Genomic DNA, 72,089 nt, shown 5'->3' with positions numbered 1-72,089 from the left:
TTTGTACATTGTGATAACTTGTACACTAAGCTACGTACCACCCTATAAATAGGGGGTCGTGGTCATCCGGGGGAAGAGGAGGTCACAAGGAGAACGCTCAAGGCAACACATAGGACATAGAGGTGCCCAAGCGCTAAACCACGATGTGATACCCCCCCACACCGATCTATTTTTCTACTATCAATACATTTGTGGTGTTCCTTCCTCTCAAACCTCGTCTCCAAGCTTGAGTCTCCTCCTTAAAAGAAACTATCGCCGTACTTGCTAGGGCAAGACAAACTCTTGCTCCAACAGTGGCGCCGTTCATGGGGACTCGAATACAGAAGTGCTAAGAGAGGTAGGATGCCACCCAAGAAGAAGACCACCAAGGCCGCAGCAACGGTGGCTAAGCCCCCGTCACACCCATGCGACAATCCGGGCGACTAAACACAGGTCGTGTCGATGATGGCCCCTCAACTGGGGGAAAGAGGGCCTTACGACCACAGTCGACCCAGCCATGACCATAGTTGCGGTCGATACAGAAGGGCCCTCTACCCCAAAGACCCAGCAGCAAGGCGAGGCCCCTGCTGTGCACCTAGGGGCTGCGGCCGGCGCCACCGCAGTAAACACCATTCCAGCCGAGCGTCAATCACGCTTCGCGGCACTGTTGACCCATATGAAGGAACTGCAAATGGCCCTGTGTGTCGAGCAGCAAGCTACCCGCATGATCACCGCCGCCCCTGTGATGACCGGCGTTATTCTGACCCAAACCCTACGGGCAGATGAACTCTTCGACACCAGGACCCTACCCGTTTGGCCTCCGGAGCCTCGGGGCCGGCATCGCGAGGATCCCCTGCAAGACTACGACTCTCCCCTGTAGGCTGACCTGCAGGCTACGCCCTTCCTGGAGGGCTTTCAGACCCCAAAGAAACCTAAGTTAAAGGGCGATTCAGACCCCAATGAGTTCATCCGTTCCTACACCCTCACCATAGAGGCTAGTGGGGGCGGACTGGCCACCATGGCTAAATGCTTCCCTATCGCCTTAGAAGGGGCAGCCATACGCTAGTTCTTGGCATTGGTCCCTGGCGCCATTCACGTGTGGTCCTAACTTAAAGACCTCTTCCGCAGCAATTTTCAGGGAACCTTCGTCGAGCCAGTAATCTTCAGAAGCCTGTTCACTATCAGGTAGGAGACGGACAAAATCCAACGGGATTACTTCCAAAGGTTCTCCCAGACCAAGGCCCAGATTAGGGGCATATCGAACTCTTCGGTCACCGGTGCCGCAACCCAGGGCTTGGCCGAAGGCCCCCTATACGATCGGCTGAACCGGCGTCCCATACGCACAGTGGAAGTCCTCATGAGCAAGTTTGAGGAATATACACGGGCAGAGGAGGAAAAACTCCACCGAAGGCGCTCGCGAGCTACCGAGACTTCCTGTGTCAACCCCGAGAAGTCACACTCACAGGCGGGATCGTCACACGCCCCCTCCCTACCAGGAAAAAGGGGCTTTGAGGAGGCTCATACCTCCGGGTCCAAAGGGGGTGGCAGCGACAATGCCAAAACATCAACAACATCAGCCCAAGCCACGGGGTTGCAAACCAAAACCATCCCAGGGGATGTGGCCGAGGATGCCCCGGAGGCCTCTCGGAGCAAAGCCGTGCTCCGAATCAGTGTTCCGAGGAGGAATCCTGGTGCACTCTACATGGTGTAGGACGAGGATATAACAATGATGACTGCCGGACCCTCACCACCTTCCGAGAAGAGTACCTCGGGAGGCAGGCAGCCTTCGCCACGACTAAGGGGGCCAGCAAGGAACGATCAGAGAATCGCAGGCCACCGACCGGCCGGTGAGTCGACCATCTAGCCTTGCAGAACCCTCCACAGTTGGCCCTACCTTCTCCACCCTAATCATCCGCAAAGAGGTACAACGACAAAGGGACACGGAGCAAATAGATCATCCTCGCTATAACCGGCGGAGGGAGCTCTGTCTGCACTTCGAAACGGTAACGATGAGACTACACACACAGGTTGCACCACATCGGAGCAACCAGCATCCATCGGTAGGCCCCCGAATGGGCCGATGCACCCGTGACATTCACCATCGACGATTCCAAAGCGGTAAAATTTCCCCACTCCGATGCCCTAGTCATCTCAGCCAACATCGCCAAAGTCGAGGTCCGGAGAATACTGATTGACGGGGGCAGCTCAGCGGACCTCCTCTTCATACATGCCTTCGACCAACTCCGAATCCCATGAAGCCAGGTTTCACCAAGCCACAAATCCCTCCAAGGATTCAATGGGCCCCCTCGATGCCCTGGGACAGATAGAACTCCCGATCACCTTCGGCGAGGGCCCCGTAGCACGGACCGAAGTAATCACATTTGACATTGTGGACGTACCTTACGCCTACAACGCCATTCTGGGACGAGGAACTCTGAACAGATTTGGAGTTGTACCCCATCGTAATTACCTCTGCTAGAAAATGCCCAGACCTTAGGGGCTAATAACCATCCATGGCGACCAAGACCTGGCTAGGCGCATCAAGTACAGGCACCCTGCTCCGCTCCCCGTCCGCCACATCCACACCGTGACCAAGGAGGGCTCCGAGGACCTGCCATCGGTGCATCCCGGGCACCGCTGCGCTACAAGGACACAACCGGAGGGGGACATAAAGTGTGTCCCCGTGCATCCAGACCAACCCGACCGGACCTTCCAAATAAGGGTGGACCTCACCTTCGGGCAGGAAGCCCAGCTTTTGATCATCCTACAGGGTAACCTCGACACCTTCGCATGGTCCCCGCAGGATCTCCTGGGAGTCAACCACTCCATTATCGAACACTCTCTTCAGGTTGACCTGAAGGCTAGGCACGTATGCAGGGGCTTCGCAAGCTGTCCCCAGAGCGGGGACAGTGTTATCCGAGAGGTCATCCACTCCGATTGGCTCTCCAACACCGTCCTGGTCAAGAAACACAGTGGAAACTGGCGTATGTGCATCGATTTCACATTGTTGGACAAAGTATGCTCTCGAGATCCGTACCCCCTTCCTCGCATTGACCAGCTAGTGGATTCCACCGCTGGCTGCAAGTGACTAAGTTTCCTGGACGCCTACTCTAGTACCACCAGGTGTTGATGGCGATGGAGGATGAGATCAAGACCAGCTTCATTACCCCCTTTGCAGTATACTGCTATGTCCGGATGCCCTTCGGTCTTCAGATTGCTGGGGCCACCTTCTCTCGCCTAGTGCACAAGGTACTACAGCAACAACTGAGCCGCAATGTCGAAGCCTATGTAGAAGATATTGTGGTATAAAGCCGGATCGAAACCAACAACATTGCCAACCAACAAGAAACATTTGATAGCCTCCGGGCTATAGGCGTGCGGCTGAACCCGGAGAAGTGTGTATTCTGCGCTAAGGCTGGAAAGATGCTGGGATATCTAGTCTCCCGAAGAGGCATCGAGGCCAATATGGGCAAGATTCGTGCCATCACAGAAATGTTACCTCCCACTAATCCAAAGGAAGTACAATGCTTGGTCGGCTGCCTCGCAGCCCTCAGCCGCTTCCTCACCAAATCGACCGAGCACAGCCTCCCCTTCTTTAAAACAGTGAGGGGCTCCGAACCATTCAACTGGACTTTGGCGTGCCAGGCTGCATTCAAGGCCATCAAGGCCCACCTTTCTCACTTAAAAATACTTGTGATGCCCCTCCCTAGCGAAGGGCTGATCTTATACTTGGTCGTCTCTGCCTCTGTTGTCAGTGCCGCCCTGGTAATGTAGGAGAAAAGTGATAGCCACTCTACCCAAAAGGTTGTATACTATGTCTCGGAGGCCTTAGCCGGAGCTAAGACATGCTACACCAAGCTCAAAAAGATAGCATACGCCTTACTGATGGCCTCATGCAAGCTCCAGCACTACTTCCTCACCCACGACATCACTGTTCCAACCTCTTACTCACTTGGTGACATGTTTCGCAACTGGGAGGCGACGGGACGCATCGGCAAATGAACAGTAGAACTAGCCCCCTTCGTGGTAAGGTTTGTGGCCCGCACTGCCATCAAATCCCAAATCTTGGCAGACCTCATCACCGAATGGACTCCGGCGCCCGTCGAACCCACCGCTACCCCTCCCCAAGACATCTGGACTACCTACACTGACGAAGCTTATGGCTCCATGGGAGCCGGAGCCGGTGCGATCCTCATCTCCCCCACAGTCCAGCAAGTCCAATTCGCTGCTCGCCTGGATTTCAAGACGACCAACAACATAGCCGAATACAAAGCTATCCTCTTAGGCCTCCGGAAGGCCCGAGCCTTGGGAGCAGCCAGAGTCATCATTCGGACCGACTCCCAGATCATCGCCGGCCACGTCAACAAGTGCTTCCAAGCTCGATATCCGGACATGACAAGATACCTCGAAGCCATCCGCAAGGCCGAAGCACACTTCCACGGTATATCAATACGGAGCATACCACGAACGGACAACAGCGAGGCAGATGCCCAAGCAAAAGCTACCGCCACGGGCAAAGACCCACCATTGGGCGCCTTGCTCGAAACTCTACACTAGTCGGCTGCTAAAACCCTTAATGAGATGGCCGCCACCAACCTCCCCATCGAAACCACTAACTGGAGAGCTCCCCTCATATCCTTGCTCACAAGAACAGAAGAGACAAAAGACTCGATCGCGCTCTGCTGCATTCAGCATTGCGCTAGGGGCTACCATCTAATAGAAGGCGCCCTTTACAAGACTGGTGTCTGCGCTCCCCTCCTTTGTTGCATTACCAGACAAAAAGGGACCAACCTCCTCCGGGAGATACATGAAGGCCTTTGCGGCAATCATTTAGCGCCTCGCGCCCTAGCTGGCAAGGCAATTCGCCAGGGGCTCCATTGGCCTACAATCATGTCTGATATAGAAGACCTTGTTCGCACCTGCCAAGGATGCCAGTGGGCGGGACGCCGATGACACCGGCCCCTGGCTCCCCTACATCCAATCGCTCATCTCTGGCCCCTAGTTCATTGGGGCATGGACCTCATCGGACCATTCCCCCGTGCCAAAGGTAACCTTCAGCAAGCGGTGGTAGCATTGGAATACTTCTCCCAATGGGTCAAGGCCGAGCCACTCACGGCGATCACATCGAAGAATGTCCAGAAATTCTTCTGGAAGAACATAATTTGCCACTTCGGCGTCCCACGATAGCTCACATTCGACAACAGCATGCAATTTGCCTCCGGGCCTTTCAGACAATTCTGCGATGACCTCGGCATCGAATTATGCTTTGCCGCAGTTCGACTTCCTCAGTCCAACGGGGCTGCCAAATGGGTCAACAGCAACATCCTCTCCGGCTTAAATCGTCGACTCGTCGGCCTAGCTCGAGGCCTATGGGTCAAAGAGCTTCCTAAGGTTTTATGGTCCATCCGCACCACTGTCACACGAGCCACCAGGTTCACCCCCTTCCACCTCCTATATGGCGATGAGGCCATGACCCCCACCAAGATCAAGGGATGCTCACTCAGAGTACAACTTCCAAAAACTACTAGAGAAATAGAGCTCTCCCTCAATCTCACCGAAGGCACACGGCTCCATGCCGTCCAGAATCTCGATCATTACATCAAGAAAACCAAAGTCTGGTACGATCCTAAGGTTGCGCCACGAAGCTTCAAGCCCGGCGACCTAGTACTTTGATGTGCCCTAGCTCCGAGAAAACTACGCAATAAATAGGATGCCCCGTACTTGGTCCTCAGGTTTAACAGGCCCGGATCCTACCGCCTGGCTGATACAGAAGGGACCCCTCTTGAACACAGTTGGAACGTGGAGACCCTCCGCAAATACTATGTATAGACAACCCCAGCCTCAGTCCTCTCCAAAAATCCCGAGTAATAAAAAAAACTATAGGTTTACACACCCACAAATAGCCACCAAACCTAGAGGTGTTACCTTCCAAAAGAAAAAGAAAAAGAAAAAGCCCTTACCTCACACAAAACCTATGAAGACCCTCCGGAATCTTGAAGGCACTGCCTCCGTGCCGGAGAGGTAAAAACCTCCAGCATCTTGAAGGCACCGCCTCAGTGCTGGAGAAGTATATCCCTCCGCCATCTTTAAGGCCTAGCTGACCTACGTGACGGAGAGGCAAAGATCGCTCCAGCATCTTGAAGGCTTATCCTCCATGCTAGACAGGCATATATCCCTCCGTCATCTTTAAGGTCTAGCTAACCTACGTGGTAGAGAGGCAAAGATCGCTCCGGCATCTTGAAGGCATCTTGGTAGGACAGGTATAAGACCCTCCGTCATCTTTAAGTCCTGGCTGACCTATGTGGTGGAGGGATAACCTCCCCGGCATCTTGAAGGCCTAGCCTCCGTGCCAAAAAGGATTCATACAAAGTAAGGATCCTCCGGCACCTTGAAGACTAAAAGTCTCCATGCCAAAATCATTTGACCCCTCCGATATCTTGAAGGCCTAGCCTCCGTATTACAAGGCGTCGCACATTGAAACATTATTAAACGATAGGTTCTTCCCTACTCACACACAACGCAATGCACTACCCCTCGGATCTTGCACTCCGCGGCCGCTAACAGCCACAGAATGCGAAGGGGCTGGGATAGAGGGCAAAGGCGAAGCGTTGATTCGATAACGAATCATCTATACAACAAATTATAAATGCCAAAAAACAAAGCCAACACAGACGCAAGTTTATCCATACATGACATACAAAGAGTTTGCATTCAGCTAACCACTGTACATCGAATCTATGCCTAGCAAATTTGCTAGCCTATTACACCTCCCTGAAGTACTACGGGAGGACAAGGGCGCTTGACTGCCACACCTCCTAGAGATACCACGGGACCTGTAGAATTGACCCTAGTAACTGTGCATAGGGGGTCGACGTGAATCCCCTCCACGGAGGGAGCTGCTACCTAAAAGGAAGCCCCCTTGGCCTCGGGAAGACGAAGGATCCGCTGGGAAGGGATACGAGTCGAAGGTCGAGAAATCCAACTCTCCCCCTACTTTTCCAGCGGGGACTCCGCAGCCTGTACCTCCTCCACCTTCACCTCGGCCAGAATAGGCTCAAGGATTTCCGAAGCCACCCTTCCGTAAGAATCTCGGGTGAGGACAAGGCATCGAAAGAAGCGTGAGCCAACAACCTTCCGGGCTGCTCGGGCTGCACACCAGTCATCCTTTACAACAAAATAGACATCTGGAGCAGACACAAGGGGGCCCTCCAGCTCGATCTTGACCAAGACATCGGCGGCCACCTTTGGATCCACACGCCCCTTGAAATCGTGGGGCATAACGAAACGACTCCGCCGCTGGATGGATGGAGTAGCCCCAGACGCTCTGGACGCACTTGATCCCTCCCTGAAGGCACCATCCCAGATACGAGCAAGGCTCCCTTCGGCTTCGTGCCGCCGTACCAATATACATAGATCAGACTCCAGTTAGCCTCAAAGGAACGAACATTCCGGAACAACACGGGTGAACCACAAGAAGACAGACATGGTTCTATTAGATAAGGAAAAGACCAAGTACATGAAGCGGAAGGGGGTAAACAACATACTAAGACTTTGACCCTCTTCGGAAAGAAAAGAAAGCAAAAAATAGACAGCCTACGATAGAGCTACACCTTCAGCGCATCCACACGCGAAGACCGCTCCCACGGAGCAACGACGCGAAGCGAAGGGCCTTCAGAGTAGCTAACTACTGGCACTCTGAGCGCAGTGCCACCTCCGATGCCTGAGCCTGCTTCCGATCTCGCTGCACCTCACCCACTGCAGCCCGAAGGATCTCAACATCACCTTCAGCTGACATACGGGCTGCGTTGGTTGCATTGGCGAACTCCCTCACCTCCCGCAGATCTTCAGCAGCCTTCCACGCCTCAACCTCAGCGCGCTACCACTTCAAAGCCTCCTCTCGCCGGAGACCCTCATGATCATGGAGCGCCGCCTCCCCCTGAAGGTGACCCTCCGAAGACTCCACCTGCTTCTGTGCCTCCTCCAGTACCCTTGTCAAAATTACTTGCTACGAGGCACAACAAAAGAAGAAAAAGGACCAGATGAGCTACTCAGAACCCGACACTGGACTCGGCAAATCATGACTCAAACTACTAACCTGCAGGGCCACCGCTACCAGACGCGTCTCTACTTCCCCCAAAGGATGCTGGGCCAACGATTGCTTGACCTCTCCACTCCGGAGAAGGGAGGAAGTCGCAACAAAGGCCCTTGATGCCTCCGAGTGCAGCGCGAAGTCATCCAAAGTAAAGACCCCGAGGCCAGGGCCCCCCTTAGCCGCCGCGAAGGGAGCCCCCGTGGAGGGCACAATGCCCCCAGCACTGGCCGCCAGGGCCAAGTCACCAGCCGGCTTGGGGCTCCGCGGAAACAAGGCTGTGTCCCCCGAGGTCTTCAGGGGCACATCCGGAGGAGTCCCCGACCCCTGTCGAGGCTCTGAAGCCTCTAGGGAGGGAGTCGAAAACACATCCACCTCGATGGTCGCTGCAAGATACCAAGAAACACAGGTCAAGATCCTGGTGCACGACCAAAACATGATATAGCTAATGAAGCAACAACGCCTCACCAAGTCCCTCAAAACCCCTCATAGAAGGGCCCGTAACGTCCTCGACGTTCGACCCAGCAAACCCAAAATCGTATTCCATGGAGGCCACGCTTCCTCTCCAGCTCTGGCCATGGCCGGCAATATCCGGAGAGACCAAGTCCTTCCCCCGGTCACCACCACCGAGCTGACCCTCACCTCCAAACAGATTGCCCGGGCTCCCGACCCGCCTCTGACGCTTCCTGCGGACCAGCGTCACCTCAAACAACTCAGCCGTCAAGCCGCTATGAGAACCTTTGGAAACAGAAGGCCATCGGGCCCGGAGTGGCCTTGCGTGGATCACGGGAGCGGCGCGTGCTCATTTCCTAGCAGCCTTAGGCTCCGGCGGATCCCGCCACGCCGGAGCCTCCACTCCAAGAAAAAAGCAGATGCGGTTGTACCGTTCCCAGCTCTGTGCCATAGCCACCCGCCGCTCCCTCTCTGTGTGAGTAGGTGGGCCCAGGATCGTCACCGCGATCTCCACTGCACGCTCTAGCAGAAGGCAGCTCTCTGAAAGAAAAAGGAGGCTCACATCCGTGGGTTAAAAACTAGACAAACAAAGAGGACTCACCAGAGCTGACGAGGGGGGGGGGGGCAGAGTACACCTTCGGCCACTCTTCCACACCTTCCTCGAAGGCGCGGTCCCAGCCCATTTGAAGGGGCCGAATGCGCAACATGGTGAACTCCTCCATGAGGTCACGCATGCTCATCTTCTCAGCCACCCTTTGAAGAAGGGCCAGTCACGAAGCAAACTGGTCGTGCGTGATCCCTATCTCCGGCTCGGGGACATACGCAATATCTTGGTTTGTGGAGCAAAGGGGGATGCGAAGTCTACGTCGTAGTAAAACCATCACTGCAACTAGCCGGTATACCACCAACCATTAATAGCCTTCACCGGGAAGGCATCGCGGTATTGCTTCCGTATCTGGAAATTAACACTGTCGAAACTCAGGGGCCTCTTTGTCCCATCACCCATGGTCATCTTCGGCTAGTGCCGGTGTATCAAGTAAAGGGGTACCTCGGCTAACAGGCCCCACAAAGGGTGCAAACAGCCAGGAAACATCTCCTAAAACGCTAATCTATCGATGAGTTACCACGACCAGTATAAGGCCACCAGCGACCAATCTCGCTACACCTTCACACAAACCCAAGACCAACTCCCCTGGTCATGGGACTGGATTGGACGCAACCCATCCGAAGCGCCTTTATTGGACACTCGCCCAAACACTTCTCTTCACTAGGCACCGGCTCCGACGGATAAGGTCGTGGGCGGTGCAGGGGGGCGTTGTCCCATCCTGTAGCATTAAAGGCTACGGAGTGAGACTCTACCGGCCGGTGATGGCATAGAGGCAAGTGGATGGTGACGGCGTAGAGGCAAGTGGAAGGGAACAACGCAGAGGCAAGTGGAAGGGAACAACGCAGAGGCAAGTGGACGGGGATGTCACGGAGAGGCAAGTGGACGGGGACAGTGCAGAAGGGCATCATTCCATCCCGTTGCATTAAATGCAGCAAGATAAGGCTCTACGGGCTAAGCAAAGACAGCGCACGGTAGCACAATATACAATGCCGTTAGAGCAAGTTGGCATGCCTGATACTCCGTAATGATGAGTTGAGTTAGATATTAGAATGAGCAGAGGTCATCTGTGTAGGGCCCGCATGTAAGTTCTCCCTCTCCCTACTATATAAAGGGACGAGGATCCTGTCTGTAACCAAGGGAGATTAATTCTGGCAAACTGCTAGAACACCGTCTGTATCCCAATAAGATCTACGATAACACAAACACAGGACGTAAGGTTGTTATCCTCCAGGAGACCCAAACCTGTATAAACCCTGGTGTCCCTGACTCCATCATGTACACACAGACACACTCAGTCCCTGAAATACTGTTCACACACCCACTGTTCAACATACCCCAGAATCACCGTTAGGGATTTACCCTTGACAGCTGGCTGCTGGTGAAGTAGAGGGCCGCAAAGAAATCCGCCCTCCCTTCACACCCCTCCGCCCGCATGGCCCACTCGAAGGTGGCCAGGCGGACGATGGTGTTAGCATGGAGCTGTGGAAGCTCCAGTAGTAGTGGCGAAGCACCTCCTCGAGTAGCGGCACTGACAAAAATCCCAGGCCTACTTCGAAGAAAGCCTCGAACACCACGACCTCGTGGGCTAGAGGCTCCAGAACCTCCTCATCCAACGGGGACCAAGCGACGGCCCTCGAGGGAATATTCCCTTCCCTAACCATCCGATCAAGCTCCTCGTCATTGATGGCAGACATTCCCAGCATGGTGGTCTGCTGGGGATGACTTCTGTTGACGTGGCGGAGCTCCACCCCTGGCGACGGCCCCATAGGCAACGAAGGAACTGGCGCCACCTGAGGGCCCCCCACCGTGGCCGCACCGGTGGCTTCACTCGCCGCCTGAGTTCCAGCTCCGCCCGGGACACTCAAGCTAGCCATACGGATCGCAGGAGGATAGCGAAGGGCACTGGATGGCATGAAAGAAAGAAGAACAACAACCAATAGACGCATGCGCAAAGCAAGAATAACCGGAGGCAAAGGGAAAACGAGAATGAGGCGCATGCGAAATGGCCGCTCAGGGCAATTCCCCTCCTTATAAAGGTAAGGGAGAGATTACCTCCCATGGGAAAGTGGGTGCATGCCTTGTCCGTTCACCTGCCAGGCCACGATCATGGGGGAGCATAACCGCCCCCGCAACCCCCCAACCACAAGACACCATGAGTCCCACGTTCACCTGATAGGACGTAATCATGTCTTTCTTCACAGGGCGCATTCAATGCCCCTTATCACCAACGTCATCAAACGGATAGTCCAGATCAAGCGGATCAAATCCTCCAAGACAAGCCAAGCGATACTAGGGACCATGAGCCATCAACAGCAAAGCCAGGGACCGCCGAAGGCCTTGCTCCGAAAGAACTGCGGGCCCGATCGCTCCGCTGGCTGCCCTTGCGAGGGGCTATCATCTGGGGTTGTTGTTAAGGACCCCCGACGGCCCCATGGCTCAGCTAGCCCATGCCCAGAGAGCCATACCTCCTGAAGCCTCCGTCTCCTAGAGCCATACCTCTCGAAGCCTCCATCTCCCGGAGCCATACCTCCTGAAGCCTCCCTCTGCCAGAGCCATGCCTCTCGAAGCCTCAATCTTCCAGAGCCATGCCTCCCGAAGCCTCCATCTCCTAGAGACATGCCTCTCGAAGCCTCCATCTCCTGGAGCCATGTCTCCCCCAGAGCCTCCATCTCTGGGGCTTGGGCAGGCTTCCCATAGGCTATAGGGTGAGTCATCAAGCCTAAAAAAAGATCAGCCAGAAGGGGAACGTCGGTCATCCTTTGCCTGCAAGAAAGTGACCAGTATTAAATACCTTAGTTAGTGGACGCCACCCTGACACCACAGTACAATGAAGGTTATCCTAACACCCCTGACAGCGCGGTGCCGGACCGCAATTGGCAACCGGCTCACCCCTCAGGGTGCAGGCACCACAATAGTTACTATGGTAGATATTTATCCTCTATGCAGGGTAAAAATAGTTATTCAGGATAAGGTCCAGTAATTCGGTCAGGTCCCAGATATCTGTACATCGTGATAACTTCTACACTAAGCTACGTACCTGAAGGGGAACGGGCAAGCTATGCTAGCCTAAAACAAAATTTTCTACCGCATTCACCCAGGAAATCATGCTAGTAGGAAATCAAAGATCGTTACTGCTTGACGCGCAGTGCAGCGGAAGAAGAGTTGGAGTAGACTGATCCAACGTCGTGCGCGTCGAGCAGCTTCTCGATCAAATCCGTGACCAGCCCTGCGCAGGTGGTCACGCTCCTCGACCAACTCCGAGCAGGTGGTCGTGCTCATGGACCAACTCCGAGAAGGTGGTCGTGCTCCTCGACCAACTCCCATTCGACTCGCCGAGAAGATTAGCGCCGCAATAAGAGCAACGCCTCTACGGTATCCACACGTACTGGGCAGAAATGCCGAGCGCCGATGTGCTAGCACTGCATGCACGACTAGGGTTCTGGGAGATTGTGTGGAAGGTTGCGGCTAGGGTTTCAGAGTGGCTCAACCATCGCACGCCCTATCCATGCCTCTGCTTATATAGAGTTCACCAATGGGCTCCCACGTTGGAAGCCCTTTAGGACTCTAACATCTCATGGATCACAATCCAATCAAAACCCATATATAAATCTAATTCGCATGGTTTGTTCCAACCCATTAAGTTTGTGACATGTTAGGTTCATGTACAAACGGCTACGACTCAAAAACCCTTTCCAAACCGAAATCGATAGCGGTCCCTAGCAGGACATGTTGACTCCCGAGTATACATAAAAGATCATATTGACTGAACCTTGGTATACACATGCACCGATCCATTCGCCTCATGATACCAGTCGAGATCAAAGCGAGATACGTACCACCCTTGTGATAGTCCGACCATTCACTCGATCAAATAGTTGGTTCATCATGATTAACTGTTTAATCATATTAGCATGGCCATGCACTTTCTCAATCCAACTACCTCGAGTGGCCCAGAGATATCTCTCCCGTTATCAAGGAGGGGCAAATTCCATCTTGATCGCTCATACCCTACGACATGTTTCATGACAAACCCAAAAACTACCATTATGACTACCTAGTTATGGAATAGCGTTTGACATCCTCAAAGTATGTCACTACATATTCTGGGAATCAATGACGATCTCAGGTCTAAGGATAATGCAGGTACACCATTTGAGATAACAACTGATGGCACATCATAAATAACAATCTCAGCAGTATCTCAAGGTGGGTCTATCTAACATCATGTTCTCTAACATAAATGTCCACATTACCGACATGGTATCTCTATACCTATGATCCATAAAATGTGATCATCAATCAATACATGTGCTGGTCATATGTATCATCACAATGATATACGACCAGGGATAGACTAAGAATAACATCATGATATAAATAAATAGTTTCATGAACAAGTCACATACTTGCCAATCAATGTAAATAATAGTCATTCTTGGAATAACATATTATTTGGTAGTATATGAACATAGACATGTGATACAATCATCTCTATAATTGCCTCTAGGGCATATCACCTTCAGTACCACCCTATAAATCGGGGGTCGTGGTCATCCGTGGGAAGATGAGGTCACAAAGAGAACGCTCAATGCAACACACAGGAAACAAAGGTGCCCAAGCTCTAAACCACACTATGAAACTCCCCCAGACCGGTCCATTTTTTTTACTATCAAGACGTTTGTGGTGTTCCTTCCTCTCAAACTTCATCTCCAAGCTTGAGTCTCTTCCTTAGAAGAAACTCTCGCCGTACTTGCTGGGGCAGGACGAACACTTGCTCCAACAAGGTCTATGTCAAGCAACCCCCAAGCTTTGTATGGGCTTAATCAGGCATCTAGGGCTTGGTATGATAGGCTTAGGTCTTTCTTGTTAGGGCATGTGTATGTGATGGGGTCAGCTGATAAAACTTTGTTCAATCTCAAGCATGACAATGATTTCTTACTTGTTCAGATTTATGTGGATGATATCATTTTTGGTTCCTCTTCTCATGCACTTGTGGTCAAGTTTGCAAAAACTATGAGCAGGGAGTTAGAGATATCGATGATGGATGAGCTCAACTTCTTTCTTGGGCTACAGATCAAGCAATGCAAGTAAGGTACATTCGTCCATCAGACGAAGTACACCAAGGATTTGCTAAAGAAGTTCAACATGAGCGATGCAAAGCCATTGGAGACACCGATGGCTACCTCGACCGTGCTTGATTCGGATGAAGATGGCGAGGAGGTGGACCAGAGGGAGTGCAGGAGCATGATTGGCTCCCTCCTGTACCTGATGATCAAAAGACCTGACATCCACTTCGCTGTCTACTTATGTGCTCGTTTCCAGGCTTCACCGAGGACATCTCACCGCCAAGCGGTGAAACGCATTCTGAGGTAACTCAAGCACACTCTCGAGTATGGCCTTTGGTTTTTTGCATCCTCTTCGCTTTCTCTTCATGGATTTTTGGATACGGATTTTGCTGGTTGTAGAATTGACAAGAAGAGTACCTCTGGTACTTATCATTTCTTGGGTACTTCTCTTATGTGTTGGTCTTCTCGTAAGTAGTCTAGCGTTGCGCAGTCTACTACTGAAGCTGAAAATGTAGCTGCTGCTAGCTGTTGCTCATAGATTTTGTGGATGGTTGCTACCTTGAGGGATTTTGTGTTAGATTTCAGTAGTGTACCACTTTTGTGTGACAACACCAGTGCCATAAGCTTAGCCAATAACCCAGTTCAACACTTCAGAACCAAACACATAGATGTGAGATTCCACTTTCTGAGAGGCTACAATGAGAAGGGAGACATTGAGTTGAGCTACATAGATACTCAACACCAGCTAGCCAACATCTTTACCAAACCTCTAGATGCAATAAGATTTGCCTTTTTAAGGGGAGAGTTTAGTGTGTGCCATCCCTATGGCATTGTGTGAGGGGAATTGCCTTAGTACATACTCTATCTTACTTTTGTTGCATTTGTATTACATAGCATTTTTGTAAGATAATTATGTTAGCAAGCTTCACATATATGTTCTTTGCACTTTCTTGTACTAGTTGTGAATTTATATTAAGTGTAGTGGCTGTATAACAATTTGTGCAAGCTTAGGCTCTTATTGAAACATGGCATGAAATTTGTTGAGCAAGTTTATCTTTTCTAAGAATGAACTTGAAATGTGGACATAATCTCTTGCCACCCTTGAGTGTTTGCTTTAGTTTGATCAGTGCTTAAATTAGGACTAGTTCCGTGAAAAACTTGTGCTAGGCCACTTTGTTCAGTTCAACGGTTTAGGGGTCTTTGACCTTTGTCTATGTAAATGTTTAGCTCATGATTAACCATTGGGAGAGCATGTGCTCTTTTGTGTTTTAAAGGCACAACTTATTTTGGCTTTGTGAAAAATTGCATATCTTGAATCCTATGTTGAGTTAATAAAATGGATGATCAAATTTTGAGCTAAAATTGAATCCAATACGGTGGCTTAAGGTGGTTTGCCAAAGAAGTGAACCCATGGTTTCTTAAAACTCACTTGAGGATAGTTAAATGATCAAATAAGAAAGTTAACTTGTGCTTTTTAATGTGCTAAGAATATTATTTTTTATGTTGTCAAACTAAGGCTTGGATTATAAGTGGGTGTTTGTATAGCCTGTCGGGTTGAACTTGGTTGCCTAGTTTGAACTTGACATAGCACTAGTTTCTCTAATTTTTGCACTGATCATGAACTGTGGATGCTTTTATGATGACATATTTTAGATAATTGAACAGCATGATCAAAACTTGCTCACTCCCGGTGCTTGTGACATAAACTCACTTCAAGACTTTGTGTGCCTTTAAGTTATATTGTTTACTACTCCTAGTGCTTTGACATATCTAGTCCTTACAAGTTCTTTTTGATCTATATGTAAAGATTTGTAGGCTAGTATTTCATTTGCACATCTTTTGCATAGTCTTGTATCCTTAATGTTTACATTGCCAAAGGGGGAGAAAATATGCCCAAAGATATTATGCACATATATTCAACAAAGGGGGAGAAAATTGCATTTATCTAGAAATGAAAGAAAAAATGGAATATGTGCAATCATCAAGGAGGAGCATGTGTTCTTGGGTTTTTGAGTTTTTCTTGCTCTTTTGAGGTTTTTGGCTCGTCTTTGCCTCTCTTAGGACTTTTGCAACCTTTCTTATACCAAGCGACATATTTTACTCTTTCTCGAGTTTTTGGTCACTTGGATGAAATTATCTTAATTTCTTCAAACCAAAATCTTTGTGCTTTGAGGGTTGTAAATGCACTCATCATGGGGGAGATTGAGAAACCAAGTTGAAATATGTCTTGGTTTACTTGTGATGAGTGATTGACATTGATATTTATTTGGCTTGATGATCTTCGGTTTTGCATGAGCTTTGATGTGATTTGAATTGATTTGGGATTTCATTTGAGCATATTGATTATGGACTAACTGGAATTGGAGTTGGAGATATGTGTTTGCTTGTCTCGTGGTGTGTATGTGATGGATGCAACTTGGCGGTCGATGACGGGATGATCGGGGCCAAGCAGAGTGCTTGGTGCCAGACGATCAAGGAGGCCAGGTGGAGTCAAGAGTGATTCTAACCGAACACGTGGAGGTCAAGCAAAGCATGGAAGGCGCATGGAGACGACGTGTTGACAAAGTCAAGCGAAGGGGATGCTGGTGCAAGTGACAAGACGGCCCGAGGCATCGGGAGCGGGAGAGACCTGCTGGTGGTCAGGATCGCATGACGGAATACATGCATCGACATTGAAGCGCTTGCTTAAGGTGTAAACAAGGCAGCGAGTCACACTTTGAGAAGTGTGCAGACGGTTTCGTTGTTTGGCCTTAAAACCATGGGAGGACTGGAGGGGTATGTGGCACCATCGCGAAGCTTGCATCGATGCGAAGCTAAGTCGTGAAGGCACCACGGGCGTTCGATGAATAGAGAAGAAAATGAACCAAAATACTCTCGGTGGTAGGTAGGAGTGTACTATAAGAAATAGGTATTTTGGGAAAAACTAAGAAACTTAGGGATCGAATTTTCTAGGCCTATAAATAGATAGGTAGAGCTATGAGAGAGTTTGAACCAACCACTTGAGCCCCCTTGTGCCACCTATTTGAGAGCTTAGAGATAGGGTTTTATAGGAGAGAAGAATGAGTGCTTAGCCTATGTAATAGGTGAGAGTTTTGAGAGATAAATCTTTGAAATTCGCTTAAAATAGGGCTGATCTTTTTGAGTAATGAAGTCTATATTCTAGATATATAGAATAGAAGAATCTCGATTTGTCAAGTCTCATGATCGTATCAAGATCTATATTTTTGTATATGCTTGAATTCCTCTTCTTCTAGTTTTTCTCTATTGGTTCCCTTGCAAGTTTGCAAGTTTTTCGGTTTCCAGTTTTGATTTTTTGTAAGGTCATTCTTCTTGTTGCTAGAGTCATTAAATTCGCATATATACGCTTATATGATAGGGTCTTGAATTCCCCAACTTCTAGACAATTATTTGGAGAGTTTTGTTACTCGGTGTTCATCTTTTTTATTTCTTTGCAAGTCGTAATATTTCGAGTACTAAGACACATGGATTGATCTTAAATGGAACCTATAGTTCATATACCATACATGGAGTCATGTTGCCTCAATTTTCTCTTGTTAAAATTTCTCTCTATTTTTGCTTCCGTTTGAGTTTTGAGGTGCGTTGGGTGATCCAAATAGGAGAAAGCCACCGATTTCGCAAGAAATTTGTAGAGACGTCTATTCAACCCCTCTAGTCGCCAATCTCGTTCCTACATTTAATTCTCCATGTAATCCAATTAATCCTTTAATGAAGAAGCATATATTATGTATCTATATAAGTTCATACTTCAACGACACCGCTAGATTGAGCTAGACAAGAATGAAGTTACATGCACCAATCAACTCACTCAAAACTCAAACTTAACAAACATGCTACGTTGGTTGGTCGATCCAACAATGCTGTAGTAAAGAGAAGTTGAAACCTCCAATCGAGTACATGGCTGGACGTACATTTAGTGTGAGGACCGACATAGGATGGACGTCCTCTGAACTAACGTGCATGCATGCATGGACAAAAAGGTGCAACTGCAGCATGGAGCAGATGGGCCAACATATATGGGACTATATGGACGCTAGCGCGTGCATCGTACGTAGACAATGCATACATGCAGGCGAACCGGCCGGCCGGGTCAGCTACATGGCTAAATGCCGTGGCACACGTACACGTGATATTGCTCAACCACTTACCAAGTCAGATCAACATCGACATGTCCTGCTGTCATGCATCGATCACATAGTGCCATGGTGCTATGCATGCTCCAGGCCGGATGCTTGCAAGTTGCGTGGGCACGTCACATGATTTCGGAAGCTACTCTAGAAGCTAGTCATGTACAGTGTACATCATTACACCACAGACTGTTAATTTGTAACCAGATAGTTTTGGATCTGTAATTTTTTTTCGTCAACGATATGGTTATGACTTATGAGCTTATCAGGATGAGTCCATGGACATGTGTAAGCTCCAATTAAGAGTCAGTTTGAGCTTCTAGGTCGCTCCCGAATCCAAGACATGTATCCATGCATGGACCTCCATTGGTGTTGCACATTGTGCCTCGGTGTGTGTTCATTGCTGCTAGTTGCCATGCTCCCCCCACCTCACCCGCCAACTCCTCTCAAGCGACTCTCCTACCACCAAATTCGCCCCACCTCACCCGCCAACTCCTCTCAAACGACTCTCCTACCATCAGATTTGTTACTGTTCTGGGCCTCCTTCTATGCCTGACAGCCTCTAGAACCCTTAAACATACCCCGTACCCCGAACCCCCCCCCCCACTAACATTTTGCGTATGTGCACATGGTCACTGCAAAAACCTAGCGAGTCATCCAGAATAGGCATGCCATGTGGTGCTCCACACTGAATCAGGGACTAAGTTGAGCCCAAAGGAGAAGTTGGAGGATTGAAGTGGCCGGATTGAAAACCGAGGGATGAAATTGAGCCTCGCAGCAAAGATGAGGGATGAAATGGCTATTTCCCTAAAAAATGATTTAGAGCGACCTCAGACTGGTTTGTACCCGAACTGGGCAGCGGAGCCCTCAAAGTCCACGCATGGGGTTGAACCTTGCTATCTTGCTCCTCCAAGTAGGTTTGGCCACAAGCCTCCATTTCAAAAACACGCTTTCTAGAGTTCAAACTCGACCATGTGAACGTGATGACACTGGCGAGAGGAGGGGGTGAGAGGGAGGCTAGGGTGGTGACTGAACCGGCGGTAGGCTACGGCGTGGTGGTGCGACGAGGCACCGGCACGGTGGACGGCAGGCGGGCAATGGACGGCGGGGGAAAAATGGAGTGGTTAGAGTCGTAGTAGGCTGTAGGTACGGATCCGGCGATAGGTTACCACCGGAGATGATGGGATAAGGGGCAGGGAGCGAGGTGCCCTATCGCTGTGAAGGAGAGAGCGTGAGTTGCCGGAGAAAGAAGAAAAGAGGATGACCGCGTGATGGAGATCTAAGGTCCCTGCTTCATCGCCTGAACAGACTGGAAAATCCAGGTGCTTGAAGAATAGCACCCCTTTTTAAAACGCATGCATGTGGTGGCACTCTATTCACCTGCTGAGTCCATGCTAGCCATATTTATTCTCTGTTGCACTTTGGCACTCGCCACGTTTCTATTGGCGCATCTGCTCCTGCCCAATTTCTTCAATCATTTTGCATAACCCCGCCCGCCTTGCTGCCTGATCTATAGCATATTCTTTCTAGCTGCTGATCATGGTCTGTTTCTATTTAGTGGCCAGGATCGTTATCAGGTCATTGCTGTTGATCGATCATGTTTGGAGTTGATCAGAAATAGTGCTCTGCACTTCTGGAGGATGCACGTCACTACCATATAATCAGTAAAAGTAAACAGTGTGTCACACGATCTTTTAGGATATGTCACTGATAAAATATTCTTATATAGTTGCTAAGACAGATGTGTCTGTAACAAGACAACCGTCTATGTATGACTAAAATTATAGACGATTTTTATAAATTCGTCTGTTTCTGTTATATAATAAACATAGACAACGTTTAGAAAAACACGTCTACGATATTATCATAGATAGTTTCTTGTAAGATCCATTTGTATTTATACGATAGACACAGATGGATTTTATAAAAACTTGTCTATATTTAAAGACTTACGAATGCTTTCAAATTTGACCGCTCGTCTCTTCTGACTCTTTGGCTTCCCACACACACAACCCGCTCATCTCTCCAATCACTTTTAGCTTCACACACAAGCAATCCACTCGCCTCCCCCAATATAAAGCGAATAGAAGTTTTCTTCTTCCTCATATCCTAGTGTTCATATTTTCCATTGTACTGAGAAGCATCATCCTCATTCACCATCAGCGTTGAAGAAGCGAGATCTCGGCGGGGGTCAAATCCCTTTCACTGCAATGAGGTGAGTATCATATGGTTCCCATCGCGATTTAGTTAGGGTTTGTTAGGTTTTAATTGCTTCGATTTGTGTAACTGATGGTAAAGCCTTGTTTTTATCATAGATCTGCAATGGCGCAGTTCACGGCAATCAGGACATGATAGGATGGGGTTGCTCCTATGGTGGCTTCGACGGTGTGGATGCTTGGCATCGACTTCAGTTAAGTGGACATCGTCTTCTTCGTTGCTATGAAGGTCCCCTTCGTGGATCCTGTGCATGTTGTGAACCACGTTCTCCATTCTGTTCTTCTGAATGAAAATTTTTTCATCGATGTTCATCACAATAGAAACATTTTCGTCAATTGCAAAAGAGGATTGGACGCACATTTCTTGTTGAACCATGACTGGTGGTTTGGTAGCAACACAGGGCTCATGCATGAGCTAGTCAGGCCTGATCCAGATGACCGCGAGTTTCTCATTGAATGATGCTTGGATTGATGTTGTACTAAAATGTAGGAGGCTGAGCGAAATGATGTCTATCATTTCGTCTTTTTGAAAGACGATATCGATCGACCCAAGTTTGTCGATCACTTCTGGAAGACGACGTCACCATGATATCAATCATTTCATCTTTTTGGAAGACGGCATCGATCAGCCAATGATGTATAGCTATGAATTATGTTGAGCTAGTTAGGTCTATGTGTTCTGAACATTGTGTGATATGCATTTGTATTATGTTCTTAACCTTTATGATATGTAAATGCTTGTGTTTTATGTTATGAACAATGTGTGATCGATATTCTGAATAATGTTTCAATATATTATTTAATTTGTGAATCTGTATGAACGAGATTGACGACTAAAGAGGAGGTGAATAGACGCCTCAATAAATTTCTTGCGAAATTGATGACTTTCTCCTATTTGGATCACCTAACACACCTCAAAACTCAAGCGAAAGCAAAAATCGAGAGAAGTTTTAACAAGAGAAATTCGATGCAACATGATTCCACGAATGATATATGAACCATAGGTTCTATTTAAGATCAATAAATGTATGTTAGCACTTGAAAGATCACAACTAGCAAATAAACAAGAAAAAATAAACACCAAGCAACAAAATTTAATAAGTTGATTGTCTAAAAGTAAGTGAATTCAAAACCCCATCACATAAGCATGTGTATGCGAATTTTATGCCTCTGGCAATAAGAAAAATAACCTCACAAGGTGCTAAAATTTTAGCACAAAAACAAAAATCAAAATCAAAACCGGAAAGGAAAACTTGCACACAAAGCAAGGGAACCAAGAGAGGAAAACTAGAATGAGGGGACTTCAAGCATATGAAATAAAATAAACTTCATTACTCAAAGATATCAGCCTTATTTTAGATGGATTACAAAGATTTTTCTCTCAAAACTCTCACATATTACATAGGCTAAACATCCATCATCTTCTCCACTAAAACCCTAACAAAATGCTCTTATATGGGTGGCACAATGGGCTTAAATGGCTGGTTCAACCTCTTTCATAGCTCTACCCTCTATTTATAGGCCTAGGAAATATGATCCTCAAGTTTCCTAACTTTTTCTCAAATTACACTTCTCTTGTAGTACACTTCTACCTATCATCAAGGGTATTTTAGTCTATTTTCTTCTCCATTCATCGGACGGTTGTGACACCTTTACAACTTAGCTTCGTGTCGACGTAAGCTTCGCGATGGTGCCACATACTCCTCCAGTCCTCCCACGGTTTTGAGGCCAAACCGCGAAACCCTATCATACTTCTCAAAGCTTGACTAGCCGCCACTTGCTTTCAACTAAAGCTAGCGCTCCGATGATAGCGCATGTCCTCTGTCTTGCGATCTTGATCACCGGCAAGCCTCTCCCGCTCCCGATCCCTCGGGCCGCCTTGTCACTTGCACTAGGATCCCCTTCGCTCTTTGTCGACACGCCATATTCATCCTCTGTTTAATGCTTTGCTTGACCTTTATATGTACAGCTTGGATCACCATTGACTCCGTCCGGCCCTCCTTGATCATCTAGCACCAAGCACCTGCTTAGCCCTTATCACACGCCGTCGACCGCCAAGTTGCATCCGTCACCTACACACCTTGAAACAAGCAAACACATTTCTACACACTCTAAAACATCTCCAGCTTAGCATAAAATCAAAAACTTCAACTCAAAGCACATTCTACAGAAAACGTGAACACCGAATATTCTGGTGTGTTCTGCTCCTAAACACCGGACCATCCGGTGAGTGTAACACTATCTGTTCTAGGAAAACTTTGCTCTATGCAAGAAAAGGTCCGGTGAAAGTTTCTGATGATCTTATGTTCATCACCGGATAATCTGGTGTGTGCCAATCTACCGATCCACCCTTCTACAAACTCTCCACAACAAAAGATCCGATGCATTCTCCATTGTTCATAATCTCAGCACCGTACTATCCGACGTACATAATCAAACCTGGCGCCAAAAATCTCCTCTCTACAGAAAATACTCCGTCACTCTTAAAATCCATCACAGGACCATCTGATGTTTACTTTCATTTCTGCTTCAGCACTGAAAATGCTCTGGTGATACCCTCCGGTGTAGCCACCACATTCACCGGACCTTCCGGTGTATTGACCTTCAATTTCGTCCAAAAAATTGCTCTCTATAAGAAATAGTCCGGAGAGTACACATTGCCCACACCGGAACTTTCAGTGAACACCGGAACATCCGATGTGTAATTTTTCTATGTACATAGAAGAATTCATCAATTTCAAACACCGCCAACTCGGGTTAGACATGAACAAGATCAAACATCCACAAACACATTCTAACCAGGTTCAAGACACATCAACTACTGTCAATGCCTTATCACATGCAAACCAAGACACTTCTTCACTTGGTTTCTCAGAATCATAAAGTGTGTATGTCATGCCATGAGGGTGGCCAGGAAGCAAAATTTGTTTATAGGGGAAAAGGTCACATAGACGGTTTTTAAAAAACTCTGCCTGTGACAACTAACACATACATATTTTAACAAAAATCATGTGTGATTCTAACTACTCGCATACAAGTTTCAATAAAATCCGTCTGTAATATTATATATGGTTCTGAAACCATCTATAATAATATCGATATCACATATAATTTTACAGAGACAAAATCTATAATCCTATATTATATAATTTTGCCATGATGAAGTCCCATGATTGTCATGTGATGATGACGTCACTGCTTGTGGTAGCAATTAGGAACATCCTCCCAATGAAGGTTCACGAGGCTATCCTGAGCCTCTGCTTTTTCTTCAATGCAATTGAACAAAAGGTGCTCGATCCAGACTCGCTGGAGGAGCTAGAAAGAAGACACTTTGAGACTCTATGTATTCTTGAGGTGTATTTCTCACCATCATTTTTCGATATCATAGTACATCTCACTGCTCACCTCGTGAAGCAGATACACTATCTGGGTCCCGTGTTCCTGCATCACATGTTTCTATACGAGAGATATATGGGCATTCTCAAGTCGTACGTAAGGAATCGAGCCTTTCTTGAGGGATGCGTCGTGCAGGGTTACACGACAGAGGAGGCATTGGAGTGGTCTGTTAATTACATTGACCCAAATAACCCAATTGACGTGCCTAAGTCTTGCCATGAGAGGAGGCTCGCAGGTGTGGGAGTTCTAGGGAAGATGGCAATAACTCCTGATTTGAAGACTTATGACCAAGCTCATTCCCTCGTGCTGCAACAAATGAGCGAAGTGTGCCGATATGTCGATGAGCACAAGTAGATACTGCTTGAAGAGAATCCAGGGCAGACTGAAGCTTGGGTTGCGAGGCAACATATGCGAAGGTTTACGACTTGGTTCCAAGATCGAATCAGACAATCGAGTACTCCTACAAGTGCTCTGATAAAAAAACTAGCATCAGGCCCTATATACATAATTATGACATATCAAGGGTACGATATAAACGGATACACATTTTACACGGTTGCCCAAGCTGCGAAGAGCATATACCAGAACAGTGGTGTCCGTATAGAAGCTTATGACAATGATATGCAGAGGGGCACATACTATGGTTAAATAGAGGAGATCTGGGAGTTGAACTACTTGGGATTTAAGGTAGCCCTGTTTCGGTGCCGTTGGATATGTGGGGTAAAGGGCATCACTAATGACGAGTATGGGTTAACTAGCGTTGATCTCAAACATGTCAGATACAAGTCTGAACCCTTCGTACTCGCTAAAGATGTTCGCCAAGTCTTTTATGTGACTGACACAACAAAGGAGAAACGTCATATGGTTCTCGCTGGGAAAAGACTCATCGTCGGAGTTACAAACGTCGTTGATGAGGAGGAGTTCAATCAATTCAATGAAATTTCCCCTTTTGCTACTGCAGTTGTGCCACGCCTTTCGCCGATCGAGGAAACTCCATACATCCGCCCTGACCATAACGAAGGGATCCATGTCAAGAAAGCATGAAAACAGTGAATTTGAATTTCAGTGTGAAATTTGTAATATTTATGACAAATTTGTAATATTAATGACAAATTTGTAATATTAATGTCAAATTTGTAATATTAATGGTAAATTTGACTTTTAAGTTATTTGAATTGTTAATGTTAATGTCAAATTTGAATTTTAAGTTTCAAGTTATTTGAATTTGTAATATTAATGTTAAATTTGAATTTTTAATATTAATGTCAAATTTGAATTTTTACTTACAATAAGTGACGGGTGACATTTATAATCGTCACGTATCACTTATATGTACAGGCCGAGTCGAAGTAAAAGGCGACGGGTGATATTAATAACCCGTCACCTTTTACTGGAAATAAGTGACGGATGACATTTATAAACCGTCACCTATCACTTATATGTACAGGTCGAGTCAAAATAAACGATGACAGGTGATATTAATAACCCGTCACCCTTTACTTACAATAAGTGACGGGTGACATTTATAACCCGTCACCTATCACTTATATGTATAGGCCGAGTCGAAGTAAAAAGTGACGGGTGATATTAATAACCCGTCACCTTTTATTTACAATAAGTGACGGGTGATACTTATAGGTGACGGGTAATATTATCACCCGTCACCTATGACTTGTTTGTATATAACCCTAGCTAGTCCCCGCGCGCGCAGTCTCGTTTTGCCTAAGTCTTTTTGCCTACGCAAGCTAGGGTTCCCCGTCGCCATCACCCTCCACCCGCTGCCACGAGCCGTCACCCTCCACCCTTCACCATCGACCCGTCTCCCCGTCACCGCCGCCACCCCGTCGCCCCCTCGCCCGTCGCCCTGTCGCTCCATGTACTTCTCCCTCCTTCCCCCTTTCTTTGAATTTTTTGAATTGTAGGATGGGTCAAACATTAGAAGAATCCCAAAGCATGTTCCCCCACAACTGTCACCTGGCATCTGCACTTAACTAATATCTTGCATTTTTTCTTTTTGAGATTACATAAATTTCTTAATTTCTTCAGAACACAAATATCGACTACATAAGAAGTGTATTTCAGTATGTTATGTACATATACTGTATTACGAAGACAAGGACACAAATATTCGGAGGCAAGGCCATCGAATATCCAAAACTGACTTACCAGATATACATGGCGAAACGTTATGGCACCTGGTCGATCCTTTGGCTGGCAACCATTAGTTAAGCTTGAATTGACCTAGTAATTTTTTTTAGACAAAGCCGGGAGATCTTTATTCATTATTTACATGCATGTTTACAAAGCATGGGGATCAAGAAACCAAACATGGCGACCACTTTCTAGGGGACATGCATACTTTGCTAAATTGTGAGCATCAATGTTTGTCTCCCAGTCTTTCATGGCGTATCTCCAGTTTCTCGAACTGACGCCGTTGGGCCTCAATCTCTGTAATCACCGCACAAGAACTTGCATCTGCTATGATCTATTAAGTTGTTCACTACCTCCAGACAGTTGATCTGAGGCCACCATAATTCTTGTTGCGTTGATCGATCCAATATCCAGAGCTTGAATTGGCTTGTTATATGTTCGCATCGTTAGCCCACCTCCCAAACACCCTTCGTTCTCCTCTCGCAAACCTAGAAGTTTTTTAACATATGTGCACATGATCTAGTGTTAATGTTAACAGTAGCCATATGATACTACTTTGTGGAGTCAAGAGAGGAAAATAATGATCTAATTATTTTAAAAAGAGAGAGAGAACAATGACTTAAAATACTTTATTAATTAATCTCAAAAGGAAAAATTCACCCCCCCCCCCCATTTTTTGGCTCAAAATTAAGAAGAAAACAATAGGAGTGTCAAACATTAGAAATTATTAAGTAAAGAAGGCTTTGATTCACAACATGCCTCATGGTTGGGTTGGACCTTGGTCACCTTGGTTGCTTTCATTTTTCTTTCATTTTAGGCACGAGTACTAATTTCTTAAATACATGGAAACTTTTATTCAACGGGTTGAGGATGTGCGGTTGACTTCACACGTATCTATATTCTATAGTTTTGCTAAGTACTATTTTGTGCACAACCATCGGGATAGTTCGACTAGTAGATTTAAGAAAATCATTAACCTTGATTCCTTTTCTTTCCTCTAAGAAACCATGGGGAAGAAGAGGACTGTCACCCCTAAGAAACAAAAAGCACAGAGGATGCTAGCACTAGAGGCTGCCCCAGCAAAAGATGGGGCGGATAGGAGCCCAAGCCCGCACCCGACGTCCTCCTTCAGCAGCAGTGAAAGCCAATATCACAGCCCGAGCCCTATCCCGTCACCGAATCGGGAGAGCCGACGTCGGGCAAGTAACGAAGAATACAATCCCGCTGAAGAGGTATTGATACGAGTGAGTCATTACATTTTATACTTGTTGAATGGAGGAATATTCTTTGTTTATGTCAACTCCCCTTTTTTTCTCTCTAGATGGCGGCAACACAGTCTCCAAGCCAGACAGCTGGTAGTGTTGCACGAGCCCAAAAGATAAGGACACAAACACAGTGGCCGACGAACAAGGTTGCCATCACAGGAATCGATGCTGATGGGCTGCCTACGGATGAAAAGGCCCTGAAAAGGTTCCGGAGGGTCGCATGGCTCATTGCTTGGGAGAGGGTGCCGATAACGACTAAGTTCAATGACCTCAGTGACGAAGCGAAGAGGGACTTGTTCAATAATATCATCATGGAGTATCTGGAGTACCCTGGAAATATGAGCGAGCATCAAAAGAACGCCGTGGTCAATGCAGTAATGAAAGCGATCGCGAAACTTCACCGAAGCTTTAAGAGAAAGCTTGTGAATCGGTACTTAGCAAAAGGGGTGGCACCCTATGAGAGTTACAAACACTTGAAACTGGAAGATTGGGATACTTTTGTGCAGATGAAGAGCTCAGAGCAGTTCAAGAAGGAGAGTGAGAAGAAGAAGCAGCTTCGGGCTAAGAACAAGCATGACCACAGGACCGGCACAGCCGGTTACGTTGGGAAAAGGGCAAAATGGCAGGTAGAGGACGAGAAATTAGCCAGAGAAGGCCGCGAGAATCCTTGGAATCAATTCCCGGGACGATCACAATCATATTTGCGTGCAAAGGGTGAGCTGTCCGATAGCGGGGAAATCACATTCAGAAACAGCGAAATCCAGGCAGTCGTAGAAAAAGTCAAAGAAAAGGCAGCCGAAGCCAGCCAAGGTTCTTTCACCGGGGTCAGGGAAAGTGATGTTCTTACATCGGTAATGGAAAACCCAGAGCACCCAGGTCGAGTGCGAGGTGTATCAAGGTCCCAAGGCTGGAAATACGGCTTTCCCAAAGACATCGGGATGTACAAGAAGAGGAAGAGGTCGGATGCAGTGGATGTGGATGCATTGACACGGGACATCACCCAGAAAGTTTACTCAAGCATTATGGGGCAGCTTGCAGCAAAGGGAATAGAGATTTCCATGCCACATGATTTTAGCCCCGGAGCTGCAGGGAAGAGTAGCTGCACCTCCAGGGAGGTCGAGCAACAAGTAGCTACTACCGAGATTGAGCCAGATACAATCAACCTGCTAGGAGGGCCCACGTCATGTAGCCTTGTAATCAGGCTTGGCGGATATCACATCGAGGTTGCAAGGGGCCAGGTGCTTCTAAGCGTCTGTATCTTACATACGGTCTCGATACGTGCAGGCTATGCCGTGGTTATGATGGATTTGGTACATAGCAATGCAACTGATCACGTGTTGGAGGTCCCCCCCCAATGAGGAAGTCATAACTCTTGGTGAAGCTCTTCATCAACGGATCCAGTGGAAGAGAGACGACATCGTGGTTTCCAGTGCATCCCAGTCTGGACGAGCTCCAAGTGCACCGCCGCCGTGCCGGTCACCTCCTGAGAAGGCAGCTTCACTGCCTTCTCCTCCTCCAGAGAAGCTGGCTTCACCGCACTCTCCTCCGCATCCGACAACCTCGCTTCCAGACCCAATACCGTCTCCCCTAGAGAGCCAAAAAAAAGAAGGAAAAGGAGGTCGAGAAGAAAGACTCTAAGAAGCCCCTACTAGAGATGTCGAAGGCCATTGTACCGACGAAGTCGAAGTCCATTGTACCGGTGAAGAAGTCCACGGACATTGCACCAGTGTGGACTCAGGCCAACACGAAAATTCAAATATGGGAAGCCCTTGATGACGGTAGATGAGCTAGCAAGGGCGGGAAAAGCATGTATCAACCTGCATAATTACTACATACATGCTTATAGAGACATCAATGATCAATCCATAGTCCTACAGTACAAACGACAACACTTCTTAAGTGATCAAGTTGGCTACTTCATTGTGGGTTTCAATGACTTATACGACATCTTTAACCTTGATGGCCTAGACGTATCGTTATTATGGGTCTTCACATTGTAAGTCCCTTGATACTAGATATTCATTAATTAATATCATTAAGACTTGAATCTAACTATGTCCTTATCTGTAGACACTTGATGAAAGAAACAAGGAAGAACAAGGATCCCGTCGCATTTCTTGACCCTGAGGCCATTACAATATCGGTCATCCAACTTCACCCCGACTATGCTACAAATCATGTGGCCAAGGCAATGCAACAATACTCAAAAGTGAAGTACCTGATGGGCGCCCACAACACCGGTGGCCATTGGATCTTACTTAACATTTGCCTCGAATGGGACTTGGTGTTTGTCGGTGTATCAAGAACCGGGGGTCCCTGAGTCCCGAGGTCAGGCCAGCCATCCGCCACATGGCGCCATCCCGCGAGGTCCCTCCCGCGGGGTGAGGAAAGTTCAAGTCCCAGGAGAAGGTGCTCGGGGCCACAGTCATTGGTCCCCGGGCACCCCAGTTCCCCGATGATCCGCGGAGTCTAAGTACCGGGAAGAAAAGTGCTCGGGCCGGTGCCTGGTCACCCCCGAGCACCCTAGTCCCCCGATGACCAAAAGAGCTAAAGTTCCGGGAGAGAGTGCCCGGGGCTGCGGGCAGTAGCCCCCGAGCACTCGGTTCCCCGAGGTTCCACGCAAAGAGTGCTCGGGGTTGCACGTGGCGGCCCCCGAGCATTCGGTTCCCTGAAGGATCGTGCAAGAGTGCTCGGGGAGGTGAACAGTACCCCCGAGCACCCGATACCCCAAAGACAAAGATAGGCATTCCCGGGAGAGAGTGCCCGGGTAGGTGAACAGTACCCCCGAGCACTCGGTTCCCTGACGACCCAGAAAGGCCCCCGAGGGGCCCACCGATGAGGTGTCCACCAGTCAGAGGTCCGAGGCCGCATTTAATGAGCGTGCGTGGCCTGACACATCCAACTGCTCCCGCCGCAGCGTCAGTTCCTGCCATGCTTTGGCAGAGGGGCGTGGGGCTATTAATTGCACTGGTCCCGTCCCGTATCACCCGTATCATTGCAAGGATCGCGTTCCGTCTGCCGCCTTGCTGTGGCAGCGGAACAAGACAGGGCGGGCACGCCGGGTTGCTCTGCGGCTGCCCGGTGGGCCCTCTCCAAGGCGCCCGTTGCCAGGGCGTTCACAGTGATAGGTGACCGGGCGGGCGGCGTTTTTCCTCCCTCCGGTCACTTCGCCCAGAAGAAATGATGACGCCTTTCCCGAGGATGGCGTCTTGGAACTTGTGCCCTCCTCCTTCCCGTTCGGGGCATGTCGTAGCCGGCGAGTGCTTAAAGGAGCCGGTGGCACAGAGGAGCAAAAAGATAGAAAAAAGGACCAACGAAAAGAGAGCAGGCTGAATCAGTAGAGAGGACGGAGAACCCGAACAAGAGCCACAAGCATCCAAGCATCAAGGACCGAACCATAGACGAACACAAAGCACAAGACCAGAGCGTAGTTCCAGCGAAAGAAGAGGGAGCCTCAAGCTCTTAGTTAGATCATATTTCTTGTAACCAGCAACATCCTTGAGGGATCTCCCTCAGGACAATTATTGCATCCATACAGGAGTAGGGTATTACGCCCCCGTGCAGCCCGAACCTGTCTAAACTCCTGTGCATTTACTTCTTTTTGCACTAGGTCATCATCCCCCACCACCGGCCGTTGCATTTACTCTCATTCATTTCTCCGACGAACTTATTCAGGATCATCCCCCCGGCCGAATCTCTAAAAATGGGTCTCTCGGGATCCCTGCGACAGGAGTTAATCCTCCGACAGTGTTCTACGTTGACTCATCAAGACCAACATCTGCAAAAGGCAAACTTAGGTCGCATGATTATAGCGTTGTAAAACAACTCCTTGACACGTAAGTTCTGCCTGTTTTAGTTCACATATTAAACTTTTCTAACATTCAAAGGCTCCATAATCAATCCCTCTTTATGCAGGGCTTTCGACAAGTACCTTCGAGCTCAACCTGACTACGACGCAAAAGCTGGTCGTAGGCTGACACACAAGACCAGGTACGTGGTAAATGCTACCAAACAAATTACCAAATATTCTTTGTTGCTATTTTTTTTCTCTTTTCATCTAACAGTAAAGTTTCTTTCCAGCAGTGTCACCAACAACCACCAGGCAACACCTGTGGATTCTATGTTGCGTGTAACATGCTCCTCACGCTCCGAGCAAAGAATATCAAAATCCCCCGATGTAAGTTCAATACAAGATTATTCATAACTAATTTTGGTAATTAGTTTAATTCCATGATAACATGACATTGGTTACGTGTTAAATTATGCAGCAATACAAGTGTATGTTTCTCGACGTCGGTGCACTCCCGGATATTCGACAATGAATCACTGAGTTCATGGTGTCTGACATTATCAGCCCACAGAGCGAGTTCCACTATAGAAGCCTTAAGTTGTGAAGTTTTAAGTAATTATGAGTTGATCGGAACTTTGTAACATTTGTGATTCTATAATTAATACATTTGAACTTTGTAATATTTGCAATTCTGTGATGAAGCGAGTACTCTTACAAGTGTGTTTGTCAATATGTATTTGGATGCGTTGCTATTGTTTGCAGGGAGAAAACGGCTGCCAAATCCTGACTACATTTCAGGATGCAGCCAGGAAACAACCCATTCCTACCGAGCAAGAGAAACATAAGTGACGGGTAAAATATCTACCCGTCACTTATGTTCTTTAGTAGTGACGGGCACTTATGTCCTTCTCCCAGTACATGGGTGAAAGACATAAGTGACGAGTAACATAGCTACCCGTCACTTATAAAGAACATAAGTGACGGGTGTAGAAGTTACCTATCACCTATAAATTTCTTCCCAGCACATGGGAGACAGTGATAGGAATTCATAAGTGACGGGTAACTTAGTTACCCGTCACTTATATATAATAAGTGACGGGTGAAGAGCTTATCCATCACCTATAAATTTCTCCCCAACACATGGGAGACGGTCATAAGTGACGGGTAACAGTTATTACCCATCACCTTTGTGCATCATCGGTGACGGATCCGTACCCGTCACCAATGACTGGTCATCAGTGACGTGTTCAGAGTGACAAGTACAGTACCCGTCACCCATTAATGTTATCACCCGTCACCCATATTCTTTTTCATGTTGATACTATCTCATCGATAATTTTACGGTAAGCTTGCAAGAATGCATTCCATCTGTCGATTCCTCAATGGGACTGGCTGTGGGTTCGCATCTTATAGGATCTTGCAAGCCAGAGTGGGACACGGTGATGATGAGATCAACTACCTATGCGCAATGCAGAGATCAACAGAGATGGTCTGTGCTCCCCACAAGAAATGGTGTGTCATATATAGGGTCATGGATTCATGGTCATGTACACGTTATGTTGCACTTCTTTTGGCATGGATTGGAGGGAAGAGAAAAAAAGGCGAAAAAACTCACACTCAGTTGTTGCACCTGAATGCACATTGCATATCAATCCGTACGCCTGTTTCACCACTAAACACATTGCATGTCACCTGCATGCATGTGATGTAGTATATAGTATATACTGCATGCCGCTTTGTTATAGCTAGCTAGGTGGCTGTGCGGGAAGAGCATATCGATCGTTTCAGCTCAGCTGGAGGTACGTCGCTATCACTACCAGCAAGCTAGTGGCGACGCGAGATCAGATTCGCTCCCCGGTAACTCTTGGGTGCATGCTGCACTCAATCGATCGATATCGTCGTCGGCTCGTGTCGGCAGATTAAAGATCGTCGTCGGCTCGTGTCGGCAGCTAGCTCTAGGTCTCTGCTGGATCTCCATTTGGCGAAGTGTGTGTTCGGTGTTCGCTACTTATGGCAGGTGATGATAATGGGGAAAGAAAAGAGCGAGATGAAAATAACGGCACTCGCGATCACGATGCATGTCTGGTTTCAGTGCTCACTTATCAGCGCTGCATATGCACCTGCATTGCTCCACCAGCATGGAGAAAATATTCTCTATTATTTCTCAACAGTAACACAAAGATAGTACACATCAAGGTCACTTATTACAGTTTTACTATATCTCAGTCAGATCTTAAAAATCCCTCGGTAACCAAAGTTTCAACACTATTTGTTGGATTAAGGGGTTTAGGGTTATAGTTAGGAATTAACTTACTCCGGTAGGCTTAGAGGGATCATCAAGGAGGTCCTCCCATTGGCGGAGGTGGCGGGTGGTGGGCTGGACAACGGGGGTGCTACCTACCGCGGTGGCAGAGGACTATCGGTGGGCGGAGATGGTTGGTGGCAGTGTCGATTTGCAGTAGTTAGTGATGACAGTGGTCCAGGGTGACATCTCCGGTGGCGGTGGTGCTGACAGAGCTGGACAGGGTGGCCCTGGAGGTGGCCGTGAACGTCACCCGAGTCAAAGAAGAATGTGTGCACCGATGAGAGAGGAGGGAGTAGGCACATCAGAGAGTGAGGAGGAGCGCTAACGGGGTCTTGCTAGTGTGGTTAGGTTCGGCAGATAGTGGTCCAACGGGATGGGGATCAATTGCACCGGGGTCGGGGCAGGTCGAGTGAAAATGAGAAGAGAGAGAGAGGGGTGTGGGTGAGAATATAAAAGGGAGTAAATCTGGGTGGGTAGGATCTCGATCCAACGGTGTAGAAAAGTAACTGAAGAATATAAAATATATCAGGCAACTGACATGGAGACAGACCCATAAAATTATAACATATACTATTGTCTCTCAATCTTACAAGTTGACATCCTTAATCTTATGGCTAGAGAAAACATGCCTCAAGGAAAAGAGGAGGGAATAATGCAGTCTCAAATCTATCCCTTTTTTTAACGATAAAGCTAAATCATACTCGAGCATTTCAGGCACCGTCCTCACTCGATTTTTCATCCACCCGATCTGCACCCAGATCTACGCTGAAGTAGGCTTCTCCAACTCTGGCAAGGTCCCTGACGAGGTTAGGGTTCAGGTTCGAGGGTTAGGGTCAAAGTTCATCGGAATACGGCGGGCTTAGAGGAATGCCTGATAGGCTAGCTTGGTAGTGCTAGCTGTTGGTGGGTGGGGAGGTGGCCTACTAGTGGACACGGTTAGTCTGGGAACGATGACAACGACCATGGATGAGATGGCGGGGTGTGATGGCAATGAGACTACAGTGTTGAGGTAGGGTCTCGTAGGAGGGCTGCGCCAAGCGCTGCATGGCGTTTGCTTTGGTGATACCGTACCCTGCCACAGCATGGTGGTGGCACGTGTGTGTGTTTGTGGGGGAGGGGGGATGTTGGGCTTCAAAGGAAGAGCAGGACACAGTGCCGTCGGGAGGAGGGAAAAACCGTGTGCTGTTAGATCACCCAATCCAACGACCACAAAATTGAACGCTGGTTCTCGAGTGTCTAGTAGACAGATCCCTTTTTTGTGGGTGTGACTTCTCCTTAATTGATTAAAAATACACAAATTCCAGTCACCTTCCTCTATTTTTTTGGATGCAGATCCGATATGCTCCATATTGTCCCCACCATTCCCATCACATCACCATAATCCTAGCCGCCCTAAGCCCCTAACCATATCCCGGCCGTACCGTACCTCTCCCGCCTCCCATTGGCTTGCCATTACCGTTCTCTGTGTCAGTGACAACCTCCTGTCGCCGCTAGCTACCCCATGAGATACGGCTACCGGCGTTGTGGGCGGCGCACCACCTTGCCTTCGGCGCTCAATCGGTGGATCCGCCGAATCTTCCTACCCCACCGATGTCCTCTTGGAGAAGCATGCCGTCAACCTTCAATATTGTCAGACTGTCGACCTTCACCGCATCCCTCCAAGCTCCTCCCACTGTCGGGCTGCCACAGCCCTCTCAGTGAAACCCGAGCGGCACCGGGGTGGATAGGAGGAAGACGAACAGTAGCCGAACGAGCAAGAATGTCACGAGGTACGATCAACGGTGAAGCTCGTTGACTGAGATTTCATCTAATTTCAGGCGAGTGAGATCTAGACTTTTCCCTTTTTTTTATCTAAAACCAGTAAGGTGACACCTATTAATAGCGTAGTTAGTCTCAATTTAATATTTTATCAAAGTAAACTTTAATTAAAAATTAATATCTTTAGTTTTTTAAGAATGTTAGCGTCATTTAGTTACAAAACACATAAAAATAGAATAAGATATAAAAATTATGTTAGTGGAACAAAAAATTACTTATACATGTATTGGTTTGATTTGTATATGTCTTGATCAATTGTCAAAATTATAGGTTAAATATAGGCAGTCCAAATAAAATCAGAATAGATTTGCTTTGCCTGTGTATTATGTCTTACCTTGTCTATTTGATGCGACGATCTTAAACTACATGGTGCTTCTTAATCTACTCCCTTCGTATCAAAATAGATAACGTTTTAGTAAGAATTTTGAATTTTTCATTATTTTTATTAGCAATTTTAGCTATTTATTTATTGTATTTTGCATCAACTCTTTTTTAGTATTTGATTTTTTTTCTAATACTATATTTGATGTAGATCTTTCTTTTTTTCCTATCCTAACTCTAATTTCAATTATTTTTTATTTTATTTTATTTGAACTCTTTATTATGATATTTTGTTTCCCAAATCGTATGGAAGTCGAACTGCCAATTTTACATAATTTTTAATTTCGAATTTATCTATTTATTAATCGTATTTGTTATAGATTTTTTAATTAGACTATTAGATGTTTATAACAATAAATGATCTATATCATTTTCTTTTTTTCTTCTTTTAACACTTAAATAATAATATAATAGATAAAGAAGGGGTACCACAGTAGCAGTTTAGCACCGGGCTGGAGGCATGTTATTAATACTAGCATAATCTAGAACCAACTAGGCATAAGTATGTGTGAGACCACTAGCGCGTATTTGCATTGGCATATATGCATCAGACCGCGTGCGCGCGGCCTCTTGATCGGACGCTCGGCGCCACGACGGATCGTGCCGCCCAGACCGCGTGTTGCCGCCCACCGCCGCCGGCCCGTCCGACGCGGCTGGCCGGCCGGATCGCGAGGCGGTCGTTGGCGCCCTATCCGAGCCTTGGACTGTCTTGGTCGTCACATGCGCGGCTGAGTGTGGACGACGACTACTAGTAGTAGTATATGGAGCTAGTAGTATATGGATCAGCAGCACAGCAACTTGGACCGATTAACTGCAGTCTTAAACAAACGTTAATCGGGATTTGGGGGACACGCATGCCAGATTCAGTGGACCCGGATTCTCTGTCTTAATTGCGATTAATGCAGAGAATCACTGTATGAACAGTATAACGAGTCAACAGCTACAGTAGCCTGCATTAATTAATCGATATTGCTGTGGTAAATACTGGAGCAACAGCGGTGCGGTACACTGTAGAACCACAATTTACTGTTCACAGGTTACTGTAGCGGCAGATCTGGACTCTCATTTTTTATCGGACGGTGCACGTTCGGCTTAATGTAGAGGGTTGTAGCCTCTCTACGTTGACTTCTCCAATGCAGAGGATCTCAGTACGATTCAGGTATATGCCCGGGTCTGCGGGTCCCCTTGGAAACAGTGGACTACAGTGGGAGAGGTGTTGAATTGAAAATTCCGATAGAAACAATTTGCAACTGTGGGCAGCGCAGGTCACAGTTAAGGTAGGTACTATCATAGTATCATGTGTGATCAAATTATTACTATATGCGTTCATTTCACTTCACCAATATTCTATGTGCTCCGTCCTCTTGGCTGGACGATTAGTCTCTGATCTTTTTCTTGAGATCGATTAGTCTCTGCTCTTATTGGTACTCCAATATAGTTAACTCTGGTCGATCCCTTGTTCATCAGAAACAAGAAAAATCAGTAATCTGCATGTGTAGAGTAAAGAGACAGACGGTCAGCGCCGTCCAATAATAGCCGCCTGGTTAATTTCTAGTGGCTAATAACAACGGCTGTCAACATGCAAATTAACAACAATTGGGTACAGGCTAAATGTAAACGCATGCATACGTACGCCATGGCTACCTCTGGAGATCCTGGATCTACCGATAGATCCGGATATATATATATATGTACGTACCACGCATATACATCGATGTGATTGCATATCCATGTAAATTCTACAACTGTGAATTTCTGAATGCATGAGTGAACATCAAGTATTAATGATCTGTACCATCCATTTAGCGTGGCTGTTCATGTGTCTGTACGATCTCTATCTCTAGCATGCATCCAAATGAACAATATCCACACCAATTCTGGTCGCCGTATAACCAATCGAGATATCGGATCAAAGAGATGCTTTGAGAGAGCACCAACCGAATTAAGCTGCTAGGCACTAGCACAATGTCAACGCCACAATTGACGAACCGACATTACGCCGGTATGGAGATATATATACCAACTGACCAAAAGCTCATATATATTTTGTTCATGATCCATTCATCCAGCCATATGCGCTGCTTGCATGCACGAATTCATACTCTATGAACGTGGGGCCCTCGCGAGCCGGGCACACACTACGATAACCGACCGGTCAACCTCCGGCCGGGAGTCGCCGCCGGCCGGCACATGGCGGCACATGACCTAGCCACCCATCATCACACCACTTGCATCGATCATGCCCCTCCTCTCCTCCCCCATCTCTACCGGCGCCGTCCCAAGATTTGGGTATCTCCGAGCCAGTATTCTATGACCTCAGTACGTCGATCCACATGGCTGCACAAACAAATAAATGCACTCAGCTCATGATCAACCACTCATGGCTAGCAGTCTGCTATACAAGGACTCTGACTCTGCTGCAAATTAAACAATGGTTCGCCATCATTGGTAGTCAACATACACCTCCTACTTATACAATCAAAGATTCCTCGCTTTGGCTGGGGGACATTTTTCTACGAGAAAGGAATTGTAGTTCGCACCAGCATAAGTTATGTTATTCATCAGATGCATGGACAGCATGGTACAAGCAGGAAGTAATCAAATGTGTGATGCTATTGGTAGGGTTTCTCGATCTCTCACTACTCATGTGCTCTTGTTGCCAATTTGCAACGCAGCAGCTCGTGAAATGGCCCACGCACTCCTTGGTTTGTTATGGGCCGTCGGCTTCCTCACGAACCATGATCCCTAGCTACTCTCTTACACTGATTAGGATATCGATCGATATGATACTGTGGTGAGAGCTGATTATGGCCTGCTCTAATCATGCAGTCACACTGCACGACTTTGTAGATAGCATGTGGTACGTCCTACAGAAATCATGCATGCCCAACAGGCTGGCATGACATTTCGGTGGCCCGAGATGAAACAAAAAAATGGAGGCCCCATTAAATATAAACTTTAAAATATTTATATATCAATTGTAAAGATAATATTTTGAGCATTAAAAAAATTGTTACCTCTAACAGTGATACATTAAAAAATCAAAATTATAACATATATAGACTATTAAGGAAAGCACTTTACCTATAGAGATCATCTGAAACAATTTCTTCTAATATTTACAGAAATGAAATTACTAATGATGGTATCAATATCAATCTCATCCATCAAAGTCTCAGATCATTAGATATCCATATGAAAAACTAGTTGTTCATCAACACCAGCAGATAAATTAAAAATATATGCTCATGATCACTCACATTGTTATCATCCCTATTGATGTTAATATGTTCTTCTGTAGGACATTGGTCTTCTGAATTTCTATTAGGTTGTTCCTCCACAATAACTATCGTCAACTCATTCGGGTTCCTTAAACTGCTCGTATTACTCTTAAAAAATTTGTCAATGGATCCATTCTATGATTCTATCAACTCATCTACTCATTTCCTTTTTTTCCTTTTTTCGCTGCCAAATGTATGCTTTCTAGAAGACATGATTCAAGGACATGCTGAAATTTTTAAAAAAATTACATAAGCGGTTGAAATACTAAAATGATCACCAATTAGACAACTAAGACGAGTTATTATCTCACTGATTAGGCCAAGTCACCATCTCACCGATGACCGATTAGGCCAAGTATGGCAAATTGTTGTCTCACTGATGTCACCAATTACCAATTAGATGACTAAGATGATCCACCGTCTCACCGCTGAAAATTGAAACAATTTAACAATTCAGAAGCATGCATCAGGATGGACGGCGAGGAGGAAGAAGGATAGAGAATTGATATCAGGCTCACCACAACACCACCACGGTCGGACGGTCCATGGTAGGTGGTCCACGCCGTCCGACAGTGCAAGCGCGAGGGCATGCTCGCGCCTTCCTGACATGGTCACAGCATCACGCCGTCACGGGGAGTAGCCGAGGCACGGCATCGTCGCACTGAGCGAGCAGTGGAAGAGTCACGCCGCCTGCCGCAAGACACCCACTCACCTAGACCTACCTGATCCAAGGTGTTCGGGTGTCCCAGCCCTAGACTCCCAGCACACCAAGCCTGATCCAAAGGCCGAGGCTGCAAAGTTGTCAATAGCATTTGGGCTAGAATGTATTTGGACTCTGTGGCATGTCCATCATGCCAAGCCCAACGAAAATCCTACTTGTGTTGGCCAGTCCTCAGGCCATGTCTCATCTGACGAGTTCAGCATAGGGTCAGCACAAAACACAATATACATATAGGGCCCCCTAGGTTTTGGGGGCCCAGGATGACCACCCTACTCACCCCCCCCCCCCCAAGGGCTAGCCCTAATGCCCAACACCGCATGCATCCTAACAAACCGCTCCCCCCACCAGAACTAACCACCAACGACCAATACCTACCATATGCATGCAAGCCCAGTAGGGTATATACGCTTGTGAAAGTACATCTAGGTCCCCTATGTGGGTTTTGGCTAATTGATGATAAATGATTAAGGGACTAATGGGTTTGCTAAAGTTATGAATAGGTTTTAAGTCCCTTTGGATAAGTTAAGAGACGTTGGCGTCCCTCAAAAAGAAAAGAGAAGCGGCATATAGTTACTCAATATGCCTTAATTCATTTTATTTTAAATTTGAGTTCAAGATAGCCATACTATCAAGATGGATGCGTGTTAATTATCTTGAAGGTGTCTCAGGGCTCAAAGTATCCTTTTAGAACCAAAAGTTGAGAAACACAATCACCCACGGACATCGGGAAAAAAACTTTTGTTGTCTGAGCCCGGAATCTCTGGGTTAGCCCGGATACTCTGGACTCTGATCAGTAGGTTGGGGTCTCCGGGTGAGACTCCAGCAGAGAGTCTTGGTTTGATCTTGAGAGCTTAACCCGGAGTCTCCGGGTTAGCCCGGATACTCCGGAGTCTGGTATGTGGCCGGAGTCACCGGGTCAGTACAAAATGCACAATTACAGCTAGTTTTTGAAGTGGGCTATAAATACCCCTCACCCCCTCCTTCATTTGCTACTAAACCACTTGTGGACGAAATCATTTAGAGCCTTTCAATAGCCCTCCTAACTCCTCTAGAGCTTTTATTTTTGCAATATTTGGAGATTAGGGTTTGGGAAGTGAGATTGAGTGCTAGAGAGCTAAAATCCATTTTTGAGCACTTGAGGTCATCGCTAAGTTTTTGATTCGCGTTCTTTACTCTTGGAGCTTTGAGTTCCTAGATGGCAAGACATTCATCCGGAGAGCACCCAAGCTTCTGGAGTGCCTCAGGAAGTTTGTATTACGCATTGATTTGAGTAAGAACACTAGCTTGATCTTTGTGATCGCTTGGGTGAGGAAAGGGTTAAGAGAGACCCGGCTCTTTGTGAGCTCCGCAACGGAAATGTATGCACTTCTTTGTGAGGTGGTCGAACTTCAGGAACAAATCCTTATCTACTTTACTTTATTGCACATTCACTGGTTCTAGTTGATTTTTGGGGATTTTTTCGATCTTGCTTGTGTGCGTGTGACTACAGGTTATTGGTGATAAGGTATTTAGGCTTCTCTTAGAACATGTGGTAACTTATATACTCATTTAGATTTGCTCAAAATTTCATAAGTTTTGATTTCCTGTTTTATCCGAATTATCCGGGTAAGCCCGGAGTATCCGGGTTCTGTATAACCCGGAGTATCCGGATTCAGTAATCAACTGCGAAGTTTTAAATTTCAGAAAACACCTATTCACCCACCTCTAGGTGACATCACGTACATTTCAATTGGTATCAGAGCCTAACCTCCTACAAAGCTTCACCGCTTGGAGGATTTAAAGATGTTGGCATCGGGGGAGAAGAGCCCGAAGAGTCCAAAGGGTGAAATTTTGGGTGATGGCTCAAGGAGGCCCATCGATTCGAGCGATGCTTCAACAACAATTGGCTCCAAAGATAGAAGGGAGTCGAAGTTGGTTTTGATTATAGTAAATTAAATTCTCCTTCTAACAACTTCATCTTCATACCTTTCGGGCGTGCGCCGTTCTTTGATGGCATACATTACGCCGCTTGGAGGCACAAGATAAAGATGCATCTAATCTCGCTCCATCTGAGCATTTGGAAGATTGTGTGTGTAGATCTCGATATTCCGACGGAAGACATCGAACTCACATCATAACAAGAACAAGCATTCATCGAAATGCTCAAGCTACAAATGTTCTTCTTAGTGCCTTTAGCCCCGAGAAATTCAACAAAGTGGATGAGTTTGAGGAAGCTAAAGCAATATGGGATACACTCCAAGTCTCACATGAAGGCACCACAAATGTGAGGGAATCAAAAATTGAGTTGCTTTAAGGCAAGTTGGGAAGATTTGTGATGGAGGATGATGAAACACCCAAGCTATGTATTATTGTATGATGGTGCTAGTGAATAAAAATTAGAGGGCTTGGAAGTGAAGTGCTTGATGATCATAAGGTGGTGAGGAGATTGCTTAGAGATTTTGCACCAAGAAACCCCACCTTAGTCACACACTCATATGAGAGAGAAGAGATTATAAGAGGCTCACACCAAGTGATGTACTTGGGAGGATTCTTGCGCATGAGCTTATGAAGGAGGAAGCAAATGAAGTCAAAAATCTTGTCAAGCAAAGCTTCACCTCCAAGAACAAAGAAGTTGCATTCAAAGCAAGCAAGATCAAGTAAATTGAAGAATCAAGCTCAAGTGAAGATGAGAACTCAAATGATGAAGAAATAACCTTTTTTGTAAGAAAATTCAAGAAATTGATGAAGAAGGGTGACTATAGCAAGTACAAGAGAGATATGCCAAGAAAAGAACGTCCAAGAGGGTTTGCTATGAGTGTGGTGAAGTTGGCCACTTCATTACCAATTGTGCGAACAAGAAGTAGAGCAAGGACAAGGATAAGAAGAAGGACATGCCTTTTAAGAAGGATAAATATAAGACCCACCAGAAGAAGTACTCGGGTCAAGCTCACATTGGAGAGGAGTGGGATTCCAACTTCGACTCCGACTTTGATGATGAAGGAGTCGCCACCATTGCTATCCGCACCTCTACATCAACAAATTCACTTTTTGGTGACATGAGCGACGATGAGACTCACAAGTGTCTTATGGTGAAAGGGCGCAAGGTAAAATTATAACCCAAACTCCTAGTTAGTGATAGTGGTAGTAAAAACATGCTTAAAGGTTTAAGTAAAAATATCATGTCTAAAATGAAAGAGCTAGTGGAAATAATAAAGAGTCACGAGAAAACAATAGAGAGTCACAAGGAGACCCTTTAGAAGCAAGAGGACTTGCTCATCCTTGAAAAGAAGAGAAACCTTGAACTCAAGGAGATCCTTGCTAAAGAAAAGGAGAAAGTTGAGAAATTGACTAAAGATCTTAATTTGGTCAATGCCTTAATTACTAGTCTTGAGAGTAGTAATTCGACACTTCAAGAGAAATTTTCATGTTTGGAGAAAACTCATAAAACTCTTGAAATGCAAATTGATACCCTCTAGAATAGCACTCCTACTTGTAATGATGCAACCTTACTCTATAATGCTTTTACTAGCAATGGTTGTTCTCGTTGTTACAATATTGATATAAATGCTTATGCCACTAATATTGAATCTTTACAAGCCTTACAAAAAGAAAAATAAGAGGCTAAATGTCTTGGTTAAGTATGAGTGCATCAAAACATATAAATCCAAAGATGCACTATACAAGACCATTGGGCCAAAGATAACAAGCAAAAGAGAGGGTTTAGCTTTTGTGAGGAACCGTCCAAATAGTATTCTAATTAATCATCAGGAGGATCATTATTCATAATCACAACCTCGACGATTAACCAGAATACCATTCCGGTAGTCCCGGCACGTGTTTTGTGCCCAGGATCGGAACACATGCCTTCCAACTCAAATATCACAACACAGTTTAATAGAGAGCAAATAATTAAACTGGATTACCATTATTAAACAAGCAACTGCTTCCACAATTTACAACAAAAGAGGAACAACAACAACTATGCAGCGGAAGAAAACCTATACAACAAAAGAGTATGGAGCCGTATGCCCTTAGGCTCCATACCAAAAGCGCCGGAGTTCGGAGTAGAAGGTGCTACTCCTGCCCGCCACCCTGATCGGCAGGCACAAAGTAGCCGAACACCGCCTCTTCCTCGCCAACCTGCGGACCTGAAAACAACTTAAGGGCAGCATCCCTTAGTACGAAGGTACTAGCAAGACTTACACAGTATGAGTATATATATTCTCGACTCCAAGGATCATGCTTTTAAAGCTGTAGCAAGGATTAAGACATGTTTAAGTTCATTAAGCGGTAAGCAACCTAGACTCTAAGTGTAAGCAACTGACTTAACCACCCACCGACTCAAACCCTGCCAACCAACTGATCAGAACAGATATATGAACACCAAGTGTATAAAAGCAAACCATTCCCACCAAACCACCAACCACATACCGACCAAACCAACCCAATCCAACCATGCCACAACCCACATCGAAACTCTACGACCAAAACATGGTCGCTCGGTGGAGATAAGCGATAGCGATGCTCATGACCGAGAGCGCGGCAGTTCGAACTGATTATACACCCTGCAGGGGGATACTCCTGGACCCACACGACACAGGGACCATACGGCTTGTGCCACCCGCTAAGATGCGCACAAGGGGGTACCCGTGACAACCTTTCCCAACCAGGCCCAACCATGTGGATCAACCATAGCTCGGCGAGACGGTATTAGAACTACTCCTCGAGCAAACTAATACCGCTAAAAGCCCGGACTCAAACCGGACTCACACCGTCTATGACGAGGCCCACATGACCACGTCTGCGAAGGTAATCGGCTCGCCTACCATTATATCAGCATGTGGTGAGTAAGGTATGTGCTAAAGCCGACTACACCGATGATCGGTGCTTAACCGGTGCAAGCGGTCTACGGTGTCCGGGTTCCCTCCCCGAACTGCCTGAGGACTCCTCGTGAGCAGATGACACCCCTAACACCGCCCACACCTCGTCTCAACTCACCACTCACCAAACCGACTCATCATCAACACAACCATAAGTGTGAACAAGTAATAAGTCCTAGGCTCGCGACAACGGTGGACGCCGTCGTCGACTTCTACCGGAAAGCCTAAGTACCACTAAGCATAGCGAACTAAAATTAGACCGCGACGACACCACTAGGCTCCAATGGAATAACTCATGACACGTGACCGAAATGGAAGAATGCATAGGCATAGGTTCTACCCAACTCGGAACCCGACACATGCAATGTATACATAAGCGTAGATAACATATTAAATTTTCAAGTAGACACGGTGCAATATGATAGATGCTTGCCTTGCTGCCCTAGCTGCTGCTCACAGCTACCCGAGTCACGATCACCACTGCGGGAACCTCCGGGTACAGCCTCGTTCGCCGGGTCGAAGTTCCCTAAAAGAATAATCGCGTGCAATGATGAGTATGAAAGCCATGCAACAACGGAGGTGACATGCATTATGCCTTGCGCTTAAAACATCAAATATTTCCTAATTGCAATTAGCGTTAACCATTTAAACATTTCCTGAAATACTTTAAAGCATAAACCAAAGCTTAAACCAAACTGGAAAGTTAATTATGCTTAACATGAGGGTGTATATTTTTACTGATCAGGAAACAATTTAGCAAGATTCACAAAATTGGATTCATCGATTTTGGAGCTACCAAGATTTAATTATGAATTATCAAAGCTTAAACATGCTTCATTTATTCAATAATTCCCAGAACACATTTCATGGCTGCTGGTATTTTTAACATGTAGATAATGATCATATAAGCCTAACAAAACTGGTTTCATGAATTTTGGAGTTATATACATTTTTCTACGCATTATACAAGCTATCAGCCGATTTACCAATTAAACAAATATCCAATTTCGCATTTTCCGATTTTTCTCTAATATTCAAATGGGCCCACGCCTTTTTCTACCGACACCGGCCCAGCCCCAGCTACTGACCGGTGGGGCCGGCTCCCTTGACCGAAGTCAAAATCGGCCATGGCAGCTGCGCGCGCGCCACTGGAGGACGGCCAGCGGCTCTTGCGGTGGCTGCCGGCGGCGAGCGGCAGCCTGCACGGCTTGGCTGAGGGCAAAAACGGCATTAGCGCGAGCACGCGATCACAGTGGGGGCACACGTCGACGCCGGCGACGGCCGGAGCACGGCGAGCGGCGGCGAGGGCAAAACTAGCACGGCGGCGGCACGGCTTTGACACGCCGACGGCGAACGGCGACGCAATAAGCCCGGCCGAGCACACCAATACGTTCTATGTGAGCGCGTAGAGCTAACGGCTCGCTTCCCGACCGACGATCTCGATGGCGGCCCGACCGGCGGCGTGCGTGGGGAGGCGGCGGCGATTCAACCACCGCGGAACACCGCGCCGGCGACGGGACAGAGAGAAAACGGCGCGCGCATAAGGTGTACAGGAGCACGGGGAAGCTCACCGTGCAGTCGGTTGGGCCGGAGAAGTGAGGACATGGCGGGTCGACGGAGGACGGCGGAGCTCGGCTGCCGCCGTTGGAGAAGAAGGCGCGGACGGCTTCAATCCTTGCGGGAAACAACCGGGGAAGGAGGGGAAACGGCGGAGGAGGGCTTTGGCGACCTCCCTCTGTGCTCTACCTTGCTCGGGCTCGGCGGAAAACACCGGCGGCGCGGTGATTTGGCCGGCGGCCAGTGCGTGTGCTCTGCGCTTTGATTTCCAGCCGCGCGAGAGAAGGAGCAGAGAGAGAGAGAGAAGAGGGCGGGGAGGGGAAGATAAGGACACGGCGCTGTGCTCGGCTTCCGGCAACGTGGCCTGGCCACCGAAGTCAAGATTTGCGGCGCCGCCTTGCTCTGTGAGAGCGGGAGAAGGGGAAGCAGAGGCTGCCTGAGCGAAGGGGATGACAGGTGGGGCCGATGAACAGTGACCGCCAGGCAAAAATATCTTCACTACTTTGGTTATCAAGGTGGAGGCCTTACTGTGGTCTAAAAATTGTGGAACAAATTTTGTTGGCTTCTATAAATCATGAACAATCCATTTTACCTTGTTTGACCCAAAAAGCTTGCACCAAATTCAAATGAAAATTCTCCAAAGAGGCAAGCTTTTCTAACTTGTGTTAATTTTTATGCCTTTAAAATAATTCCCAAAAATTTGGGAAAATTCATTGATATTCTCCTCTAGGCACCTACTAATTTCTAAAATTGTTTCCAACCCTATGTTGTATAGAAATATGGTGAGTTGCTTAACAACGCATCAACTAATATTGATTTTTACAATTTATTTAATTAAAAATTGCATGCCTAAAATTACTCAAAACCAAGCAAATAATGCTAATGACATCCATTAGCACTTAATTATATGTTTTGGAAATTCTGGGCCATGACAGCTTTGATATGTATACAGGCAAGCTAAGTGAGCATGTAATGATCAATGGCAATGAGTGCCTCAAGTTCATCAAGGGAGGCAAGAAAGATGATCACATCGCTCAAGCAAAGCAACACAAGGGCCATGCTCCACAATCTACCTTTTATTCTTCTTATGTGCTTAAGAGAAATCATCATAGTAAAGTGGTTGCTCTTTATGTTGGTGCCCGCACAAAGGATTGTGTTGTGAAAAGGAATGTGTCGGTATCAAAAGTGCTTGTGACTAATATGAAAGGACCCAAACAAATTTGGGTACCTAAAACAAAGGCTTAAAATTATTTTGTAGGCATACTCCTCCGGTGGATCAAATTGGGTGCTTGATAGCGGTTGCACAAATCATATGACTGGAGAAAAGAGTATGTTCTCATCATTTGAATAGGATGGAGGACCACATGAAAATATTATTTTTGGTGATGATGGAAAATGAGAGGTAATTGGTATAGGTAAAATTGCTATTTCCAATTATCATTCTATTTCAAATATTTTGCTAGTTAAATCTCTTTGTTATAATTTGTTGTTTGTATCACAACTTTGTGAAATTGGCTACAATTGTCTTTTTACTAATGAGTGTGTGACCGTCTCTAGAACGGATGATGCCTCAATAGCTTTCACCCTAGGTTGGGTAAACTTTATCTTGTTGATTTTTCAACGGATGAAATGAGGTCTAAAACTTGCTTGATTGCTAAGTCTAGCATGGGTTGGCTATGGCATCGCCGACTAGCCTATGTTGGTATGAGGAATTTGTCTAAACTTCTAAAGGGGAGCACATCCTAGAACTAACAAATATTTCCTTTGAGAAAGATAGAATTTGTAGTGCTTGTCAAGCGGAAAAGCAAATTGGAACTCCTCACCCCGCCAAGAATGTAATGACAATCACAAGGGCATTGGAACTCCTTCACGTGGATTTATTTGGACCAATTGCCTACATAATCATTGGTGGTAACAAATATGGTTTGGTTGTTGGTGGTGATTATTCTCGTTTCACTTTGGTATTCTTTTTGCATGATAAGAGTGAAACACAAGCCATATTCAATAAATTCGTGAGAAGAGCTCAAAACAAATTTGATGTGAAGATTAAGAGGGCAAGAAGCGACAATGAAAGTGAATTCAAGAATACATAAGTTGAAGAATTCCTTGATGAAGAAAGGATCAAGTATGAGTTCTCGGCACCTTACTCACCTCAGCAAAATAGGGTCGGGAGGAAGAATAATACTCTCATAGAGTTGGCAAGGATAATGCTTGATGAGTACAAGATCTCGGATCAATTTTAGACGGAGGCCGTCAACACTACATACCATGCCATCAACCGGCTATACCTTCACAAGATTTTGAAGAAGACTGCCTACGTGCTTCTAACCGGTAACAAGCCTAACGTATCCTACTTTAGAGTCTTTGGTAGCAAATACTTTATTCTAAATAAAAAGGCCAAAAGTTCCAAATTTGCTCCTAAAGTAGATAAAGGCTTTATGCTTGGTTATGGATCAAATGCCTACACCTACCGTGTCTTCAATAAAACCTCCGGTTGTGTTGAAATCACGCGTGACATAATATTTAATGAATCTAACGGCTCCCAAGTAGAGCAAGTTGATCCTAATATTTTAGGTGATGAAGAAATTTCAAGCGAAGCAATCAAGAAGATGACAATTGGTGAAATCAAGTCTCAAGAACCCCAAGAGCAACAAATGGATAATAATAATCAAGCTCAACTATCTTCATCAACTCAAGTGGAGCCATCAGCATCAACTCAAGATCAAGATCAAGTTAGTGATGACTCTAATAAGTTTCTTGATAATGATGAAGTGGAAGATATACAATCTCAATCCCAAGTACCACATCCAAGAGTTCATCAAAATATCCAAAGCGATCATCTGGTGGATACATCCTTAGTGATATACAAAAGGGGGTAACTACTCGTTCTAAAATTGCAAATTTTTGTGAATATTACTCTTTTGTTTCCTCTTTGGAACCATTGAAAGTAAAAGAAGCACTTGATGATCCGGATTGAGTGATGGTTATGCAAGAAGAGCTCAACAACTTCAAGAGAAATGAAGTATAGTCATTAGTGAAAAGACCCAATCAAAACATGATTGGCACCAAATGGGTCTTTCACAACAAGCAAGATGAGAACGGGATCGTGACAAGAAACAAGGTAAGGTTGGTTGCTCAAGGCTTCACATAAATCGAATGTTTGGATTTTAGTGAGACTTATGCTCCTGTAGCTAGGCTTGAGTCTATTCAAATATTACTTGCCTATGCTACTCACCATGATTTCAAGTTATATCAAATGGACCAATCTCTGAATTAGTGTATTTGGAGTAACCACCCCGATTTGAGGATCTCATGTATCCTCATCATGTTTATAAATTCCATAAGGCGCTCTACGAGCTTAAGCAAGCACCTAGAGCATGGTATGAATATCTTAGGGATTTTCTTATCAAAAAAGGTTTTGAAATAGGCAAAGCCGGTTATACTCTCTTCACTAAGAATATTGATAATGATTTATTTGTTTGCCAAATATATGTTGATGATATTATATTTGGTTCTACTAACAAAAGCTTTTGTGAAGAATTTAGTAGGATCATGACCAAGAGATTTGAGATGTCAATGATGGGAGAGTTAAAGTTCTTCTTAGGATTTCAAATCAAACAATTAAAGGAAGGGACTTTAATATGTCAAACCAAGTGTATCAAAGACATGCTCAAAAAGTTTGATATGGAGAATGCCAAACCCATCAAGACTCCTATGCAAGCTAATGGACATCTTGATCTCAATGAAGATGGCAAGGTGTGGATCAAAAGATATATCACTTCATGATTGGTTATTTACTTTACCTTTGTTCATCTAGGCCCAATATTATGCTTAGTGTGTGCATGTGTGCAAGATTTCAAGCCGCTCCAAAAGAGTGCCACTTAATGACCGTTAAGAGAATTCTTAGATATTTGGTTCATACCCCTCACCTTGGCTTATGGTATCCTAAAGGTTCATCCTTTGACAATTTCGGCTATTCAGATTCCGATTATACCGGTTGTAATGTGGATAGAAAGAGTACCTCATGGACTTGTCAATTCTTGGGTAGGTTCTTTGTGTGTTGGTTTTCAAAGAAACAAAATTTCATAGCCCTATCCACCGCCGAAGCTGAGTATATTTCCACGGACGCTTGTTGTGCTCAACTTCTTTGGATGACATAAACCTTAAGAGATTATGGCTACAACATGACCAAAGTCCTACTTTTTTGTGACAATGAGAGTGCCATCAAAATAGCCAACAATCCCGTGCAACACTCAAGAACCAAGCACATAGACATCCGTCACCATTACCCGAGAGATCACTCAAACAAAGGTGATATCGATATTCGCCATGTGAGAACCGAAAAACAACTAGCCGATATCCTCACAAAGCCACTAGATGAGCAAATGTTTTGCGAGTTGAGAAATGAGCTAAATATCCTCGACTCTCGCAACATAGCTTGATATGTTGCATGCAATTGACTGTTCTAGTTTTATAGTTTTGGTGGCTAGAATTTTGCAAAAATCTCTTTGTTTGCTATTATAAAAAATTATTTGATTCTTTGATCTTTTGATCATATCTTGCTACTTGTGATCATAGTTATGTACTGTTGTTTGTTGGCTGATCAAAAGTAGCAAAAAGATCTTATATGTCCAACAATCCTTCTCCCGAAATCCCTCATCGAATCTCAGCTCAAAATTCTATCTCTGTCGAGTTCTAGTAACTGGAGTGTCCGAATTCTGGACATCCTCTGTGATCTGTTGGTTCTATTGAGTTGATAGAACCCGGAGTCTCCGGATCACCCAGGCTTATTTATCTCCCCGAGCAGTTCCCCTCTCATTCTAGCTCTCCAATTTCTCTTTCACCCCTATCACCGTGGAAAGGTCCCTTGGGCGATCTCAAGTTTTCACCAAGAGTTTTGGGAGTTCTTCATCAAGTCAACTTCATCCCTAGGCCGGATACTCCGGCTCTCCCTCTGGATCAACCATCAGTGCATTGTTTGCCTTAAAAAGGTATCTCAAGAACAATTCACCCGATCTCTCAATGCTTTTATTTAGAGTCAGATTTCTTTAGTAGATATGTTCCATATCCTTCCTAGAAACACATACTCCACGGTTTTTGCAATGCTATGGTTGAATCTCTCAAACCCTAACATGTTGCCCCGGAGTCGGGCTACCCGGAGTATCTGTGTTGGCCCGGATACTCCGAGTTGTCCAATTTCTGCCAGTCAGTTTGTTTATCAATTCCTTCGCGTGCAATTCTTCTCACGTCTCAAATATCCCCTTCTTGTGTATCTCAGGACTTGTTGAGATGGGACGAGACAAGGGTAATGCTTATCAAAGGAGAATAAAAGTAAAGTTTGATCCGCAAGCTCAACCTCCTCCATGGCAAACAGAGGGCAGCGGCAGTAACAATGGCAGTGGCAGTGGGCATGGTCGCTCTCGCACGATCGTTCAGAAGGTGCCAGCTTCATCAGCAGGCATTCAAATTCATGAGACAATTCCAACAACAAATGCACCTCGTGGCAGAATGAAGATGCAAGCAATGAGAGGAAGAGGAAGGGGTGCAACGGAAGATAGAGAAAAAGGAAAAGATGTGCCTTCTGGGTCTTGGGCTCAAGGGCAAGAAGAGAGTGAAGAAGAGGAAAGTCTTATGTTGGATCCTTTGAAGCTTCACCGGCCTCTTAGGATACATACAACAAATGATATGCCCAAACTCGTTGTGAACTACATGAAAAGGGCAAGCAAAGTAAAGAAGGAAAGATATGAGGATCCGTTTGAATATGTGAAGAATGTCGTTGATCACCGCTTTTGGAGTGATTTCCAAGCGGATTTTTATGAAACTGTGATCCTTACTAAGAAAAAGCTGATAACTCCTATGCAATGGATTTATTGGGATTACATGGCTAGCAAGGATGATCCCACATTCAATGAAGTCATCTTAGCTTGTGAGCACAAGAGGATCAAATACACCTTGGGTCTTAAGTATGACTGGAGTGAGGAGGTGATTACTTAATTTTATGCAACACTCTGGTATGATCATGAGAAAAATCAATCTATGTTTTGGACAATCAAGGGAGAGAAATATGAAATTTCATATCGAGCTTTTGCTCATGTGTTTGGATTTGATGTCCGCGATACACAAGAGACAAAGATTCACAATGAGAATCAACTCTAGACAGAATATATGGATTTTATGTATTCAGATCATGGAAAAGTAATCCATATCATGGTTACCGGCATGCGGCCATTTTACAAGTGCTTAAACTCCTTATTTCATCTCACTTTGGCTCTAAAAGTGGAGACGATACAACAGTTCAAGGAATATCAAGAAACCTTCTCACTAGGATGTCAAATGAGGGAGAGCCTTTAGTGTGATAGACTTCATTTGGGAAGAGATCCATACCGCATCACACACTCTTAGCCAAAGTTGTCCATATGCCCCTAACATCATGTATATGATTGAGAGGGGGTTACAAAGAAAAGTTTTTTTTAAGGAAATGAAGCATGAGCCGTATAGAATGAGATTGGTGAGCACTAAATCATCTACACCTCTACCTTCATCTCCTCCTTCAGCCTAGTGCTCATAGGCTAGCTCTAAAGCGTATGTCTTCCTCATGTGGCTCTCTGTCTTTCATAAAAAAAGCTCTCAAAGCAATATTCAAGGTGTGCACTCACAATGCTATTAAGATCAAAGAGCACAAAGACAAGACAAATTTAAGGTTGAGGAAGATAGAAGAGCGGCAAAAAGCTATTTATGCTAATTTGAGGATTGAGTCTCCTTGCTCTCCAATTGCCTCCGAAGAAGAAGTGAGTGAGCTAGAAAAGTTCGAGAATCCATGGGCATGGTATGATGAAGCCCAAACAGCTACAGCGAGAACTTCACATGCACAAGATGATGATGAGGAGACCGAAGAAGAGAATTTGGGAGGAGCCGAGGAAAGTTCTCCGGACAACGATGACAATGGCAACGGCTCCGATGATGATGGAGATTAGGACTCCGAAGGAGGCAGCGACTAGATCATCTCAGTTGCTTCTCTTTCTTTTTGGTGCTTGATGCCAAAGGGGGAAAGAATGCATATCTTCTCCTGCTGTCTATCTTTTCCGCTCCAACCCGGAGTCTCCGGGTTGACCCGGAGTCTCCGGGTTATGAACTTTGTCCCATCTTGTTTATCTATTCGAATCTTTATCGTTTCCGTTGGACATTAAGATATATGTAATTATTTGTGATGAACTATGTGTGGTGGGCTAGTCGTTGAATTTATATTTGTAAGATAATTTTTGTGTTAGTGTGATAACGTGAGATGTTTAATATGTAATGTTTGTTTCTCTCTTTCTTATGTTTTGTGATATATCTTGTCTTATTCATCATATGCTATCATGTTCACTCACACTTGCACCCCATGGATGCTAAGATATAGGGGGAGCTCTCACAAAATTTCTTTAAATATGTGCATTTGATCTAAAATTTCAATTTCAATCAATGCACACATTTAGGGGGAGCTCACCATATATCTTAAAATTCAAAACTCTTTAATTCTATTATCTCTTGTAAGCTTTAATCGTGTTGTCATCAATCACCAAAAAGTGGAGATTGAAAGTGCATCTAGGTCGCTTATGTGGGTTTTGGCTAATTGATGACAAACGATTAAGGGACTAATGGATTTGCTGAAGTTATGAACATGTTTTAAGTCACTTTGGATAAGTTAAGAGATGTTGGCACCCCTCAAAAAGAAAAGAGAAGTGGCATGTAGTTACTCAATATGCCTTAATTCATTTTATTTTGAATTTGAGTTAAGGATAGCCGTACTATCAAGAGGGATGAATGTTAATGGTCTTGAAGGTGTCTCAGTGCTCAAATTATCCTTTTAAAACCGAAAATGGAGAGACACAATCATCCACGGACACCAGGAAAAGGGCTTTTGTTGTCTGAGCATGGAGTCTCCGGGTTAGCCCGGATACTCCAAACTCTGATCAGTAGGTCGGAGTCTCCGGGTGAGACTCCGGCAGAGAGTCTCGGTTTGAGTTTGAGAGCTCAACCCGGAGTCTCTAGGTTAGCTCGGATACTCCGGAGTTTGGTATGTGGTCGGAGTCTCCAGGTGAAACTCTGAGCCAGAGTCTCGGGTAGGCTTTAAGTGCTTAATCAGGAGTCTCCGGGTTAACCTGGATACTCTAGGTTCTGGTATTTTCAGACCCTCCGGGGAGGCTCCGGATAATAGTTCTCTATGTGTGCCTATGTGTTACCTGGAGTTTCTGGGTGAATCTGGATACTCCGGGTCAGTACAAAATGCATAGTAACGGCTAGTTTTTTAAGTGGGCTATAAATACGTCTCACCCCCTCCTTCATTTGCTGCTGAACCACTCGTGGACAAATTCATTCAAAGCCATTCAATAGCCCTCCTACTCCTCTAGAGCTTTGATTTTTTCAAGATTTGGAGATTAGGGTTTGGAAAGTAAGATTGAGTGATAAAGAGCTAAAATCCATTCTTGAGCACTTGAGATCATCGCCAAGCTTTTAATTTGCATTCTTCACTCTTGGAGCTTTGAGTTCCTAGACAGCAATGCGTTCACCCGGAGAGCACCCGAGCTTGTGGAGTGCCTCGGGAAGTTTGTACTACCTATTGATTTGAGTAAGAACCCTAATTTGATCTTTGTGGTCGCTTGTACTACCTATTAATTTGAGTAAGAACCCTAATTTGATCTTTATGACCGCCGCCCCCTCGTCCTCTTCTCCCGGACCTCCTCCCCTCGCGTGTCCTCCCTTCCCCACGGCTTCTCTCCATCTCCGCCTGTCCGCAGAAAATCCTGACCCCTACCCTGCGATGCAGGCCTAGGCGAGCCCCTCCATTGACCTACCACTGGCAGCGCTTCCATCGCCGGTGAAGGCGCCATCCCCGCACCGCCCTACGTTGGCCTCCCTTCAGCTTGAGTCCCCCGGCATCCGCCGCTGGTGAAGGCGTCGGCCTCGTACCACCCTACGTTGGCCTCCCTCCAACCTGAGTCCCCTTGCGTCTTCTTCAGCCTGGCCATCATAGGTAGAAAAAGGGTTTGGCACCTCATAGAGGACTAGCAAGGGGTGGCTCGGGAGCGTGAGCGACTACTGTGTGCGCCACTATGTTTGCCCAGTGGTGGTGGTGCATTTCCCTGATGACGGTGTGACAGAGGGTAGGGAGGCTGGTGGGCGTAAGTTTCGGGTTCGCGATGGGTGTCGGGTCCCTGTCGGGACCGGGGCCAGAGGTCATTTTACATTCGGTAACAATTTCAGAGCCGAGCCGGGTTTGATATCTTGGGTTTCGAATCGAGTGTGTTCTCGCTCTACCCAGTCTCGACCCGACCCGTTGCCACCCTTATCCTCTGACATTTGCACGCATGCATGACACATGATCTACGGATACACATATATAAATATACGAACACAGGTAGGTTTAATCATGGGATGTCACTTGCTTTGATGTCCAGTTTATTTTATGCTGATCAGTTCTGTGATGTGCAATAATATCAAGGGCTACATTTGAGGACAAGGACGAGCAACCCGGATCGATCGGGACAAGGACGAGCATGATGAATTAGACCACTAACAAATGGGTGTGCATGGCATGGACATACACACATGTCTGCATGTAGTTGGCCCAGCAGGGCGCTTGCTATTGGGCACGTCGACCTCATTGTTGCTTGCATGTATGCAAGTTGCAAGTATGCGTACGTGCAAGTTGATGTACTGGCCACTCGTATCACTATGTAATGGAGTACTACACTGTGGCATCATGCACTCACATACACATCGAACAAAGAAATAAATGTACTAGCTTAGTGTTTCACACTTTCACTAGTGCAACAAATTGACAGACTCACAGACCTTACTGTAAGTTGTACAGTATAAAGCAGTATTGTATGCATTGCATGTATTGTTGTGGGATCCTATCGGAGGACCAACATAGGATGGGCGTCCACCTGTAAAAAGATGCATGGAGCTGTGGATGGACATGATTTTTATATCTTTAAACTAAATATTTTGAAAGGTGGTGGCGGGCAAAGTTTTGAAAAATCGGATTTTAGTTAAAACTTCAAGTATTTAAAACTAGAAGTAGTATAAATATATGGATATTATTATAATTAGCTAAAATTTATGGATTCCTTTGTAATTATTTTCACGTAATTTGCATTGGAGTACGTTAAAATTAATGTGTGAATATACTTGAGTGAGAAAAGTAGTATATCAAGTGCACTTATGTGGTACATCATAGATAGGAGTATGTATTTCTAAGAGTGCGGACTAGTTTCCTATATATATAGTTGGGCCAACATTACGTAAGAAACTATCAAAGTAGACATGTTATTACTGATGGTCAACTAGAACCCGTCATTAATGTACAATTAGTGATGGGTCTAATGACGATCCGTCACTAATGTGTGACCCGTGCCGGGACCCGGTCAAAACCCGTTATTAATGAGATGTTATTAGTGACGGCGAGAAAATGATCCGTTATTAAATATAGTAGTGATGAGTCACTAAAAGCCCATCACTAATGAGGTAGCGCATGGGTGGTATGCATGTTCCAGGCCGGATGCTTGCAACAAGTTGCATGGACACATCACATGATTTTGGAAGTTATATGCTGTAGAAGCTTGCACGACGTACATGCATGCATGTACGAGGATCAGTCCATGGGCAATGCATGGATCGCGCTTGTGCGAGCTCCACGTTACAGTCAGTTAATTATATTATTAAGCTTCTACATCTCTCTAGAACCCACTGCATGCATGGATGGATGGACCGTGTCTCGGTTTCGTTCCCTCTTGATGCATACATACGTAGTATAGCTAGGCCCGGGCTTGGCGACCGACCAGTGTAGTGGATCGAGACGCTGCTCAGCCACTCTCGTGTTCAAGAGCTACGGGCTCGGTTGGGCCACATAAACCGGCGTTCCATGATACACAGTTGGGCTGGACCGCCCTATCTCTTCAGGCTTTTCGACGGAGTTTTTTTATTTTTATATTTTTACATTAAAAATTTAAATAAATAGGTTTCACAGGGTAATATTTGTAAAACTAGTCGCCTGCCGCCCTCTGAAATAGCTGCAGCCCTCTCAAAGAGCGGTAAGGACTTCTAATTGCCTCCTGAGAGGGTGGCAAGGGGCCTACCCGCCCTCTCAAGGGGGTTAGGTTCCTTACCGCCCTCTCAAGAGGCGGGTAGGCCATTTTTTAAAAAAATATTGCAAAATGTTGCTCAATATTCGAAATTGATATGTTGCAAAATCTAAAATTAAAATGGTTAAAAAGTGGCCAATACGGTATGATGGGGAAGCGATATTTTAGAGTAGTTTACGTATTGTTAGGAGAATACAAAATCAATATTTGTGAACAAATTATATACGTGAAGCACTCGCAGCTTATTATGCGGCAATGAGGTTACGAACAGCGACAAACATAAGATTATACATATGGTGGAAAACATTAATGAGACTGTAACCACGACGATACGACGAAAAAAAGGTGACATGTACGGTTCGTACAAAGACCTACTTAATAGTACGCCGCTCCTAATCATAACATGCCTTATGGAGTGAAAACATGTCGGGATATATTAGGTACTCTCTACTGAGTGCACCTAGGATATTTGCCCTCTTCCACTTCCTTGCCCTCTCAGCTTTGCGGGCATGAGCCGCGGTATGGTCCTGCGTTGCCTTCCCCATGCGCTCTTCTTCCTGTCGCTTTAGGCGTAGTTCCTCTTGCTGTTGCTCGTACTCCCGACGTGCGTAAGCTTCCCTCCTCCACCGCATGGTCATGTCGACCCGCCGCTTCTGGTCTTCATTTTGCTCAATGTCGAGCCATTCAATAAAGTCATAGGTAGGTGGAAAAGACTGGACAAATAGAATAAGATGAGAGATTAGTAAAACAGTGTGTAAAATCGGGAAAGATGTGGGTGATCTTTGTTGCTATACCGGTGGATACTCATACGATCCATATTGAGGCTTGTCGTATTGGTAGTTGGCACACATGAAGAAGCGTAGCCCATAGGTGTAGGAGATGTCCTGGGACTTGCGAAGCATACAACGGTCACCATAGAAGCATATCGGTGGTTCGACCCCATGGGGGATGAAAATCCCATAATATTTCTTGGATGAGTTTGGTGGAGCTGAGGAAAACATTGCAGTTGAGAGAACTGAGAAATGAGTGGTGTATCCATGTATAAAGGTGGGGTTATTTATGGTATGGGAAGGCAAGAGCATTGGATTCCCTCTTAAAGAAAGGAGCGAATGGAAGGGCTTAGAGGGGGGCAGGAGCATTGGATTCCCTCTTGAAGAATGGAAAAGTTGTGGCATTGATGCTGGATAGAGATTCCATGTGTCAAGGTACATGTGTTATCATTTAATTTTTGGTAAAAACTGTCCCGTGTTGTCACTTCTTATCTATAGCCTGCGCAAGGACAAATGTGTTGTCCTTTCATGGTTAAAATTGAGTGGTGCAGTCAATTCGTGTCGACGGATTACGCCAGGACAGAAGTGATGCCGTTTAATGGATAAAGTTTAGTTGTCTGGTCACTTCGTGACTAAAGTTAGACTCCCGACAGAGTTTTCGAGTAGTCACTTCGTGTATAAGTGGCTTTGTAAGAAATATTTTTCTAGGTCTGTTGTGAACGGTTCATATATAGCTAAGGATGATAGAAAATAGCGTGTGGTCACGTTGGATTAAGAAATGCAACTAGCATGCAGTTACATTGGAATAAGAAATGCAGTTACGACAAGGTAAGTGGATCATAGAGATTACAGGCGTCCGAATATGTAAGAATAGATCGCGAATCAAATATACATATGTAAGTTACAAAAACAAATGTACAATCATACTACTGTCTTCCCCGCTAACGTCGGTCGTTCCCACCATCATGGTCCCGGTGCCACTGCCGCTGGTTGGCCCTCACATGGGCCCTAGAGTAGGTCAGGGCGTCGGGTGCACCAACCTGCCTGGTAGGCCTAGTAGAGATCACCGATGTTAAGGCCTCCTCCTGGGTGTGCTGTGTTCGAAGTGGAGCATTGGGTAGCTGGGACTACTGGAGGACGTCGTAGTCTGGTGTGCCCCCAAAGAAGTCTCTCACAAGGTCGAACAGGGGGTCTGGCCCAGGCTCATCCTCCTGGCTCGGGTATAAAGACTGCGAAGGTTCCGCCGGCGTCCATGTGTACTGGCTGGAGGGGCCTACAAACAGATGAATGTATTAGATACGGAAAATGTGGAAATGAAAGTATTTGTATAAAATGCACTATTGTACCTGTGTGGTATGCAGGTGCAGCAGCAGATGGCCAGGCGTGCGTGCTGTAGTAGGGGTCGAACGCTGGTGGTGAGATCGGTCGAGGTGTAGCTGAAGACGGCCCAGCCTCATCACCGAAGTAACCTATGGACAATATTAGATATACTATTGAATATATTAAATATGGCAATGTAGTGTCTCCTAGTACCTGAATGGCCTGCGAGTGGTGAGGGTGTCCGCACTAGGCTCGGTCTAGGTGGCAGCATCGAGACGTGTGTAGGTGCACCTAATATTTATTTCAAATTAATGCACCAGTAAACAAATGAATATCTTTAAATGCCGTGCATATGAAGTATCCATACCTACGGGGTTCAAGCCTGTAGATCGTGGCACAGGGGGCTATGTGGGTACCGACACCGGTGGACGACGGTGCACATCAGACCTTCTGGATGACTCTACGTGGACCCCACTCGACCTGGGAGGCGCTCCTGCGACGTCTGCGGTGGACCGGCAAGAGGTAAGCTTCAGGGCCCGCGAGGTCTTATCGAAAACCCGCTTGACAAACCCCGCTACATCCGCCGCACTGAGGTGCACACCTTGCCTGAGACGGTTCATGGTTCCAGTTGCATCCCTATGGATATCATAAATGATATCAGCCTGTGGAAACAAACAAGAAATAAAAAATTCAGTTTATAGTTGTTCTTACGCGAGTACATGGTACTGAAATGAGATGTAAATTACACATAGCGCTAATGCAGCGTCCTACTCCCAATGGCACGGGTAGGTCTCCGTAGTCGACGCGACGTGGGGCCGGACATCCTCAGGGGTGAAGGTGACCCGTGTACGTGTACGTGGCACATACCACTGTAGATACTCCTCGAAGCTCCGCTCGTCGAATGGACGCGCCTCCTCCATGACATCCAGAAGGACTTGAGCCCATGCTGAGACATATGAGGCCAAGTGATCTGCCCAGAGGTTGCCACCCGACTGTCCCTTTCGTGTATATCTGCAAGTGAACCACATTAAATAGACTAACAATAAGACGAATGTTACGAATTATTTACTTGATTATAGTTACCTATAGATGTGCACTGGAACGGTGCGAATGTGGACGAGGGGGAAAGCCTGGTAGCGCCCGAACTGCTGCATGACGCGGTACGGTGAGTACTCCTCGATGAAGATGTCGACAAGAAGCGGTGTCTTCGTAAGCCAGTACTCCTCGTCATGGGTGTACAACGGAGACAGGCCCAAACCCGCACGGCCTTGGATGGCCAAGTAGCTGTACGGTGTCCATACCACGTTGTCAGGATGAAGCTGGTCGAACTATGACCGAAAAAGCTCATACGCGCTGTGGGCCTGCTCATGCGCCCAGTGTGCCTGTGTGAGAAACATAGTCAGAATTCAGAACAAAAACATATGAGAATCATAGTCAAAATCCATAACAAAAACATGTGACAATTAAAGCATTCAAAAATTAAGTACGTACCAGGCATCGACACCACAGCGAGGTCATGGTGGGCGCGTCCTCCTCAGGCTCGCCGTACCATTTCTCAGGGTACGAGGAGCGGTCCACAACTGGCCGGCCTATGGCGAACCACTCGTAAGACCACAATTGCAGTAGTAGTGGGCACCCAGCAAAAGTGGCAAGTGGCTCCTTCTTCGTGCACGCATCGCACAACGCCCGATATGTTACAGCAAGGATAGCAGATGCCCAACTGAACTGTGATACCTCATCACCTTCCACATCCGCTATCAACCTCGCGTACGGAACAAGGGTCCTCGACACCAGTGGCCCTGGCCGCTGGTGAACATAACCTAGTCAAACAACCAAAGCAGGTAGGCCTCCAAATGCCTCGACACCGAGTACACGTCGGCCTACGGGTGCATGTATGCAAGCTACAAGTATGGCAAGTGATAATAATAAAAATATCTAGATACTCGAAAAGTAAATGAGAAGTTTCATTGGAAGGTACCTGAAACTGTAGGATCTACTTCTTCGTGGGCTCTCGTGGATCGGACAAGAACTCAGGCACGTAGGGGGGTGCGTTGTCTGTCCGCTGAACCGGGCCGAAGCGCTGATGCATGACGTTCATCCAGTCAGCATCCATGTCGATGACTCCTACGGTAGCTCCTGCGCAAGGTAAGCCTAACAGGTAGGCTACGTCCTACAAGGTCAGAGTCATCTCGTCGCAGGGGAGGTGGAAAGTATGTGTCTCAGGTCTCATTGGTCAACCAGGGCTGCTATCAGCGAGTGGTCAAAATAAAATCGTCTCGCTGTTGCCTCGGGGTTCTCCGTCGCTCGGGCCTCCACCAAACGACAAAGCGGTAGGAGTCCTGATGCTGCCAACCTGCACCATTGAAAATATAAATAAACTGGGGGATGCAATACATAAATGAATCGGCACATTCGTATATAAATAGCGACATACCGATGCTTCCACCGATCGTGGATCGTAAGTAGCTCTCCAGGGCCACGTGATCGGAATACCCCTAACTCCGTCTGGTGCACGACGGACAAGAAGCTGCGGTGTCTCTTGTCCACTGCAGGGTCAAGAAGCTCGGGGGTCGGATGGTGCGTCATATCTGCATTAAAACCACATGTACATTAGTATATTGCAACATGTAGACAAGAAGAATATATATTGAATCGAAATTTACATTGCAACTATATATACATGAATAATACATACAATATGTTATATGAAAATATATACATAGTTACGTGAACAGAATTGTATATTACATACACCAACGAGAAGTAACATGAATATATTGTGATATATACTTACAAATATAAGGTTAAAATGCAACAGAGAGAACTAAGGAAATTACCGTACAAATATAACAGCAAGGTATGCTAAATACATTCACACTACACCACGGTCATGTACTTACCTACACAACAGGTGCATTTTTAGGACAATACTTGTACGTGTGACCTATTTCATTGCACTGGCTGCATCGCTTGACCCTTGGACCCGCCTCGGATTCATCCATATCGTTGCGAATCCGGCGATTTTGTCGATGTCCCGGTGCGTTCTTCATCTTTTCCAAATTAGGCACATAGATTCGTGAAGCGCCTGGATTACTTGTAAATGTATCAACAATGTCGTAACTATACAGCTCATGATTCCAGGTGTTCAGTATCTGATCCTTAATGAAGTACTTTGAAACATATTACCTGGAAAGCATATTGTGCTCCTCACACGCAGCTATGACGTGTGTACAAGGCATGTGAAGCAATTGTGGCTTCTGGCACGTGCAAATGCATGTCTCACTCCTAAGCACGCACTCTTGCACATGCCGCTCACGTCTTTCACCCCTACGACCCTTATCCCGGCACATGACACTGAACCTGTGCTCCACAGTCCCCTCTTGATTAGTGTGATGCATGTGTGCCTTCATTATGGCCTTCTCCATATACTCACATAGCATCCATCCATAAAGCATACAATTATCTTCCATTACCTTGGAAGCAGTTACGTACCGATCAATGAAGTATTTGCAAGTCTCATGCAAAATACCTCCTACAATTTCAACGAGTGGGAAGGACCTCATACCTCGCATGGCCCAGTTATAAACCTCAGCAAGATTTATTGTCATTATCCCATACCTTGCCCTGCCATTGTCGTACAACAAAGCCCATTTTTCATTTGGCTCATTACGTATCTACTATTAAAAGTTCCTAATAGCTGACCTGAACTCCTTACTATCTGAGGAGTATCTGTTGGGAGAGGTCCAAGAGCTATCGGTTCATCACCTGTGGCTGCTACCTCAGCTGTCTGTTTCATAGTTAGTTCGTCTAGTCATGCCTGTAGGGCATTGAACTTTCTTTGCTGGTTTTGACTGCACAATTTCTTGAAAAACTTCATCAAGTCTTTGTTTTTGAACTTTCTTTGTTTTGATGGTTGCCATGAATGCAGAGAAAGCACGCTGCAATACTTGTTTCCCGCTGTACTCTACATCATTCGAGGGGTAATGCTTGATGTCATAGTAACTTTCTGGGTTTCTTCCACAGATTGTGGCTAATTGACGAGGTAGGTGATATAAATCTTCATATGTTCTGAACCTTATCTTAATAGCATTCTGTTTTGCCTTCTATGCCTTCGCATAGTTTATTGTATACTGGAACCTTTGCTCAATAGCATGGATTATTGATCGTGGCTCATACTTTAAGTTGTCCACAATCTTCCCATACATAACATTGCCAGTAAAAGCAGATGACAGGTTCCGATGGGCAAACTCTATTTCCTCAATATGACAATTATGCTTCCTGACTATTGAGCACTGCCAGTAGTCTACCTATTTTCCCCTGAATGCGTGCACCCGCCAAGGACATTCAGACACCAAACATTTCACATTGTACTACCTTTTACTCGACTTAACAACCTTGAACTGTCTCCGAAGAGACAACGACTAGAATTTAACTGCATCAATAACAGACTCCTTTGTAGGGTACATAGCACCCTGAGACACCTCGTTCTCATGATACTCTCACGGTGTCCAATCAGCCTCACTAACCGTCAGCTTTGAAAATTTCTGATTCCTCCATTCTGCAGGAACATGAGCATTTCCCTCCTCGTCGGATGAATCCTCATCGGCAACGGCTTCCTCCAGCTCTTGATCCTCCAACTCCATATCTTGAATTATGCTAGGGATGTGCTCCCCCTCATCGGCTACACCCATCAATTGCATATCAAGAATATCCCCAATATTTTGCCTGGCCCCGACATTTACCGGGTCTAATTCATCTACCATTGTGTGACTTGGTCCCGGTACTGCTTCCGCAGAGTTTATTTCTGTTGGATCATTCTGGTATGCCTCAGCTAACAAAATCAGAGGGAGCCCACGTTCACATGATATATCTACATACTACCTCCAAGTAGATATCGTATCGATTGGGACGAGCTCGCTAAAGTAGCCCTGACTAGCAAGGCTGAGGATAGCTCTCAGCTTAAGATCATGTTGCTACAGATCCAGTTGAAAATACCGCATCAGCCACTTGCACACACCCACAATGGTCCTCTCATTAGCTTTACTAAGACCCTTAATGACATAACAAAACCCAGATAGATCTACACCGTTAGGACCATAACTAATTTGACCCTCACCATAATATATCTGAAAATATAATTTATCTGCCATCCCTGTAAACATCCGTAAATATAACCAATGTTAAGACCCGCAAACTATATTTCTGATTATCGAAACTAAAAAAATTACCGACACCGATTACTGCCTAACAATATATTCTTCAATAATATCCCTAAACAAACTAACCTACAATTATTACTCTGTACAACCTAGATATTCGAAACTACCATACTAAAAATACTACTATATATTTAATGCCTATCCTACCGTAATTAATATTGACAATATACTATTAAATACAACATTTTCTAAACTCTAAACCCTATGTCATACCGCTAAACCCTAGATCATACAGTACTAAACCGTAGGTCATACAATGCTAAACCCAGGTCATACAGTGCTACTTTACTTACTAACAACAATATGATTATAAAAGAAATTACCGAAAAATACTCTTCAAATCCGCCGATCGAAAACAGTAGGGCTTCGCCGTGCTCTCTTCCTCTCCTCTCATCTCCTCTTATCTACTTTTCTCTTTTTTGGAATAAAATGAGAATTTTTCCTCATTTTCACCGTTTATATAGAGAAAGGAGGAGGGGGGGCCTGCCTCCTTACCGTCCTCTGACAGGGCAGTAAAGGGGGGCGGGCGCGCGGGTTGCCCTTACTCGCCCTCTGAGAGGGCGGTTAGGCCCCTTACCACCCTCTCAGGGGGCGGTTAGTCCACCCACCCTTTTATAGGGCGGTAAGGATTCCAAACCGCCCTCTGAGAGGGCTACAGCCCATTCAGGAGGCGGCAGACGTCTAGTTTTACAAATATTGCCCCGAGAAATCTATTTATTTAAATTTTTAATAAAAAATTATTAAAAAAATCTATTTTTGACGAGCACTTTGGCCCAAACAAAGATTGCCAAAGGCTGCGCCCACCAACGCCCAAGCCTCGACCTTTTTATTTTATATATTTTAAATCTGAAAATTGTAAATACATTCCTCCGTTTTTAAATTTTGAAAAATTATGTGTAGATAATGCTATCATCTAGCTCTTCAAAACTTTTCAAATAAAAATATGACTTGTAAAATGAGAAAAAAGATAAAAATTCAAGAATGTTGAAATTTGTTTTTTTTCCTCATGGTACATGTAATTGTTTTCGTTGAATTTTTTTTAGAACAATAGATTTTAGTATTCTCTACACTATAATTTTTTTAAAAACTATTTATGACCATTTTAGTAGTGTTTTAAATTTTGAGAGTATTGGAATATTGTATTTTTAATAGCATGTTGACATTCTAACATACAGTAGTGTATAGAATTGCAAAATTTAAAAATAAACACATATATTTGCAATTTTTAGATAAAAAATATAAAAACAAAAATTTCCCGAGCCTCCTCCCACACCCGTGCGCATCTTAGACCCTTTTTGCTTCAACTTCTGCTAACTGGACCAAACATTCCATTTTTAAAAAGAACTTCTAAGAAGTAGAATGTGGCAAAAATTATCATTATTATTAGAAGTTAGAAGCCGATTAAAAGAGCTTTTTAGTTTTAAGAATTATGTTACAAACGGTATTACATATATTATAGTTTTTTATAAATAACTTTTCAACAACAGCTTTTGGGTCACGCCTCCTGGACCTAGTTCACCACCATCTCGCGCTGAGCCCTAGCCCGAGTGCCTAGCACGGTTCACCTTACCGATCGGAGTTCAGTTACCGAGCTCCAGCGGTAACCGAAAATTTGCGGTTACCGTAGTAACCGGTCAAAAATTCAAAAAAATTCGGACAAATTTTATTTGACAAAATTTGAAATTTGGAAAAAAAATCGTGATTTTAGCCGTTCGGTAACTGGTCAGTTTGGACTGGTTTCCGAGCAGTTTTTACGATTTATCGAGCGGTTTTCTCGAATTTTCCGTATTATCGGTAACTGCTCGGTTTTCTCGATAACGACTCGGTTTTCTCGATTTATCGAGCGGTTTTCTTGATTTTTTAGTGGAGTTCCAAAAAAAACCCAAAAGTTATCTCAATCTTGTAAAATCAATAACTAATTCATCTGAGCTTCAAATCAAGTGAAATAAATTTTGTTGGTTTCCTTGTAACATGATCTACATGATAAAAGTATTTATACTCATAAAAAAGTTCAAATTTTTTTGTGAGAAATTGTATTTATTAAACCAAGTTAAATACATAGTTTACTCTTTGGTAATCCAAAAATCATAAAACTAATTTTGTTAGTCTTCTTACATGATCCTATGTCTTTTAAAAATACATGAACTCATGAATTATGTCGGAGGGTGAACTCCTGTCGCAGGGATCCCGAGAGACCCCTTTTTAGAGATTCGGCCGGGGGGATGATCCTAGAAAAGTTTGCACGGGAAATGAGCGGAAAAGGAAATAAATGCGATGGCTTGCGGGGACACCGGGTTTTTGGACAGGTTCGGGCCGCGCGGAGGCGTAACACCCTACTCCTGTGTGAGTGTTATCTCTGGTTCTCGAAGGAGAACTCTTTTACAAAAGAGTCGAAGGCTCTTATGTTCTAGCTAGCTGGTCTCTTGATCGTCTTGCGATCGGGGCTGTTCTTTCCTTGTTCTCTTTTTCTGTCTTCGTCTATCCGTCGTTCGTCTCTCTCTAGCGTCCTCCTTCCTTTCCTTTTATAGATGCGCCGACCTCGACATATCCTGAATGGGAAAGAGGGGATGCCAATGCCCAGGTGCCACGGAGAAAGGCCTAATCATCTCATTTTGGCGAAGTGACAGGGGCGGTGGAGGAAGGCGGCGCGCATTCGACCACTAGCCGCTGTGGAAGCATCGGGGTGCCATAAAAGAAAGGCCCACCGGACAGCCTCAGAGGTGCCCGGTGCGCCCACTCTGTCTTGTTCTCCTGCCAGGGCAGGGTGGCAGGCCGAGTGCTTCGATTCTGGTAACGTTATCCCGAGGTGCGCAAGTGGAAACGGGACGGGACCCGTGCATTTAATGAACCCACGCCCCCCAGCCTGGGCATGGCCGGGTCTGACACTGGGGCGTGGGCAGCCGAGAATGTCAGGATGTCAGAATGCCAGGCCACGCGCGCCTATTAAATGCGGCATCGGGCCCTTGACTGGATGACACTCTGGCGACGGGGCCCTTTGAGTCTTTGAACGATCTTGCGCGAACCTTCTGGGGACCGAGTCCCCGGGGGCTGCCACGTGCAGCCCCGAGCACTATCTCCCGAGCATCTTGGGGGGACCTTCGGGGCACCGGGTCCTCGGGGGCTGCCACGTGCAGCCCCGAGCACTCTCTCCCGAGGACTTCAGTGAGACCTTCGGGGCACCGAGTCCTCGCGGGCTGCCACGTGCAGCCCCGAGCACCCTCTCCCGAGCACTTTAGAGGGACCTTCGGGGCACCGAGTCCTCGGGGGCTGCCACGCGCAGCCCCGAGCACCCTCTCCCGAGTACTTGAGTGAGACCTTCGGGGCACCGAGTCCTCGCGGGCTGCCACGTGCAGCCCCGAGCACCCTCTCCCGAGTCTCTGCTTTTACCTTGCAGGGTGGTGATATGTGGTGGGCGGCCGGTTTGGCCTCGGGACTTAGGGACCCCTGGTTCTAAATACACCGACAGTAGCCCCCGGGCCCGTTTGGCAGCCGATGGGACAGAGACTGCGAATGGGCCCTTCGTCGTGACCGAGGTCAAGGCGGGCCGAATGCCACGCGGCAAGCTTTCCGGAGGTGGCCCCTGCGGTTTCTAGACATCAAGCAGACCCCAACGGGCAAATGAGTGGACGCGTGTCCATACAACTTCCGAGGGGTGTGATAATCATATGGGCGGCCCGTGCGGTTGCCGCGCAGATCGAGGAAAATACGCCTGGCAAAAACGCTGACATCGCGCGATCGGCGGGAGATTCGCCTGTCAGTTGCGCCGATCGAGGCGACACTTCGCCGAGCGAACCGTCGGGGCGGCAGTTTTTGAATTTTGAGATATAAAAAGGGGGGAAGGATCGGTCCGTTCCCTTTTTTCACGCTCCCTCGCACTCGCGCTTCTGCTTCCTTCGTGCTTCTACTTTTCTCTCTCCTTCCACCGAAAACCACCCTCTTCTCCGACGAGATGTCGAAGGTTGGAGGGGGACGCCGGGATCGGGCTCCGATCAGCGTTTTGCCGGAGTCTCGCCTGAGGAATGAGGAGGCGGCGGACAAAATTAGGAAGCTGCTGGTGCCGGAGGGTCAGGAAGGCGCTGTGGTGGTGAAGCCGGCAACTCTGACGCCGGCGACGACCGTTCCCGGACGAACGGTCCTCTTCACCTCCTTCGTGGCGGCGGGGCTGGTGCCGCCGTTCTCCGCATTCTTCATGCAAGTGCTGGAGACTTACGGCATCCAGATGGCGCACCTGAGCCCCAACTCCGTCGTGGCGCTGGCGGTCTTCGCCCATCTCTGCGAAATGTTCGTGGGGGTGGTGCCGTCGGCGACGCTGCTTCGCCATTTCTTCGTCCTTCGACCGGTGGGGAAGAAGAGGGGGCACTCCACGGCGGATGTTGCGGGGTGCTGCAACCTTCGGCTTCGGGAAGGCCTGGGGGACCAATATATCCCCCAGGTGGTGCGCAGCAAGTGGGAGGAGTGGCGACGGGACTGGTTCTTCGTCGACACCGACCCCCACGAGCGGCTCGAACTGCCAGAGAAGGCGGCGGAACCTCGGCGATCGACGTGGGAGGCGCCGCCGCCAGAAGATGCGAGGCTAAAGCCGGTGCTGGAGCGCATCCTGGAGCTGCGCGAGTCCGGGCTAACCTCCGTTATGGTGGTCGCGGACTTCCTGCGACGTCGACTGGCGCCCTTGCGGGAGCGGGCCCGGCCAAGCTGGTTCTACACCGGGCCGGAGGACATCACCAGGACCCAGATCGGCGCGAGCTGGGATCTGGGGCAGGCGGAGCTGCGAGGGATGATCCGAGTGATCACCGGGTCGGAGGACATGAGCCGGGCGGAGCTTCCGTGGCCGGAGATGGCGCTCTGCGCCAATCCCGACCGGGTGGCTATCCTGAAGCGGCTGCCGGAGTTCGACGCCCAAGGGCCCGTGGACCGGCCAAGAAGCCGGAGTCCCGAGGCCTCCGAACTCCCCGGGCTGGAAGATCTCCTGGGCGAGGAGGGCGTTGGCAGCGCGGCGCAGGCCGGCGACGGGGCTGCCGCAACCAGCAGCCGCCGCGCCGGAGAAGAGGCTGCCCCCGAAGCTGCCGCGGAGTCGACGCCGGGAGACCGGGGAAAAAGACCCCGGAATTTGATCCTGCCGCCGGAGTCTCCGCCGTCGCCGACGGCAGCGGCGGCGTTCCCGGTACTGGAGCCGCGCCTGGTGCGGATGGGGCCCGCGCCGACGCCTGCGACCACGCCGGCGACCTGCACGGCGGAGTCCGAGACTCGGGCGGCGGCACCCGAGGCCCGTGCTGTGGCCCAGCCGAGCCCCCAGCGAAAGAGGCGGCGGGAGGGGTCCGGACCGACGTCACCGGACCCGGACGTCCGGCTCCCAGCGGCCAAGTGGCGATATCGGTGAGTTATTTCTCTTGCTTTCCCATGGGTATCTTCGGCCCGAACTAAGTTTTGACTCTTTTACTTGTCTCCCGTAGGCCGGCCGCAGCCGTTGCGGCGTCGGAGAAGGAGCAGGCGCCAAGGGCGGAGCCGAACCTGCCCGCTGCGCCAGCGCAGGCAAGTGTAGGAACGGCGGAGGCGCCGATTGACGTGGAGGCGTCAATCGACGGGGCGGCTGTGGGGAGAGAGGTAGTGGCGGCGACTACGGAAACGGCGCCGGCGGAGCCTACCCCGGGCGCGGAGAGCCCGGGGCGGAGAACAGTGGAGGCGGATACCTCGTCGGGACCGGTGGCCAAGGCGGCTGATGCAGGAGCGCAGCCGCCGTCCGAGGCCTTGGTTCCGGAGGAGCCTACCCCGGCCAGTCAGAGCCCGGGGCGGATGGCGGCGCAGGGCCCGGCGGAGAGCTTGGCCCCCCTGGAGGGATCCGGCGGAGAAGCCCGGGAGCCCTCGGCGCTCGCGGTGCCCGGCCGGCCTACCGATCCCTTCTCGGCCGCCATTGAAGGCGTCCGAGCTGCCGTCGAGCAGTTGGGCGCGGCGGTGGATGCCAAGGAGGGGGAGCTCGAAGCCGAGCGCGCCCGCCTGGCACTGGAGAGGGCGCAGCTGGCCGGCGCCCGAGAGGAGGCCCGTGCGGCAACCGTGCGGGAGCAAAAACTCCTTGATGACATCCGCGCGGGAGCCGCGCGGGAACTTGAAGACGCCGCCCGCCTGGCCGAGGCGTCGAGGCGGCAGGCTGCCGATGCCCTTGCCAGGATGGGGCAGGCGCAGGTGAGGGAGGCGGCAGTCACGGCCCGGGAGCGGCTTGCAGAGGAGCGGCAGGCCGAGCTGGCCCGCCGAGAGGGTGCGGTCGAGAAGACGCGCGCCGACCTCCAGCGCTGGGAAGACGACCTCCAGAGGATCAGAGGAGAAATCAAGCGCTGGGAAGAGGACGTCTCCATCCGGGAAGTGGACAACGCGCTGTCAGCGTCTGACCTCGGAGCCCGGGAGGACTCGGTGGTCCAGCAGGAGGAGGCGCTGGCCCGGCGGGAGAGTGAGCTGAGTCGCCGGGAAGGCGAGCTGAGTCGCCGGGAAGGCGAGGCAGCTGCCGCGGCGGCCGCCGCGGCTACCAGGGCGGAAGAGAACGCGAAACACGAGGCGGAACTGACCGCCCGTGAACAGGCCCTGTCCGAGGTGGTGGCCAAGGCGAAGCAGGATGCTGCCCCTGCCGCAGCCGGCGGTTCTTCTGGTCCGGCCGGGGACCAGGGACTTGAGGCACAGCTGCGGGTCGCCAAGGAGAAGCTCGAGGCGGCCTTCGTCTCGCGGGTTAACCTGGTGCAGATGCTGGAGGATATACTCCGGCGGATGCGACGGGCCATGGAGAAAGGCGGCCTTGGGCGGCTTGTCGGCGACACGAAGGGCGACGGCCCCGCACGGCAAGTGCTGGAGCTGCAGCAAGTCTGCGAGCGCCTCGAGACCCTGCCCTGGGCAGTCCAGGAGCTCGCTGCCCGGGAGGGACGTGGCCTGGCTCATGCCGTGGCTGAGCATGTCCTGGCCTGCTACCGAAGCAGGGACCCGAACTTCCCGCTGGAGCCGGCGCGGGAGGGAGTGGTCGAGGCTGAGGAGGAGGCCGCCCGGGCAGCGGTTAGTAGTACCGCCTCTGCGGTGGCGGCCGGCTTCAGGCGGGAGGTGCCACCACCGCCAGCCCCCGAGGACGACTCAGAAGACTCAGCCGACGCCTCTGCCGCAGACTAGGCCGGCGGCGCCCTTATCTTTTTTGTTGCAGATGTAGGAGTGAACCTTTAGAAAAAGCTTTGTCCAGGTCTTGTGAATATAATGGCAGCTTTTCCTTGGGCTCGCAACTTCAATTTCTTTTGTATGCTTGAGGTTTCTTTCCGGCGCTCTGTCTGGAAGTCCCGAGGAGTACTCAGTCGGGCCGCTCCCGACCTTTCCATCCCCGAAAAACGAAGTAGTTGTGGTCGCCGGTGTTGGCGCAGCCAGCCTTCGAGCTCTCGCGAGTCCGTACTGCCTAGCTTAAGAAACAAAGACACAGACTCCCTGCCCGGGAGATAGAACGGCCCTGCCCGGAACACGCCGTGCCCAGTGAACACCTTTTCACTTTGCGACCACTCAGCCGGTAGAAGGGAGACGCGTGCGAGCGAGAATGTGACCAAGAGTCCTCGCGGTTCG

This window comes from Phragmites australis, chromosome 3 (genome assembly GCF_958298935.1).
Source record: "Phragmites australis chromosome 3, lpPhrAust1.1, whole genome shotgun sequence".
Lineage (NCBI taxonomy): Eukaryota > Viridiplantae > Streptophyta > Magnoliopsida > Poales > Poaceae > Phragmites > Phragmites australis.
The sequence above is the reverse complement of the archived record's forward strand: the minus strand, read 5'-3'. Positions refer to the sequence as shown.